The sequence below is a fragment of the Spermophilus citellus genome (genome assembly GCF_964194105.1).
Source record: "Spermophilus citellus genome assembly, chromosome: 10".
Taxonomy (NCBI): Eukaryota; Metazoa; Chordata; class Mammalia; order Rodentia; family Sciuridae; genus Spermophilus; species Spermophilus citellus.
The window spans coordinates 39089258-39150205 of record NC_138197.1 but is presented as its reverse complement, the minus strand read 5'-3'; the positions used below and the strand labels follow the sequence as shown (position 1 = coordinate 39150205).

Here is a 60948-nt window from a genome sequence, read left to right as displayed (position 1 = left end):
AAAAAAAAAAAAAAAGTTCAAGACCAGATTGGGTAGTATAGGAAGAGTCTATCTCAAGAAGAAAAACAAAAAAGAAATACAGATAGAAATTGATAGCATTCAATTAATTTGACCTAATAGTCACTTATAGACTATCACACTCAACAGTTGAAGAGTACAGATTCTTTTTAATTGCTTATAGAATACTCATTGAGATGGACCATAATCTAGACAAATTTCAAAGAATGACAAAGAATCAAATTTATATAAGTTATGTTCTTTGACCATAATGGCATTAAGATAGAAATAATGCCTGTAATCCCAGAGGCACAGGAGGATCACAAGTTCAAAGCCATCCTCAGTAATTTAGCAAGGCCTTAGGCAACTTAGCAAGACCCTGTCTCAAAATGAAAAAAAAAAGTACTAAAATGCAGAGGGAGGCCGGGATGTGGCTCAGTGGCTAAGCACCCCTGCATTCAATCTCTGATACAAAAAAAAGACAAATAAGATGTTTAGAAAACCCACAAATATTTTAAAATTAAGCAACACTCTTCAAGATAACTCTTAAGTCAAAACAGAAATCACAGGAAGCATTATAAAGTTTTTAATTAAAATGATAATGAAAATACAATGTTCAGAGAAAATGTATAGTTTAAATACCTGTTAGAGAAAAATAAACAGTGTAAAATCATTGATTTACACTTCCATCTTAAAAACTAGGGGAAAAAAAACAAGTATAGTAAAAGATAAGAATAGAAATTATAGCCAAAAATCATTGAAACAGAAAAAAGACAACAAAAGGAGACCCCAAATAAGTTAAAATTTGGTTCTTGATTAAAAAAAAATCATAAATGCCTAGAAAACTCAACAAGAAAGATTGGAAGATGGAGAGGGAAATGGGGAGAAGAAAGAGTTCCTCCTGCAGAACTGTATCAAAATAGGAGGAGGTTGGAATGCTGGGCAGCCAACAAAGAACAAATATCAACTCCAGACTCTCAACTACTAATTGCATCTATAATTGGCATGAAAAGCCCACTCCAGGTTTTCCATATTTCTAACCAATACAAAGCACTTGACCTTCAGGTTAATTTTGAGTAAATACAAGATTTCTATTAGGCCCTATCAATAGAGTAAATTGCTCACACACCTTCTATGAACTCATAAGGAATTAAAGTATAATCCCTAGCTTGAAACTTAGAATTTGGAGGCCAGACTCAGCTATAACAACCTGTAAATTTAAAAACATAAGGCTACATTAGAATTTTATTTGAAAATTAATTTCAAAATAAAACATAATAAAGGACTTTTGTCAGAAGAATTCCTTAGGGCTATAGTCACAAACTTTCTTGATACTGCACCCCTATGCAACATAACATTTTAACATACTCCCACGTTTATACATATTTATTAAAAATTGTTATTATAGGGCTGGGGATGTGGCTCAACCAGTAGCGCGCTCGCCTGTTATGTATGCGGCCCGGGTTCGAGCCTCAGCACCACATACAAACAAAGATGTTGTGTCTGCTGAAAACTAAAAAAAAATAAATATTAAAAAAATTAAAAAAATTGTTATTATAGTAATACTTTATGAACATAACACATACTAGAAATTAGAAATAGGTAAGTTTAAAAAAAAAGTTCTAGAACTTTCCTTTTATACCCCAACAGATTATCGTGCAATCTGTTGCCTCCTAGATGCCTGTAGAAAAACTTATGTAGGTAATAGGGAAAAGAAATAAGCCCTGGCCACAGGCCACTGCCCAGCAAGTGACTCAGGGAGTCTAGAGAGAGAGCAGGAGAGGGGGCAGGAAATGACTACACTGTTGTTGGTTACCATAAACCCTGAGGTTTATATGCAAGCTATAAATCTCAGCATTGACACTCTTCTCCCTTTCCTCTCTCCCTGCACCCCACCCAGGTGCCCTGAGCTGCTTTCATTCCTATGTAAACCTGTCAGCCAGAACCTTGTCTTTTGAGTGGTCTTCTATCCCCTCCAAGGCTGCCCTTGATGATCACACAATAATCTGAGTTTTCCCAGCATGAGGATGCTTCTGCAGAGAAGTGTGACTTACCCACAGTCTTCCTGAGACCAGCACAGAACCTGATGAGGGAAAACATGGGCATTTATCAAGAAAATTAAAGCACATCCCCTGAATCAACATCTTCTACCACTCCTCTCCAAAAGAGACTTCAGTCTTCAAGATTCTTCCCCCTCTTATGCAGGAATTCTGAACAAAATACATTAAAACTTTTTAAATATGAGGAACCAGGTATAATGGTGCACGCCTGTAATCCCAGTGGTTTGGGAGGTGAGGTAGGATTGCAAGTTTAAGGTCAGCCTAAGCAAGTCAGTGAGAGAGACCCTGTCACAAAACAAAATAAAAAAAGGGCTGGGGATAGAGCTTAGTAGTAAAATGCCACTGGGTCCAATCCCTATTACCACAATAATGATGATGATGATAATAATAATAATAGAAATCTGTTTTAGTCTCTCTCTATAAAGTCACAATCTTGTGGGCACATTATAAGCATATACAAACTTTAAAATTTAAACTATCGTCTAAGGGATAATGAACAGATTCTGGCCAATCACCAAGATCCTCTCAATCCTAAAATTCTGATTTTTGTGAGGTTTTTCATGAATATTATGGCAGAATCTAAGTGTCAAGTCTATTTATTTTCTATAGCCTTATAAAACTTCCCACTTTCTCCTCAACCCAGTCTTCAGCAGTCTACCAAAACCAATAAAATGGAAACAAAAGCTAGAGACTCACTATAGTGTGACCAAATTTCAACTTCATTTTGTCAGCATAAGCTACTCTGCAAAATTCCTGAACACCCTCAGGCAAATTTAGGAAATAATGGAAGATACCCTGTAAGAAATTACCAGATTGCAGTTTTTAAATATCACAAAAACAAGCTTTTCTGTTCCACGATTTCCTCAAGAAATGAATCATTACCTCCAGTAAATTAAATAATACACGCCAGGCACTCTGGGAATTCCTAGCATACAGCCGCTCTCCACAGCCTAGTGTTTCAGTATTACTTATTTAAAAACAATCATTACAATTGTGGGAAGAGAAACTTGGCAAATAAGAAACCTCATGAGAGTCCCCCACTCTCTTGACTTGTCCAGAAAACACAGCTGGGCTGTTGGTTTAAAGTTGGTGCTGGATTTAATAGCTTAGTTTAGAGAGATTCTACGACACAAGGTATTGAGCTGAAGTTACCAGGGGACTTCTTACCCAAAGGAGAATGTTTGGCCAGGGCCTCCTGTATCTAAGCACAAGCTCTGAGTTACACCCAGAGCCTGTAGCCCACTATTTCTGACTACCACACCTGACTGCTGGTACTCTTTTGAACCCACAGGACAATTCTCTATCACTCTGAGCCAAAGACAAAATGAATAACTACTCAGCACCAAGCTTATTTGATAGAGGAGTGAGGACTATGGACCAAGCCTCCCAAATGGACACATAGCAAGAGGGGGATACAGTGGAAGGGAATTCATGGCACATAGCAATTTACAGTCATAAACACAAACAAGTATCAGCATATGGAGTGGGTAAACCAGTATTCCTCAGCTATAGCCTGGGACTTAACATCCCAGAAGGGAAGGGCAACCTTTAAAGAATAAAGCTATTTGTAAATTAAAGGGAATGTAGACTGGGACTGGGAAGTAAAGATAATAGTGAAATCTAACTTTTTCTGCTTATTACATCTGAATTTTAGTTTATTCCAGCTTTCCCAGACCCTCTCTTCTAGGTCAACCTAGAAGAACTTCTTGAAGGTTGACACCCTTCAAATGCCTCCAGGAAGTTCTCATACCAACCCTGACCATCACCTGTTAGTCACTGTGGACCACACACTCCACTAAGAGCCCTTCTAATCTGCCACTGTACCTCAGTCACTGCTTACTATTCATCATTCTGCTGGGAACTACCATTTTCCCATGGCACAGTGGGATGGTCATCTTTTCTTCCTTCTGCCATCTACTGGTGAAAATGAAAATGTCATATGCTCTTACTTGGTTGTTGCTAATTTGAAAATAGGTTGGAGTCTGCATAATATTTGTATAATACTTATTATGTGGAAAGCATTTTTTTTCAAAAGGAAGAACAATACTATAATGATGGTTTCATCATTTATTCCATTAGCACTCATAGAGTGAATACAATGGATCGATCTATCTCTCTCTCTCTCTCTCTCTCTCTCTCTTTCTCGTCTGTTTAATGTGAAGAACTGAGAACTGGAATCAAATTTGGCTGCAAACTGTTACTTAGCTCATTACCAGCCACATGACTTGGCCAAGCCACTTATTCCTCTTCACCTGTAATAATAGTAGTAATTATAATACATAACACTTATTAGTCATTATGATGAGCCAGAGTAGAGTTCATTTATATTTTACAACCCTGTAACGTATACTATTACAGGGTTTCTTTAGATAAGGAGACTGAAATTCAAAAAGGCTGAATAATTTGCCCAGGGTCTCACAGCTAGCAAGGGGCAATGTGGCTGTTTGGCTCCACAATGCATAACAAGAGCAATATCCCTCTTTCAGATTTGTTCAAAGACCTAGAGTCAGTACATATAAAGCTCCTGACATGAAGAGGGTTTCAGAAAATGACAGATTCTGAACATCCATGAACCCTATAAAATGTTGAAGTTACATCCATTATTAAGCCATATCCCTAGCTGTAAGCAAGCATAATCACAATACAATGCTTAAGACTAAGTTCAGCAAAGACACCTGATCTTTTCTTCAGTACTGTCTTCATTGTACATGGCTTGGAAGCAAGGATACAGCACTGGAAGGGAAAGAGGGAGAAAAAAGAATTTTTAAAACTATCTTCAAGGCTCTGCAAGGTAAATAGGTTAGATGGTCTGATTTCCTGAATAACAAGCGAGAGAAGTCAAGGTTAGGATAAGTTTAGTAACTTGAAAAAGTTAGCACAGCAAGAGAGAACCATGACTAACACTTTTCCCAAACTGTTGCATTCCTTCACCCTTCCTAATCCTTCCAGCCCACTAATGGCAGTGGCAGGTTACTGGAGGGCCATGGTGACAAGATATCCTTTCATTTTTGGAAGGCATCAGGTGAAGAGATAGCCATTAACAGACAAAAGCTCCAAGAATATAGGACCTCAGGACCCATGGCCTAGAGATGGTAGCCTCCAACTGAGCCCATTCTCTTCCTGTCCCCTTCCCACTTGACATAAATTAGCTCTGTATTCAAGGTGTAACTCTTTGCTGCTATTTCCCAGACCTCAAGTTTCTGCAGTTATTTTTAGCTGTAGTTTTAGTGCATTCCTGAGACAGGCGAGGCATAAAAAGGAATGTAGGTGTGGGTAACCCTTGAATCTCTAGTGCCACGCTCTAGGTCTCTTGTCATTCCAGCTACAGAGTGGTGACTCACACCCTGACTTATTATCTGCCTGAGGCTAGATTTCACCTTAAGTACTATGTGGATTAGAACTCCTTATACATTCTCATTGAGTTTTAGGGTCATACTTTCTTGATGTTTTGTACTGCTTTTGATAACTTGGATTCCTTCATCTTCTGTAACCAATACCATAGATTATGACCCTTTCTTCCCACTTCCCAGGGTTCTGAGGAACCTGGGATAAAAGGACTCTGTGATTTGGGTTGGTAAAGACCTCTGCAGACAAGGAGTTACCTGGAAAGCACTCAGGTTGCAATCCAGATGTACAGCGTGAAGAGCCAGCCAAGTTCTGGGTTATTCGCTGCATTTTTGAGAGACTAAGGAAAAAATATGATCCGGGTGAATACAGATCCTTCTTAACAACTAGAATTCCCTCAGAGCACCCTGGAATTCTGGGCCTGCACTAAGCCTACCTGACAGAACCTGTCACTGGGATCCTGCGACCTTTTCTAAGACAGAGATGCTTTCCTCATTCTTTCAGCTCTGCATAGCGGAGGTAAGAGCTAGTGTCCTGAAACTATTTTTATGTCAACTGGATGCCATAAATACAATAAAACTGGCTTTAAAATTTAGATGAAAAATAAAAGGAAAATTTTCTCTAGGCTGGCATTAGACCATTGTTGTTAGTCCTTCATTGAGTCACAGAAGTTAGGTATGTTTGTCTACAAAGGGGAGGGGCGGAGTGGTGGTTTGGAAGCTGTTTCTTAAATCAGGAATGCAAAACTAAGAAATTATTAGATCCATTGCTATTTTGCTACAAAGGCAATTTGCATTTCATTGAAGAGAATGTCCCTGTACATGTCTTGTTTCTACCTATCCTATCATTTCTGAAGACCTCCACTAGTTTTATTTTTTGTTGTTGTTTGTTTAAGGTACTAAGGCACTTTACCACTGAGCTACATCCCCATCTTCCCCCTATCCCTCCACAGCTTTTTTTTTTTTTTTTTTGAGACAGGGTCTTGCTGAATTGCCCAGGCTGGCCTAAAACTTGTGATTCTCCTGCCTTAGCCTTTTAAGTAGCTGAGATTACAGGAGTGTGACATTGCACCCAGTGGCCTCCACTTTCTTTGTAACTAATTCTTTCACCATTTCTATTCCAGGATACAGTCTCAGACAACAAAGAATGTACAGGTCCATAAAAACAACCTGTAGGGCTGGGGATGTGGCTCAAGCAGTAGCATGCTCCCCGGGCATGCACGGGGCGCTGGGTTCGATCCTCAACACCACATAAAAATAAAAATATTTGTGTCAAAGAAAATGGAACCCCCCCCCAAAAAAAACCTGTAAAGGGTTTAGTGTTCCCCACAAAATTCATGTTTACCCAGAACCTCTTGAGCTTATTTGGAAATAGGATATTTGTAGCCATGATTAAAAATGATATCATACTGGATTAAGTTAACCCTAAATCTAATAACAAGTATTGGCATTAGAAGTCCATGTGAAAATACACAGAAAGGGCAGATAGCCACATGAAGACAGAGGCAGAAATTGGAATCATGTTGCCTCAAGCAAAGGAACACCAAAGATTTCTGGCAACCACCAGAAGGCTGGAAGCATTCTTCCCTAGAGATTTCAGATGGAGCATGACCAACACCTTGACTTTGGATTTTTAGAATCCAGAACTGTTCATTCCTGCTGTTTAAAGTTACTCAATTGGTAGTTCTTTGTTTTAGCAGCCCTAGGTAAAACTTTAGTAAGGGTTTCAAGTGGTAAGACCTCACAACTTTGCCTTGAAGACAAGAGAGTCCAAAACATATCTGATGAATGGTATAAATCCATGAATTCTCACTTACTAATGGGTTTCATTTATTTCTGTGGCTCTTGCCCTTCACAATGGCATCTCTGTTTCTTCTGTTTGGGACTCTAGTTTTTGTTTTGGATCTGTTAATAAGCCTGAAGACACATGCTCCACACTTCTACTAAGCAAGCCTACCACTGAGCTAAATTCCCAGTCCTAGAGCTAAGGTTTTTATCCTTTTTAGCTTCCCCCAAAATATGTATATATCTTCTTCGGATTCCACAGACCCAGGTTAGAGTCCACTCCCTGTTAAGTTCAGACATCCTCCAGGATAATTCCAATCTCTCCTTACCCTCTAGTGCTATCTCAACTCAATTTCAACATGCATCTAAAATCTTCCACTAAGTTGAAACAGCAACCATCAATCATCAACAGGCTCAGAGACAAAGTTGTTATACAAAGCAACAAAAGAATCCCAGCAGGAAAATTCAATATTAATGCAGAATTAGCATAAAGAGGTAGTACAACTCATAAGAGTCACATGGATGGCACCTTTCAACTATTTGCCCCTCCTTTTCTTCTCTTTTTTTCCCCTTTTTCTTTTTCTTATCATGTCTTGACTCTTATACTTCATTCAAATGCACCATAATGAGCAGCAATGAAATTTAAAGCAAACTAAACAACAAAATAAGGCATACGCTATTTACAAATGCCTTATCCATAGGCTCCCCTTCTTAGGATACATTTGTGGTAAAAAGCATCCTCTCTAAAAATCTTCCTGCAGTGAACAACATACAACACACTTATGGTCAACCATGACCTTCTACTTTTCTCACCAGATACTTCAAGAAATATAACATTTGGGGTACACCCTTTCCTTCAAACGCACCTGGAAAGTTTCTCAAATTCCATTTTCAAAAATTCAATTCCAAATCTCATTTTCAATCTTAATCTATCACAGCGATTTTCTGGAATCTCTTACTTAGCTCTGGCTCTGCCACTCAACATACAAATCCTCTAATAAAACTGATAGTCAACAAAACTTATTAGGCATCATGGTCATGTAAAAGGCCTCAGAACACAAAACTCTTCATGACTGGGAAGTTCAAAGTTGTTCCTGATTTCTGAGAGCCCTCCTCTTTCCAACCAGCCCCTCCAGTCCCAATGTCTATTTCCTCGCAAGGACAAAGAACCCAGCTCTACATCTGAATCCAATCACCCAGCAGATAGGGACAAAAGAATAGGCACCAATTACAAGTTAATGAAATCACTTAGAATTACCCAACTTTTTTCTTTTGTAATATGGGGATTGAACCACTGAGCTATATTCCCAGCCCTTTTGAGACAGTCTCTCTAAGTTGCCCAGGCTAGTCTCAAACTTGAGATCCTTCTGCTTCAGCCTCCTGAGCTGCTGAGATTACAGGTGTGTACCACCATGCCTGGCCTATCCTACATTTCTGATGCATCCTGATTTTACTCTCAGCATCGAGGGTAAGTCTAAATAAGAAACCAATCTTTCTAATTAATTGTTTAATTCAGGGAGCCAGGGAAGTGAATTTATTTAGGGATCTAAAGATTTTTGCAGTCTGATGGACTTTGTTCCATTCTCCCCCAACACCTCCCCAAAAAACCAAAACTCCTTTCAAGTAGGACCTCCTTTCCTTTCAAAACCATCCATCACCTTTTTTCTTTGTTGATTTTTTTTAAACTTATAATGTTTACCTTATTAAGGACAACCAATGAATTTGCTACATAACCACCACTGTCAGATTCTTATCTATTAGCAAGATCTTATTTAAGTCTATAAAGCCCTTTAATACCAAGGTCTTAAGGATTTTGAAACTTTTAAAAATAATACGTAGCTGGGTGTGGTGCTGCATGCCTGTAAACCCAGTGGAGGCTGAGGAGGCTGAAGCAAGAGGATTACAAGTTCAAAGCCAACCTTAGCCACTTAGCAAAGCCTTAAACAACTTAGTAAGACCATCTCAAAATTTTAAAAAGAATGAATAAATAAATAAAGAGGACTAAGGATGTAGCTAAAGGATAAAGTGCCCTGGGTTCAATCCCCAGAACCAAAAAATAAAATTAAAAAATATCTAAATTTATTGCTTCACATTGGGTGTAATGAAGTATAAGCTCCAATGTCTTAATCTCACTTATGGATGTCCCAGCCTCCTCCCTTGACAGTTACAGATTGTGTACTTCATAACCCAGTCCTTGACTTGCAGCCGAAAAAGCAAAAGGTCTTCGTGAAGTGACAGAAGAGCACACCATATTGTGAGCAGGGAATCAAAGCTGAAAAGCAGAAAGTCTTGCCAACAATCTTGTCATCAGCACTGTAAAATTATCCTGCAGCAATGACACCCCAATACTCAGAGGGGAATGAGCACTCCATTTGCTGAGCAGCTTCTGGACATAATTGGAACCGATCTCAGTCTGAGGAACTCTAAGGAGGGATTTCATTCTTTTCTGTGATCTCATTTTACAGAGCAGAACTCAAGTCTTTATAAAAAAGTGATTAACGGCCTTTCCGTTTCTTCATTTTCCCTCCAGCCACTTTGTTCCTGACACCAATAGCACCCTCTGTATCATCATTATCTCCAGCATCTTCTCGCTTGCGTTTCTTCTTTTCTCCATGTTCCCTTAACTCCTACAGGAAAACAGAAAGGATGCAACCAAAAATGAGTAACTGTCACTAGTCCCATCCTTCAAATATTGAGTAACTCCCCAAACCAGATACTAGCAAAGAATAATATCCAACTACAAAGATGCTAAAATGTTAATTTTATCAGTAATCAAACCAAAAAAAATAAAATAATAAGCTACTATTTCATACAACAGATTGACAAAAGTTTTGAAAAGGGTAATAACTAGTATTGAAAATACCATCACTGATCATAAGACCTAATGAAGCTTTTCTTGGGGGCAATCTGGCATCCCATATGAACTCAAATTTTAGCAGCATGTACTCCTGGGCCCAAGAATTCCACTTCTAGGAATTTACTTTTAGCAAACAGGACAAGTATTCAATGCTATACATACTAGACCGTGCAATATAGTACTAGTTAAAATAGAAAAAACTAGATGAAATAGAAATGGAAAAAGTTACATCCATCAATGTAAATCATGTTACATAATGTGTGATGGAATTCTTTGCAGCCATTAAGAAATGATCACATGGGGGGCAAGAAGGTGGAAGTGGAGACAAAAAGACGATCACATGGATCTATACTTGTTGAAATAGAAAAATGCTAATCATATATAAATAGATAAATTCTAAACATAGGTGAAAACAGAAAAAAGAGCTGGGTGCTATCAATGATTCTTAATGGAGGATGGTTTACCATTTTATACGACTTTAATCCTTTCTGTATTTTCTGAATTTTTTTTTCCCAGTGCACAGATAGCACTTCTGTAGTGAGCAGTGGGTGCAGAGATGGGTAACTAGGTTGAACCCAGGAGCACTCTACCACTGAGCTACATCCCCAGCCCCTTTTATTTTTTAAACAGGGTCTTACTAAATTGTCCAGGCTGACCTCAAACTTGTGATCCTTATACCTCAGTCTCCTAGTGCTGGGATTACAGGAGTGTGCCACCACATTTGGCTCAAACAGCACTTTCATAAACAAAATACCAAATAAAAATTTTCACGTGGGCAGAAAAACAAATCTGTACACGAGCTACTCAGAAAGCAATCAGTGGAGAAAGTTTCTCCATATCTCATACTAGAACTCCAATAAAGAGCATTAGAATCTGCTATAACCTTCTAATTACCACTACTACTGCTACTATAACTACTAGTATTTATTTAGTTTATAGTAGCTTATCTGGTGCTCATAAAACACCATAGATATTGAAGGCAAGTATTACTTTCAAATTTATAGGTAAGGAACTGATTCTGAGAGGCTAAGCAAAATGTCTAAGCTCACAGTCAAAAGCTAGGCCTTCTGACCCCCATGTCTGATGGTTTTTTTGCCATATGTGAAACATGAACAGTGGCTGGGAATGTGTCACCCTGGTCAGATTAAGTTCACACAAAACCTGATTCAATGATGTGGTCTAAAGTCAACTTTCTCTCATCTCTGTCCTTGCTCATCTAAAATTTGGAATAAAAATAGTGTCCAACTCCTGCAGATTATTATTAGGATTAATATAATAAAACATCTGACAAGTCACTATCATTTACAGAGAGGGTAGTGAAAAAAGAGAATAAGATGCACACCATTCGGGCAAATCTTTGGGCTTCAGTCACTCGTTCTGTCAGCATCATAACCTCATCATCCTGTGTTGGAAAGACAGGCAGTTTCTTCCCAATTAAGTGTTCTATGCGCTGAAAGAGTTCCACATCATACCTAAGGAAGGAAGATCGACATGGCTTTTGTTGGCTGATAATGCAAATGCCTATTCCCAAAAAATATGATATTATGAGAGGATGCAATATGAGTTACAGTTTTAACACTAATGAATATGTTTTTTCTTTCTATGTACTGGTTAAGTGTAATCTTTGTGCCTGATTCTATGAGAAAAATCATCCAAGGTATTCTTTACTCACTGAATAGACTTGAATAGATAAAAACTTGTTCCTTTAAAGACAAGACGTAGTTATATTTCAATATTTCTGAATACAGGGAAAAGTCATTACTCCCCAGTTCTAGCTGTTGAAATGTGCTGCTTATTGTATGTACTTCTATAAACCAAATACTATACTAGATCTTTTACATATATCATAGCCACTTTTCACCAAAACCATGCTAGATTGGTACTATTATTTCCATATTTAGAAATATGAAAACCTCAAGAAGGAAGTTTAAGTGATTAGTACCATAAATGATAGAGCAAGGTTCCAAGTCAGTCTGGCTCTTTGAAACTCTTTTGGCATTCTGCTCTTGTCTCTACACTTTTCCTTTTGCTCTACTCCAAAGGTGATTTACTTACTGTGTGACAAAAGTAATTGCCTTTCCAGAGCGCCCAGCTCTAGCAGTTCGACCTACACGGTGGATATAATCCTGGAACAAAAAGGGTAAATTCAAATTATATAGATTATGAGTAATAAGATGCATACATACAATCTGGTTGCAAACCTTTGAAAAAAACAGATTCATATTAGAACATGAAGAAAATGGCTTGGGCAATTAGTTGAAACAAATATATTTTATCTTTTTCATTCTTCTTGTAAGGCAAAATTGATCCAATGCTTCTTTTTTTTAATAGAAAGATAAGTCTACAAAGAATATCTGCATGGTTATAGCAATGTGGTATAAAGAAAAGCAACACTGGATCTAGTGATTTTGCCATCCTCCAGCTACTCTGCAAATCACCTACTTGTCTGAAGCTTGGTTTCTATCTATAAAACAGAAATAGAAATGCATGTCCAAATTTGTACCATGAAAATCAAATGAAACAGCATCTTATCTACATCACTTAAATACAAGGCCAAGAGATAAAAAGAAAAACAAAAAGAAAAAAGAAAAGTAAAGTTCAACCTGGAGTGATTCTAACATCCCCAAGGAACATTTGGTAATGTCTGGAAACATTTCTGATTGTCATAACTAAGACTGCGTGATACTGCTGTCCAGCAAATAGAGACCAGGAATGTTAGGCATACTATATGCAAAGAACAAGCCCCACAACAAAGAATTCACTGCCCCAAAATATTAGTTAAGAAATATTAACTAATATTTATTAATTAATATTAATATTTATTAACTAATTAATATTAATTAGTTAAGAAACTAAAACACTAAGAATGAAAAGCTGCCATTTCTAAAGAAATGAGATTGAGAGCTGGGGTGCAACTCAGTGGTAGAACAAGTTTGATCCTCAGTAACACACACACACACAAGAAATGAAATTGACATAGATTAGCATATGCAGCATCTACCCCCCCATGAGCATCTAATAACTCTCCTTGGCCATCTTCATTCATATTTATTAATATTACATTCATAGGCATGTTCAAGATGATGAGAATTAATATATCAAGAGCTTTTGGCTAGGTGCAGTGGTACTCCACTGTAATCCTAGCAACTTGGGAGGCTGACACAGGAGATTCATAGGTTCAAGGTTAGCCTCAGTAACTCAGCAAGGCCCTAAGCAACTGAGCAAGACTCTGCCATAAAATTAAAATTAAAAAGGGTTGGGGATACAGCTCAGTGACAAAATGCTCTTGGATTCAAGACCCAATACCCACCCCCCAAAAAAAACTAGCACTTTCTCATAGTGTGTGTGTGTGTGTGTGTGTGTGTGTGTGTGTGTGTATGTGTGCGTTGCTGGGGACTAAACCCAGGGCCTTGTGCATGTGAGGCAAGCACTCTACCAACTGAGCTATATCCCCAGCCCACTTTCTCAATTTTTGAAACTTAACTATTCCAGGACAAAAAAAAAAAAGCACCCTACATTATAACTAAGGGAAAACAGAAATTATTATTTAAGAAATAAACTTTGGGGGGTGGGTTGTAGCTCAGTGGCAGAATGCTTGCCTCCCATATGTGAGGCACTGGGTTTGATTTTCAGCACCGCATATAAAGAAACGAATAAAATAAAGGTCCATCAGCAACTAAAAACATATTAAAAAAAAAAAAAACTTTGGATCTCATGAAAATCAAAGGAAGATCAGTAGAGGAAAAGGATCAGCGGGTAGGTAAAGGGAAGGGAGGGAGAAGTGCTGAGGAGTGATACTGGCCAAATAATATTGTTATATTGCATTATACAGCTATAATGCACCAATGAAAAAAATGTAGAAAGGGGTGGGGGTTGTACCTCAGTGGTAGAGAACTTGCCTCTCACATGTGAGGCACTGGGTTCGATACTTAGCACTACATAAAAATAAACAAAATAAAGATATTGTGTCCATCTATAACTATTTTTTTTAAAAAATGGAAAGGTGGGCTGGGGTTGTGGCTCAGTGGTAGAGCACTCACCTAGCATGTGCGAGACCCTGGGTTCGATCCTCAGCACCACATAAAAATAAATAAATAAAAATAAAGGTATTGTGTCCAACTACAACTAAATAATAAATATTAAAAATATGGAAAGGATGGGCTGGGTATGTGGCTCAAGCCGTAATGCACTCGCCTGACATGCGCAGGGGTGCTGGGTTCGAGCCTCAGCACCACATAAAAATGAAATAAAGATGTGTGTCCACCGAAAACTAAAAAATAAATATTAAAAAATTCTCTCTCTTAAAAAAAATATTTAAAAAATATTGAAAGGAAAAAACAAGAACAGAAATAAATTTTGAGAATAGAAAGTCACATCAGCAATAGGACTCACCTTGGAATGAGTTGGAATGTCAAAGTTGACCACTACATCCACATGAGGTATGTCCAAACCTCTGCTTGCAACATCAGTTGCCAGAAGAATGGAACGAGCCTTAGCCTTAAACTTATTAAGGGATCCTAGGCGCTTGCTCTGAGATGATGAAAAGAAAATGAGCAGAATTTTACTCTGAGAAAACAAAGGAATCTTGGAATATAAGACATATAAAATATACCAAATAGACACACTAAATACAAGAACTAAGCAATAAAATTTTTTAAAAGTATTTTCCCTGTTAAGTCCAGAACGAGGCTTTGCAGATTAAAACAGAAATACGGAAGCAACAAAAAATATGTAAGATGTAGGCTAAAAACAGCAATACAAAATAGGGATTGTTTAAAGTGACAGAAAGATAATTGGAAAATAATTTATTAAATGTCTTTAGAGACCAGAGAATCATTATTACCACTAGGCAGAATAAATCAACTCAAATAGCTTGCAAACTACCTATAAAATATTATAATTTGAGCCTTCTGTTATCCTGAGAGGGGAAAGTAAGCATCCAGAGCAACACTTCAAAGCCCAAAAAATTACAATAATTACAGGCATTAATGCTATATGTCCCTATCATATAAATCTATTATTATAAAGTTTATTCTTCTCATGCCACCAGTGATGCCAAAGAATCCTTACCTGACTCATCTGTCCATGGAGGGGGATAGCAGTAAATCCAAGATTCCGGAGTAGCAAAGCTGTTCTCTGAGTGTTATTACACGTGCTGCAGAATATCATAAAGGAGTTTCCAGCCAATTCATTTAGAATATAAACCAGGTAGGTATCCTAAGTTACAAAACAATATATGTAATTGAATCTGGAAGAAAGATTGGACACCTGGCATATTCATTAAGGAAAGACTAAGCCTATAAGTGTTTCTCAATTATCCAGACCACCAGTTGCCAGCTTTGCATTTTTTAATCAGGACTATGACCTTTGTCAACCATGCATCCCCAACACAGCCTGAGGTTAAGCACAAGGAGAGCTATACTCAGCAACCAGGAAAAGTTCTTATATTAAAGCACATAATCTGGGATAGCTTTTACAAAAAAGGCACACAATAAAGTAAAAATTACCTAAAGTATGGAGCTGGGAAGGAATTATCTCATTATACCAGGAATTCATTGTTGTGATTTAGTACATTGTGAATTCCTGAAATGTTTGACTTATCTGTGGTAAATATAATTACAACATGCACTCTAAGACAAACAGAGAGGACTCCAACCTGTACCACAGCTCTCAACTTAAAAGTTGGCATATTTTCAGATGCCTTTGTGAGGAGAGGGCAAGGCAGGAATGATCAAAGTAAATACTTTACCTTGAATTTAGAGGGAATAAAAAGGTAATATTGCTGTAACTTTTCAACTGTCTGGTATTTAGAGGAAACAGCGCATTTTACAGGATTCTTCAGAGCTGCTCGCTGAAGTTTCTGCACCTAGAGAAAGGAAATCTAGAATGGTATGCTATTGGAAGTCATCTGTGAACTGTGCATGAACTAAATCAGCATGGAAGCCAGTGATTAGGAAAATCTGGTATCCAGGAACTCCCAGCAGCAAACCTGCTGGTGAGACTACCCAAATACATGTGAATCCCTATACAGCTCTGCCACAGGTTCAACACTGCACTGGAGTTGGGATGACCCACTGGAGCCACACAGACTCTCTGATGGCTATAGCCTGCCAAGATACCAATCAATCTGCTGGCTGCAAGCCCCCTGTCATACTGAGAAGCAAGACTCCTCCTGCTGAAATCTTATCCCTGTACTCCCTTAAATAAAGAACAGGAGCCATTTTCTAACTGCTGGCATTTTCCAGCTCCTATGTGGACTAGAGGAAACTATCATGAGCTCTGCTTTTTAAAACTATTTTCTGGCTCTGACTCTGACTCTTAATTCTTCACTATTTCAGACTTTCATTTTCTCAGGTGGCTCATCCCGTCCTGAGCAGAAAACTGCCCAGGTGAGGAGCTGGCCACCCTGCAATAGTATGCTAATTCCTAAATACTCTATTTTTACTTTTATGTATTTTTACTATTGTTGTGATTATTGTTTTTACGTGTCAATTCTTATAAAAAAGAAAACATATGTCCAAGCAAATTTTACCTTTTTGGTCATGGTAGCAGAGAAAAGAAATGTTTTCCGATCTCGGGGGATCACTTTGAGGATCTTGTCAACCTGAAGCACAAAGAGGTATGGTTGCCAAACTGACATTTAGACTGGACAACGGCAAACCCTCCAGATAGTGAAGAAGGTGGAGACTAAGAAACTAAATACATCACTGTGGGGATCTGGGACTCAACATTCAATTCAGCTAGAATTTACTGAATATTTGCTATTTTCATGTCATACCAGATGTTATAAAAAAAAAATAACGTTATTCAGAGAAAAGAGTTTAAGTTGGTAGATTAGAAACTCTCTTATTAGAGTTTAAATTGGTAGATTTGATAACTCACTATGTTGAACGGGTTATTAAAGAAAATGAAGACATTTCAAGTTTTATAGTGTGGGAGGCCATCCTCGAACTTGATTTGAGTTACCTCCCTGGCGGGTGAGAGGCACTTAGACACAGCTGTGTTAGAGCTTTCCCCACCCTTTTCCAGGTCCGAAGGCTTGTCCATGCAGAGGCATGCCTGGCCACTGCCCTGAAGACCCAATCATTGCCCTTGACCTTGGGATGCTGCCCCACTTAACCTTCAATGGATGGGATTTTCCCCGGAAGTTTTTAGCCCACTCCCTGGCGTGTTTTCTTTCTCTCTCTCTCTAGTCTCTTCTGTAAACCTCGCCACCGCATTAGGTGGCTGGAGGTGGGAGCTAGAAGCCGTCCTGGAGCTGGTATTAAAGGTAATAAGAGTCTTGTCTCTTTAATTTAAAACTTCCTAGCAATTACTCATGAATCGAACCTTCTTTCATGAAGCCAGCGCTAGTCGCGTCTAAATCAAATAAAATGGGGAAAAGAAACACTTCTCATCTCTGAAGAAAGAAATGAACCATGTTCTAAAATTAAGCAGGTACTAAGGCAGTAAGAACATGAAAAACACTAAAAATGGAAAAAGGGTAGAGGAATGCTGAAGTTAACTGAGGCTGCCATGGTGCACTACACAAGCCACTGGGCAAGGAACCAAATTTTGAAACAGAGACCTTGAGATGCTCTAAGAAGAGGAAAACAACTGAAAATTCACCTCTGTCTCAAAATCCATATTCAATATTCGGTCTGCTTCATCCATGACCAGGTATTTGAGAGCTCTTAAATTGAAACCTTTTGTATTTTCCAAGTGGTCAATCAGTCGGCCAGGAGTTGCTACCAAGAAAGGTTGAGGAAAAGGGCAATGTTTTCAAACAAGGACAAAAAGAAAGTGATCTCCCCCTATCACAAACACCAAAAAAATTAAGAAATTAAAAAACTAAACACAATTACCAAAATCTGTTCCTCAAAGTCTTTCCATCCAACATTGGTAGATTTTTTTTCCAATTTATCACTGCCAGTGTCTTTTGACTTTGCCAATTACTCACCTATTACTATATGTGGTTTCTTTGCCAGGGCCAAAGACTGGGACATTGAATCAATTCCACCTACAATCACAGCTACAGAAATAAAAAGAACTTATAAAAGAGATTCTTAGTTTCTTCCATAATCTACTAAACATCTTTTAAAGCCAATGTTAGATTTCTACTTATATTTGTTCTCCCCTCAATATTAATTCTTTTCCCAAAGCTAAAATACATCAGTTACTTAGATCAATAACTCAAGAAAACAATGCTTTCTTCTACTCTCTTTTCACACTCATTCTCCACTTGTGAAGACACTGCAGTACTACTTTCCTCATAGATACTTACCACTCTGCACTCCAATAGAGGACCCCAGAGCTTCAAACTGCTCTGAGATCTGAAAGGCCAACTCCCGAGTGGGGGTGAGCACGAGGGCAAACAAACGCTGGGGCGTCTCTAGCAGAGCATTCAGGATGGGCAAAGCAAAGGCCCCTGTTTTTCCAGAGCCGGTTTCTGCCAGCCCAATGATATCACGACCTAGAGGAAAAAACAAAAATACCTAATACAAGGACATTCCCTCAGTGCTCTTTCCATGTTTTCTACAATGACATAATGCTGGACACAAAGTAGTCACTCAATTTATAATTATATGATTAATTATAGACCAAAGGAGAGTGACTAAATAGAAAAGACATAGTCCCTGTCCTAGACAAGCTCAAAAATCCAAAAGTGAGATAGACAAATAAACAAATACATCATAATGTTGATAAGAGTTTTAATATAAGCCCCTACAAAATACAGTGAGAATGCAAAGGAAGAAGAAATTCAATGCCTGGGAGAGCCAAGCTAATAGGGGTAAGGAATGAGTTAAATCTGGAAGTGAGCAATAAAAGGAAAGAAAAATAATCCTGCATGAGGAAAGATGGAGTTTCAAAGAACACAGCAAAGAAAGAGTGAGAAGTACACTGTGGCTGAGCACAAAGCATTATGGGGAAAGGAAGAATGAGGCTAAAAAGGAAATTCATAAGCCATCTACAAGTTTTGACAATGTTATTCTACAGGAAGAAAAACTCTAGGCCTGATGGCATAGGGATAAACCCAGGAGCTTAACAATATAAGCCATATACTGCGCATTCTGAGAATGTCACAAATAATTCCTTAAGAATAGACCACCATGGTTTGTTATTACCATTTAAGCCACAACTTCAGAAATTAACTCAAGACCACTCTCTCTAGGCTGGCTGCAGCCCACAGAGGTAGCTCTGCACAAAAACAATTCCTATTGAGTAATGGCCCCTACCAAGTTGTTCATGTTATTTTGTGATTCTATAACTATTAAGAAAGCAGTTATCTGGAAAGCATCATGTTGTGTGTAAACCCCTTTTCTCTCAGGCAACCTGAATTTGACCTAAACTTACAATTGTGTATCACTCTATTTCACTGATATCTGAGATCAATTATTTCCAACTGAACTCATCTTTGCTGAAATTATTTTTCCTCTTATGTTCCTTTCTACATCAATGATACACATATGTCCTAAACCCACTGCCTAGACACTTTGCTATAATCTTCGATTTCCTCACCCTTTCCTTCCATTTGCCTAAACTGGCTATAAAATCATGCAAGATTCTTTTTCTATCATTTTCTCTTTTTCATTCTCACTACCACAAACCCACCCATTATTTATTGTCAAAATTATTGCAATGACCTCTTTATTAGTCTCTCAATCTCTAGGTTCTTGTTTCTAAATTATTTTACACAGCTATAAGACCGATTTTCTAAGAGTACAACTCTAAGAATTTCATTCTGCTAAAAACAACCTCCAAGAAACTCTACTGCCTATGAAGCATAGATCAAATTCTTTACCCAGCATTCAAGTCTTTTATAATCTGGCCCCAGATTATGAATTACTAAACTTTTTCACTACTCTATGGTGAAAGTGCTTACAAACCTCCATACATTGCCCATGTTTCCAGCCTCCTTAGCTTTTTTATAGCTATTCCCTATAACTAGAAAGTCCATTCCCATCAGATCTAATTCAGTCTTCAAGGTTCAACTTCAAGATTCAGTCTTCCCAATCTCCCCAGACAAAAATGAAATAAATTTTCTTTAATCCATTCCAGTTAAATTGAATTACTCTCCCCCAGGGCTTTTTTCCCCCCAGTACTGAAACTGAATCCAGGGCAGGGCCTTATTCATGATGGCAAGCATAAATGATGTACCACTGAGCTACATCCCCCAGTCAGTTACTGTCTGTCGGTCTCCCCACCATCTCACTAAGTTGTGCAGGCTGGTCTCAAAGTTGTGATCTTCCCACCTCAGCCTCCTGAGTAGCAGGAATTACAGGCATGCACAACTGCATCCAGCACCCCAGTGTATTTTTTGTTCACCTTTGTTTTATTTACTTATTTTTATGTGGCGCTGAGAATCGAACCCAGGGCTTTGCACACGCTAGGCAAGCACTCTATCACTGAGCCACAACTCCAGCCCACACCAGTGTATTTTGAATGTACCTTTTTTATGTCCCTGTTCACCCTGTAACAAAGCTATCATTATCTCCTTATTAGACTCCTGGAAAACGCAAAATTCTCAACTTCCAGTGCTTTATATTTACATTAAATACCCCATAGTGACTATTTATGAAAGAAACAAATGTATGCAGTATAAGTCTAACCACTTTTCTACATGACAGCTCTTCAAAACATTAAAGCCAAAACTTCTCTACTTCATATCAAATGCACTCAGTCCTTTAACTATTTGTGACTATTCTTGATACTTTACCACACTCATTGCCCCTCAGCTGATTCCTGAAAACTGTGGTCTTCAGACCTAAGAAAAACAGTATCTTATGTATATTCTCACTAGCACAAAGCACTATTCTCTCTCTAGAGCTAACCAGGAGTTCTTAATCTAGAACTTGTAAAAGAGAAATTCAGGGATGAGGGAGGAAAAGCCTTGAACTTGCTGAAATTATATGCAAAAAAAAAAATTGTTTTTCAATACTGGGGATTACCACTGAGCTACACCCTCAGCCTGTATGTGGGGGGCAGAAGGGGTCTCACTAAATTACCAAGGCTGGTCTCAAACCACTGAAGCTACCCTCCTACCTGAGTCTTCCAAATCCCTGGCATTACCAGCATGCCCTATCATGTCCAGCAATTATTTACAAAATTTTATATTTGATATTTTTTGAGGACACATTTGATCTTTTTTTTTTAATGGGGATGAAATTTTCCTTTTTATTTGATTCTCAAAGGAATAAAGGGATCCCTAAAACCCCTCTCCTTAAGGTAATATTGTTCAAATTACTCACTTTCTGTGAGGATCATAATGAATTTCAGTTAGCCAATATTTCAGATTACTTTTACCACCCTCTCTAACCCTGTAAAGAAGGCACTTCAGGAATCTAGGACTTTACTTCTGTTCCTATTAAAGTTTACCCTGTTTGTTTCAGTTCCACTAGTCATCAACAAGCACTTTACCCATTCTTCTGCAAATATAATAAGCACCTTTCACAACAAAAGCTGTGAACTCCTCCAGACATAGATATAGTCATGTGACATTAAAAAACAATGGACCTCTCATAAGACACATATACTATATTGCCTAGGTGTGTAATAGGCTATACCACCTTGGTTTATGTAAGTGCACTATATGATGTTCACACAAGAACAAAAACATTTAACAACACATTTTCCAGAAAATATGCCCTTCATTAAGCAACACATGACGGTATGTTTCAGGTGTTCTTATACATAAATATGCATGATTTCTAATTCATGATTTCTAATAAATTTCTCATTAGTACAATTTAATCCAGTTCTTTCTTAAAGTCAACATCTGTAGCAGAACAAATCCCTCTAACTATTAAATGACAAAAAAAAACCCTGCAAAACTGAGAAATGACTGACTTTTTCAAAAGCCCAAACTTTGCTTCTTTAGAGACCATACCTTTACTTTATTTGAAATGTACACGCAATCATTCTCAACAGTGTTATTTAACTGAATATAACTTCACTGAATCATACCAGGACACATTTAACTTCTACCTACCTTGTAAGGCCAAAGGAATAGCTTCAATCTGGATCTTAGTGGGCTTTGCCCATCCCAACTGGTCACAAGCTTCACACAATACATCTGTTACACCCTTAGAATTCAGAAAAACATACCTTAGCAAAAAGCAGTACATCTTCACCTCCCTTTTATTTAAACGACTTTATCGATTCCATTCTCTGGTGACATGTAGAGCCTCTTATGTTTGAGTTAACAAGAATCTATATATCACACCTCTGAGCTCGACTTAATGAATGCTTTCTACTTAACGAGGATAAAGCCAAGTGTTTTACGTGAATTTCCTTATTTAATTATCACAATTCTGCAAGGTTAAGTACTTATATTTTCCCCAATTTACACGTGAAATGTGTGGCACAATACGTGACTGGGCCAACATTCAAACCTGGTTGATACACCTAACTCCAGAGTCCACCTATAAAAAGACCCGATTCAGATACAATCTCCTGGGCAAACAACAAACGTCGCCCGGCAAAAGTGGAGAAGGTAAACTCCCACCACCCAAACTCGAGAGCCAAGGGAGCGCAGTCCGAAGCCGAGCTTATGAAATTCTAGGGGGAAATCTAATCTAGGCCCCGAATGCTTGTTCACGCTACTGGCTGGGATGTAAAGTAACCTTTCCCTGCGTGAACCTAGCGCCAACAGTACAAAAGAGATGCCAGCATCTGTCATTCTCACCAGGTCTTTAAATGTCTTAGTTTCCTCCTCCTCCACCGCAGGCTGGGGAGCTTCACTGGAAGAATCGTGGTCTTCGGACGCCGCCATGTTGCCCGCGGATTCCGGAAGTGGGCTGGGGCACGCGGAATGCTGGGAAATGTAGTTTTAGTGTTCCCCGGGCCGCGTGTTGCGGCGCCCCCTACGGGCTGACTGCAGCAGGCTCCGGGCCGGTAGAGAATTGCAGAAATATAGAGGGTGTGAACGTGTGGGCTTGAGGAACTAAGCTGAGGGCAGACCATGCTGCCCTTTAAGTGCCTTCTAAAGAGCCTTCCCTACCTGTCTTCCTGGTATGTCCCCGATTTTCTAACTGTAGGGAGATGAACAGTCGGGTAACACAGTATTATTTATTCATTTCATTCATTTATTCAGTATTTTTTAAGAGCCTACCATATTCCAGGGCTATGCTAGATGCCTAGTGGTGTCTTGTGGAGGGAAGACATAATAAATAAGTGATCACAGATCACTTCAAATTTGTGAAAAGTGCTATGATTCAACAAATGTTAGAAAAATAAGGAAGTGTGACCTTGGGAGGGAAAGTTGTGGGGATGACAGGAAGATTGGAAAGGCCTCTCTGAGGCAGTGGTATTTGAAGTGAGACCTTGCTGATGAGCAGGAGAAAGCCCTTTAAAGGCCTGGGGGACAATTATTCCATATTGAGGAACTTCAAGTACAAAGGCCGGAAAGCCAGTGAGGCTCTTCTGGAAAGCCATCAGCCACTACTGGGGCAAATTAAGTACTCTATGTTGCATGTCCAATGTTTAGCAAGTGCACTCCTATGGTAGGTGTTCATTATTTCCAGAGGTGGAGAGTTGGAGGCAATCTGATGCACCTCCCTGGGAGGACAGTGGGTAGTTGAAATGTGTACGTGATGTGCACAAGCATGCCCTTAACAATATAGTTAGATCTCAAAAACCCAGTGCTGCGTGAGGAAAGCATAAAATAGATCGTGTATATTTAAAATATGTGCCTACCTTACATCACACATATATATGGTAGATACACTTGAAATATTTTAGAATGGCTACCTATGGAGGGAAAGGAATTAGGACAAAATTGGAAATTGGGGAATAAGAAATAAAATAATTGGAGACAAAAGAGAATAAATATACAAAGCAAGATGTATATTTATTTTCATGATGGTAATGTGATTTTTGACCTAAGAATAGTGATAACCTCAACTGAATTGCCTGAGGTCCTTCACAGCCCTGTTCCTAAAAAGGACCTGATTTAGAAATCACCTTGGGGGGCTGGAGATGTGGCTCAAGCGGTAGCACGCTCGCCTGGCATGCGTGCGGCCCGGGTTCGATTCTCAGCACCACATACAATCAAAGATGTTGTGTCAGCCAAAAGCTAAAAAATAAAATATTAAAAAATATTCTATCTCTCTCTCTTTCCCTCTCTCTCTCTCACACTCTCTCTTTAAAAAAAAAAAAATCCTCAGCACCACATACAAATAAAACATAAAGATGGTTGTGTCCACCAAAAACTAAAAATGAATATTTAAAAAAAAAAAAAAAGAAATCACCTTGGTGTCTGCAACAATGAAAAAGGTAGGGTGATGTCAGAGAAGAGGGCTTAGGTCAGATCCTGTAGGGTTCTGTAATAAAAGGTATGGGATTGGCACTCCACTTCTGTTTTGCTCTCCCTTTGGTTACCCTCTCCACTCTCCTAGGACTGGGAATTAGGCCACTTAAGATGATCTCCAAAGTGGATAACACTCTTTAGGATAAGCGGAAGTCAACTCATCCTAAAGAAAGTCAGCTAGTTCTTCCTCTTCCTATACTTCCTATACACTACACAGAATGTATAGTGGGGAATTTGTGCTACTTGTTTGGCAAGTGAGGTACTTAAGTCCAACTGGTAAAAAAAACATGTGCCCAAGGTCACAGGAGTCAAGACTAGAAATCTAAATATATATTTAGATTTTATATATATATATTATATATATATTTAAATATATATAATTATATAATATATATATATATTTAAATATATATAATTATATAATATATATATATTTAAATATATACATATATATTTTTTTAACAGGTTCTCCCTTAAGTTTCTTTGAGGCTGGCCTCAAATTTGCAATTCTCCTGCACCAACCTTCCAAATATTTGGGATTGCAGCTCTGCACCACCACATCAGCTAGAAGCCAAGCTTCTAGAGGCCCACACTAATTGTTACCAAACACTGGGCTCACCCCTTGGTGAGTGCAGAGTCAATAAGTACAATCAGGAAATAAGAGAGTGACCAGAGGAGCCAGGCTGGCGTGGTGGTGCATCCTAGCAACTCAGAAGACTGAGGCAAGAGGATCTTGGCAATTTAGAGAGACCCTGTCTCAAAATGTAAAAATATAATTAAAAAAAGGACTTGGCATGTAGCTTAATGATAAAACACCTGGGCTTCAATCCCCAATACCAAAAGAGAGAGACACACAGAGAGAAAGAGAGAGAAAGGAAGTCTATTGCTTTCAGTAAGGAAAGCATGAGAGATAATTCTCAAAGCAATTTCTCCTGAACAAAAAAAGCAAGGGATCTAGCTGGGCATGGTGGTACATGCCTGTAATTCATCAACACAGGAGGCATTGCTTTGAGTACCATATGACAATAACAACAACAAGCAAGCAAGAGAAGCTAGAGGGGGGCACATTCCTGAGTTCAAGGTCATATATTACCTGTTCATAAAAATGCCAGCCGTGAATGCCTCTAGGTGGAGAATTCAATGTTATGGTGAGCAAAGTTTACTCTAGATCACCCAAAAAAGAATGAATCAGAATGACTGGGCCATTTGAATTGGTCTCTTGTAAGTTTCTCTGGAGTGTTTTATGTCAGACAAATAAAAACAACTTTGAAGGAACTTTAACAGAGATATGAACAGTCAGATAACACAGTATTATTTATTCATTTCACTCATTTATTCAGTATTTCATTCATTTATTCATTTATTCATTTGAAGGGGCAGCAGCTCTTCTCCCACAAACATAGGTGATTGCTCCTGAAAGTACCTGCCCAGCAGCTAAGACAGTGACTTTACTGAAGATTATCTCACATGATCAAAAACAGCTTTCATAGCAAAAGTGAGGTGCTGAGCAACTCAGTGAGACCCTGTCTCTAAATAAAATACAAAATAGAGCTGGGTATGGGGCTTAGTAATCGAGTACCACTGAGTTTAATCCCCAGTACCAAAAAGAAAAAAGAAAAGAATAGCTTTCATCTGCACGATCACACTCAGAATTCCTCTGCTGCACAAATTTTTCACAAAAAAAAAAAAAAAACAAAGAGGGGAGTAGCTGAAATATTTATTTTGCTCGTCTTAGACTCATTCTCTGACTTCATTCAGGAGAATAAAATGGGAATTTAAGAGCTGAAGAAAGAAAGGAGAGGCAGGACTGGGGAATGAGGGAAGCTTGAAAATGCCCAATGGAAGCAAAGGAAAAAACAACCATGCAGTAAGATTTCTGAGGATTAACTGTTGCTTCTAAGGGAACTGATTTAGCCATTCAATGCTGTTTTAATACACAACCCTCCCAGTTTTAGCCCAGCAGGGCTCTTTGTCTGTTGTTGGACAATTCGACATGGACTATTTTTAAGACTTCCTTTGGTGCCAGTGTCCCCAAGGCTTTGAGAGCCATGCAGAGGATGTGCATGCACTGAGGGCAGCGTCAGCATTGCGCCATTCCTTAGACCAGCGCCCGACCGGAAACAAATCCATGTCAGAGCAGCAGGTTTTACAATAATAACAGAGTCTTAGGTGAGTCCGCCACAGAACTCTTGTCCCTCAGCTGGGAGCTCGTTTTACTTTTGATCCAGAAGCCACCGGGTGGGTTCCAAAGATTAAATCCGCATCAGCTGAGAGCATTGTCGGCTTTTGACTATCTCTATCAGGTTTGGAGCAGCCTGGATAATTCTATTTTGTTCACGGAAATAATAGAGATCCATTCTAGTAACTGAGCCATGTCATATCCTGTACTTTCAGAACAATGAGGAAGGTTAAAAAGGAAATCTAAATAAACACTAAAAATGATAAGTGAGAAAAGCAAGCCTGAAACAATTTACTGGCTCCAGAAGAAATCTAAGCATTGATCCCATCTCACTCTGAAAAGGTTTCACGGGTCCTTTGTCTTTGTGTGCCTCTTCCTGCGTGTGCGCACATGCACACACAGATACACACACACACACACAGAGTATATAAATATACACATATAAATGTGTGTGTGTGTATATATATACACACACACAGTACACATATATTAAAACTGTATTACTATAAAGACAAATATTATATTAAAATATTTTCTTTGACTTAAAAGTTCATTTTTTTTCTTTAACCTCTAAAAATAAATTAAATCTTTTATTTTTTCTTTCTTCTTTTAGTTCTCCAAAGTACAGCAGTTCCCCCTTATTCATGGAGGATATGTTCCAAGATCCACCCCCAGTGGATTCCTGAAACAGTGAATAGTACTCAACTCTTTATATGCTTTCTCCTATACATACATCCCTGTGTGTGCATACAGGTACATACCTATGATGACATTTAGTTTTTTTAATTAGGCACAGTAAGAAAAAAAACTCATCTAATGATAAAAGATGACAATTATAACAATATACTGTAATAACAGTTATGTGAATATGGTGTCCCCTCCCAAATATCTTTTTGCATCTCATGATAATGCAAGATGAAAATCAAAGAAAGGATTTTATGGCTCCTCTTTCACATATTCAACTTGCTAGCATCACTACTGTTGCATTTTGGAGTCATTTTTGCATCAAATAAGGGTTTACTTGAACACAAGCACTGCAATACTGTGACAGTATTGATAACCAAGAGAGCTGCCGAGTGACAAATGTGCAGGCACAATGTATAGTGTGGATATACCAGAAAAGGGGATAATTCACATCCCAGGTAGGACAGAGTAGGACAGCATGAGAGTTTATCATGCTAATCGAAATGGCACACAATTTAAAACTTGTAAATTGCTTATTTCTGGAATGTTTCATTTAATATATGGGGGACGCAGTTGACCACTGGTAACTGAAACCTAGAAAGCAAAACCACAGATAAGGAGGGACTACTGTATCATGGACTCAAGCCATTGGGTTTACCATGCTTGATGAAGAAAGGGAGGGTGTGAGAAATGTAGGTGAAACCTGGGACAGACCAGTAACACTCAGCTGCTGTCAGGTAAGAGCCTGTGAGTCCCCTGGTGACTTCTGGGTCAAAAGAAAAAATGAGCTCCCAACTTATAGACAAAAGTTCTGTGGTGGACTCAAACAAGAATTCATTATTATTGTAAACCCTGAAGCAAGATTCTGCCTACATGAATCTGCTGCTGTGCAGAGACTCCCAGTTGAAGCCACTGTCACCATGTCTGACCAGGGGACAAAACCTTCAACTGAGGATTTGAGGGATAAGAAAGAATATATTTAGACTCAAAGTCAATATACATGATTGCAGTGAGATCACTTCAAAGTGAAATGACAACACATCTCAAGAAACTCAAAGAACCATACTATCAAAGACAGGAGGTTGCAATGAATTCACTCAGGTTTCTCTTTGAAGATCAGAGAATTGCTGATAATCATACTAAAAAAAAAAAAAAACTGGAAGTGGAGGAAAATGTGATTGAAGTTTATCAGGAACAAATAAGAGAAAGTTCTCAGTTTAGATACTCTTTATTTTTTTTCTTTTCCTTCAATTCGTTTTTATTTTTTAAAATAGTTCTTTTGTAACGAGGTATTCAAAATGGAATTGAAAACTAACACCCATCTCTTTCCAACATCTGGTCATTTGAATTCTAGTGCTCTGTTATTCATTATCATTTGTTTTCAGAGCTAAGTTTTGATTACCAAAACTCATGTTGCCCTTTCCTTCCTAAGTTACAGGTGTGCACAGAGAGACCATCTTTTTCAGGACTGTGCATTTTCAGGCTCATAGTGGTAAATCAGATCTACCAAGGTGAGTCTCTACACTGACTTTCCACTAGGCCTTAAAGTTCCAGCATGCATTCGAATTTCTCCTGGACTGTGACTTTCCAGTGGGAGATGGGAGCTTTTCAGAGAACTGAACTGTGGGAAATTGACCTTTTCTTAATTTGATGGTACTTTTAAAATCTGAGTATCTGGACCAAAGGAGGAGCAATATCAGCTTTGGAGCCAAAATGACAGAGAAGGTGAGAATTAACAACTAACTCCAAAGATGGCTTCGTTGCAGAGAAAGCATTTTAAGACTTAACAACAACAAAAAATCTTGAAAAATCCCAGAAAAGTTCTAATTTTCATTAGCAGTTAATAAAATTATTCATGCAGAATTTATTATTAATAATAAAATTATTCATGAATACAACAGAACATTGCTTCTTTGATTTCATTTGTACTTTTGGTCTGGGATATGGATTTTAAATGGACATTGTTTGTACCATCTTCATTAAAATAAAAAATATTTGTATAAAAAAAACTGTTATTAGTTTCTGCACAAAATCCTCCCAGAAATTTCATACCTAGTTTATTTTAGAGAAAGCTCACTTATAACAAAGTGTTCACTATTCAATAAGAAATCTATGCAAGGAGTTGGGGCTGTGGCTCAGTGTAAAGCGCTTACCTAGCATGTATGAGACACTGGATTTGATCCTCAGCACCCAATAATTAATTAAATTATTAACTAATTAATTAAAATAAAGTTGTTATGTCCATCTACAACTAAAAAGTATTTTTAAAAGAGAAATCTATGCAAATATAGTCAGGAAATTCTTTTTGATCTTATGAGTTATAATCTGTTATGAACAGATGTTCAAATGAAGAAAGGACATAGTTGAATCATGGGGGTAGAGAGGATAGGAATCTAGAAAAAAAGGTTGAAGTACAAATTGGGGTTTTGGGGGGGGGCGGAGATAAGGGGGGAGGCCTAGGGATTGAATCCAGAGATACTTTACCACTGAGCCACACCCCAACCCTTTTTATTTTTTATTTTGAGACAGCGTCTCATCGATTAAGCCTTCACTAAGTTGCTGAGGCTGGCTTTGAATTTTTGATCCTCCTGCCTCAGCCTTCCAAACTGCTGGGATTACAGGCATACACCACCACAGCTGGCTACAAATTGTTTAGTTACAGAACTAATTAATCTTTGGGGGAAAAGACAAGCCCCTGTTATTTGTTGATTTATTTTTAATTTGAAAAGGTTGTTTGTTTGTTTGTTTTTAAAGTAAACCTTTATTTATTTATTCAACAAACATTCTTAAACACTATGTCAGGTCCTGGGCCAGACATTAGGGATACAGCAGTAAACATGGAACCTATGCTTCCATGGGGGAGGCAGCCTATTTAAAAATAAATAAATATAAGTAATGAGGAAATAAATAAATATGTATAAATAAATCCTCACAATCAACCGGGGCAGGCAGATGTGAAAAAGCAACCACAAGTGAAATGACAGGAACCTAAGAGAAAGCAGGGTACTAAAGCAATGCATGATGGGATGACCTAACCTTTTCTTGTGAGTCACAATCATGTTCCAGTGATTCTAAAGGGAGACCTGAATGTTGGGCAGCTCTTGATAGCTGTGTGGGGTGTGGGGGGAGTCTCTACAGGCAGAGAGAACCTTCCGGGTTAGATCCTGCACTGGAAAAAATCAAGTGAAGAGTATAGAAATTATATAATGGTTGCCAGCCTGGGCAATTTAGTGAGACCCTGTCATAAAATTAAAAAAAGTAAAAGGATTGGAGATATGACTCAGTGGTAGAGCACTCCTGGATTCAATTCCCAGTATCAAATGAATAAATAAAATGGTGATTTAAGATAAAGTTGGTAGTTGTATAGTTAAGGACCTGGATATCCAGGACCTTATAGGTCAGGTTAAGGATCTGGAAATTTAGGACTTTATTCTAAGGACAATGAGAAGCCATTGAAGAGATATCAACAGAGATGCATTTTGGAAAGAGCACTCAATTGTAGTGAAGAATGGACTGGGTACAGGAGCAGGATGCAGGGATATCAGCAGCTATTCATGCAAAGGATGATGGCATTTGGTGCCAGACTGGGGACAGGGGGATTGGAGAAAAATGGACAGTTAAAGGGTATGCAGATGTTAGATAAATCCTCATGATTGATTTAACATGGAAGATGAAGGCCAAAAATGGGTCAGTGATTCGGAGATTTCTGGGTTGAGCAAGTAGAGAAGTGATAGAATGATTAACATAGCTAGAAAACAATAGAGGAGGGGCAAATAGTCAGAGAGTGGAAAAGAAAGGTCAAGGTCAGAGGATAATGTTTATCGTGGGAACCACAACTTGAAACAGGCAATCTGGCTCCAGAGCCCACTATCCTACCGCTGTCCTATGCTAGATTGGTGGCACTGCATCGTCATCATGCTGTTCCTAGTATGGAAAAAGGAAATAGAAATACTAGTAATAGTCCCTTAAATATTTTAATTGACTTCAACCAGTTCATCTCTTACCTAGTGTGCATACTCTGAAGGGTGTCTCCTCTGTGGATAAATTCCTTTTGAGTGTCCATGTGGCCTTATCTTTCACTGAACACTATAACTTTAGCACTTGTATTTCTTCCCAACGTTTGCTCCTCACTCTTCTTCTCACCACTTCCTTTTCTCCAAACTCCACATCAGTGAGTCTTACAGACTTTTCAGGCAAAATTGAGTCCCTCTATTTCTCCTTCATCACTACCACCACAGTCTATAGTGAACTTTATTATTGTGTGACTTCCCACCAGACAGTGAGCACTATGAGAGCAATCCCCAGTGCCTAGCACAGAGTAGGCATTTAGTAAATACTTGTCCAATGGGTATTTGGGACCAGTTTGTAAATGAGTCTACTGTGAGTGCACTTACCATGAATAAATCCCCATAGCCTATTTACTTATTGTAATATGGATTACAGAGAGGTTCTGAAATTGGGGAGGGGGGTGGAAAAACAAGTTAGGAGTGTGGTTATTGAATAAGGCTTCAGCTATTCAGGTAGGGAACGTCATCCAATAGTGGGGCTCAGGGCAGTTCAGCATGGCTGCAGTGGCAATGTGGCAATAAGTCAATTTCTCTAAAGCCTGCCATTTGTCCTCCAGAACTTCTCAGTCCACTCCATCTTTGGATCTTTTTTTTTTTTTTTTTGGTTGGGGGAGGGTAACCAGGAGTGCTTAACCACTGAGCCATATCTCCAGCTCCCCCGTCCCCCCCTCTTTTTTTTTTTTTTTTGAGAAAGGGTCTTGCTAAGTTGCTTAGGGCCTCACTAAGTTGCTAAGGCTGGCCTCAAACTTGCAATCCTTCTGCCTCAGCCTCCTGAGTCTCTAGGATCACAGGCATGTGCCATCGTGCCCAGCTCCATCCTTGAGTCTTTAGAAGGAAATATTTTTATACTTAGTACCCCATAAATCTGGTGTTTCAGAATGAAAATTACAGTGAAAAAGATAAATGATATACTAAGATACACATAAAATATATAAGGAATGGGTTTAACCTAAAGTCAAAAGACAAGCAGGAAACTCAAATTTATGGTATAATCCTTAAGTAGAAAGCCACAAAGGGCAGTCAGTGTTTCAAGATCAGTGGGGTGAGTAATAAAGGAAAAGCCAGCTTTGACTCATTTCCTGGTTGTTTCAGATTCCTCGCATACAAGTGGGATTTTTTTACTTTAAGGCATGCACAATCTTTTAAAAAACAAATTACTAGAAATGGAGGTGTTTATGAAATTCCTTGGCAACCCACATACTGCTGCCACCATGAAATACTAAGTGTGAGACACAGCAGCTTTAAAATAGAAGCATGCGAATTTCAGCATAATAAGATTGATGTCAAATGTTTGAAACAAATAAGCAAATACAACATCAACTGCTTTCCCTGCTATTGCCCGCATTCCTCATGCTTGGTGAGAGCTCAGTTTCTCTTGAAGAGTTTTCCAGTTATTGCCAAACTTCTCCCATGATGAGTCCAAGCCCTTGAAGTAGAAACCAGGAACTCACCCTCCCTTCCTCCCTAGCACTCTTCACTGACACTAGACTTGATCTCTCCCAAGCAGACACACCCACCCTTGTCCCAGTTGAGCTCAGAAAAGAACAATGCAGGGAGTGGGCGCTGGCACTGGCCATTTGAAAGGGCAGCATGGCAAAGGTCCTGAGTCCAGAGCCTGTGCCGGATGTGCTGTAGGAGGTGTCTGACCACAGCAGCCATGGGGGGTTCTGGTGGATCTCAGACACTGTTTGGGTTATTCCTGGCTACATTGCCCCCCAACCTGATTTTCATCTTCTTAAAGATTCTGTAAGCTTCCTTGTCTGCTTAACTAGCTGGAAGAGCTTCTGTTGTTTGCATCTAAGAACTCCAACAGAGCTCCTAAGGTGGGGGGACCCTATGGTTCCCCCCTTACATGTTATTAAAACCCCCTCACCACTGCTGCTCTGTACGTGACCCTTCCTGCTCCCTGGTGAACCCACGCATTTCCTTAATTGGTCCTCTCCCCAACTCTTACACAACCCCCATCCAACGCCCCCCCCCCTCCCGTGTTACTCTCAGCTAATGAACTTGATTTCCCTTTTAGTGAAAAATTAAAAGAACTTCCACAGGTTCCCACCATCAATCTTACCACCTACCTGTTCCAGAAGATGTGCTGACCCCTGCCCATAGGGGCCTGGGCTAAATCCCCCCTCCCCCCCCTTCCTTCTCCAGGACATTCTAAAGCCTCTGTTTTCTTTCCTGCATCCTCAGTTTTTCCCTGTCTCCATAATCAATTCCTATAGCGCGCGCGCGCGCGCACACACACACACACACACACACACTATTATTTCTTCCCATCTTATAAAACATTACTAGTGTCTCCACATCCCTCTGTAACTACTGCTCACTTTGCTGCTCACCTTGACAGCAAAACTCTTCAAAAGAGTTGTCTACATGAGCCCTGCCAATTCCCCCCTCATTTTTTTTCTTTGTACCAGGAATAGAACCCAGAGGTGTTTAACCACTGAGCCACATCCTCAGCCCTTTTTATTTTTTTATTTTGAGAAAAGGTCTCATTAAATTCCTGAGGGTGGCTTTGAACTCCAAATCTTGCTGCCTAAGCTGCCCAAGCCGCTGGGATTACAGGTGTACCCCACCGTGTCTAGCAATTCCTGTCTCTTGGAAGTACTTCCAGGGATTGGGGTAGTAGCTCAGCAGTAGAGTGTTCACCTAGCACTTGTGAGGCCCTGGGTTTGATCCTCAGCACCACATAATAAAATAAAATAAAATAAAGGTATTGTGTCCAACTACAACTAAAAAGTAAATATTAAAAAAGAAAAAAGAAAGAAAGTACTCTGCCCCCACTATTTCCTCTGAAGTTTTTCTTAAGGACCTCCACGCTATGAAAACAGTGCCTAATTTCCGCCTTCTCTTTGAAAGATCCATTTCCCTTGTTTTCCAACACACCACACACTCCTGGGTTTTCTCCTGCCTTTCTGGCTACTCCCTCTCGGTATTCCTGTCTAGTTCTTCCTCATTTCCACCCTCTCCACTCTATTCCCATGGCCGAGTCCTGAACCTATTTCTACTCCATTAGTGATCATAACAAGTGTTGTGATTTTCCAATACCGCCCATTCCTCAGGACCTCATGTATCATTCCCTTCTAACTCTTTCCTTGAGCTCCAGCTGTATATATTCATCTGTTTGCTGGAACTTTCTTCTTGGATGTATCAGGTGTCTCAAACTTAATGTCTGTAAAAGTGAACTCCTATTTCCATCCCTCCTCCAACTCATTCCTCCCCCAGTTCTCCCTGTGTCAGCAAATAGCAGCAGCAGCCTTCCAAATGATCCAAGCCAAACTCCCCTCTTTGTCTTGCCTCCTGTATCCAATCTATACCCTTATCATATCTCTGGAATATGATTACTTTTCTCCACTTTGGCTACTAAAAACTTTTTACCTGGATTATTACAATAATCTCCTAACTAGTTCCCAGGCCTCCATTCTTCTCCACACTGGTAAATTCTTAACATAGGAGCAAAAGAAAACTTTGAAAGCAGAAGTTTGATCATATTATTCTCTGCTAAATCTTCCATTGACTTCCCTTCTCATTCAGAGTACAAGCCAAGGTCCTTACAACAGTCTGTAAAGCCCTACAGAGTCTGGCTCCAGCACCTCTGACCCCATCTTCCACCTCGCTGCCTCTCACCCACTTGATTTTAGCCATGCTGAGCTTCTGTTCCTTAAATACATAGGGCATTTTCTGTCTCAGAAAACCACTGGGATCATAGGCGTGTACCACCTTGCCCAGCTACTTTTGTGTTTTTGTTTTTGTTTTTGTTTTATACCTTTGGTTATTTATTTATTTTTATGTGGTACTAAGGATCAAACCCAGGATCTCACACGCACTAGGGGAGTGCTCTACTGCTGAGCCACAATCCCAGCCCACTTTTGTGTTGTTTTAAGTCACTAATTTCATGGTGGCTTTTTATAGCAACAATAGGAGACAAATACACACCATCTCCCAAGCTAAATATTTACTTCTTTATTTATGTTTGCATTCCTTGCCATCACTGGAATGCAAACTCCATGATAATAGGGATATTTGACTCATTTGTTCACTATGCTCAGTACCTAGAAAAGTGCCTAGGATACAATAGGCATTCAATAAGTATTTTGTGGAATGAATGAATAATCTGTATATACACGGGTGTGTTATGTGTATCGGGAAGGGATGAAGAAGAGGAGAAGATAAAGCAGCAGTTGTGATGTGGGAAGATCATGTGCTTGTGTGTAAAAGAAGTACACTAGGTTGGGGATGAGCACAGAGGTAGAGTAGCTTAGTAGGTGCAAGACCCTGGACCCAATCCCCAACACCAACAAGAAGACTAAATCGAGCTTCTAGAGATAGTTCATTACCCTGGGCCATGATTACTCATTCCTGAGGAAGAGAGAAATCCAATAGTTTGCCATAAAATAAGGCAGTAGTGAGGACAAGGTCCAACTTGACTGTGGACCACCAAAGGAAAAGTCTCTCTCTTAATATCTCTTGCACACCAAGGGAAATGGTGTCCTCTTATGCTCACAAGTAAAAATGGATTACCAGCTTGATAAGAAAGCTTAGAGAGCAGGCCAGACTGGAGAGGTGGGAAATGGTACCCCAGATAATTCCAAAGTCTTCCCCCTCTTTATAAAGAAGGTACTCTGGGGAGGGAAACTTTCAGAGATCGGGAAGTTCATTGCCAACACCATAAATTTGTGATTTGACTACAAAACACAATAGCTACAGCAAAGGAGTTATTATTGGTCTAGGGTTCTGCTTGGGTTTTTATGCCAGCTCCACATATTCCAGAGCCTGTAGAGGCAAGATATCAGGTTCCACGTACAATTGCCCTTCCTCTGCTCTTGTTTCCCATCAGTCTGCTTTGATGGTGTGTGATGGTCTGATTTCTTCTCTTTAGGAGACATTCACCTGGTGAAGACCTAACCCTGCTTATTTCCACTTTTCTCTTTTTGCTTTCTACCCTCTTCCCTCTCCCAGAGTTTCCCTCACCACCTCCCTTGCTCCTTTCCTTTCTGACTCAGCCCTTTAAAAACTCCTAGACTACATCATTTTTTCTCATTAAACCACAGAATGAGGGGGCTGGGGTTGGGGCTCAGCGGTAGAGTGCTCACCTAGCACATGCGAGGCGCTGGGTTTAATCCTCAGCACCACATAAAAAATAAATGAATAAATAAAATAGAGGTATCATGTCCAACTACAACTAAAATTTTTTTTTAAATAAAGATTAGCTATTGGGCTTGGGTTGTAGCTCAGTGGAGGAGCGCTTGCCTAGCATGTGTGAGGCACTAGGTTCAGTTCTTAGCACCACATATAAATAAATAAATTAAAGGTCCAACGACAACTAAAAAATATTTTTTAAAAAATTAGCTATTATTATTATCATCATCATTAAACATCCCACATTTATTTTCTATATAATCTAAATATAATTTTATTTAAGCACTTAAAAAATTAATTGTTCTTAAATGATATTGTTGAGTGTGCAGTTTCAGTAATAAGGTGAGGGCAGAAGCAAAAGCCTGCATGTCAACCAGGGAGCCTAGAAAAAGAAGTTTTCACTGAAAGAAAGATTTGAGATATCACTTTTCTCCCTACTCCATCTACGTAAAAAACTTCTCTCAATTACAGCTATTCCGTTAAATATGGCAACTGTACCCAACCAGGATTTGACTACTCCTGTGTGTAAGGAAGGCAGAAACCATGACCATGACCCTTGGCTAAAGCTTGTTTGCATTCCCACTGGGGGGTTACATTGGAAATACAAAATGGGATTAAACATCATATTCTGCAGATGTAGCTTCATATAGACAATCTTCTTCCACATAGGCAAGACCATACTCAAGGCCATTCTCTCCACACCCCAGTGTTAATGCCAGTCAGCTGTGGTTGTGCTGAGGACCCCTAATATGCATGCCTGGCCCCCAGATGGGTCTCGCTTTATCAGCACCATTTCCCTTCTCCTGAAATGCCCTGGTTGCTGAGAGATTGTTTCCAGATCTCAGGGCTCACTCTGTCCTGTTCCAGATCACAGCAGGGTTTACTTTCCTTCTTATGAGTTTGCTACGAACAAAAAGTAACATCTCAACCTCCTGCCAACTCAACAGGAGATTTACTTCAATTAAAGGAAAGGACATTTGTTACTACAGGAATCCCATGTTTCAGCAAAGATAGGATTCCAGCTTGCCAACACCTTAGCAAACAGACAGTGACCTGCTCTTTCTGGTTGTACAGTCAAGAAAAAGCACAACGTCCAGACCCAGGATTGTTTCCAAGGTACAGATGCAGAGGCTGGCAGTCAGAGTGAGGTCACTGCCAGAGTAGTCCCCAACTGCTTGCCAGCAACCATGACGGGCTCTTTGACTGGAATGCTGCACCGCTTCCCCAATAACTACCCTCCTTTCCTTCCTTACCAACAGAATCCTACACATATTGGAGACAGCACTATTCTCTCCTAAAAATACTACATTTCCCAGCCAGCCTTGCACCATTAAGAACAGTGACTTGGGCTGGGGATGTGGCTCAAGCAGTACGCGCTCGCCTGGCATGCGTGCGACCCGGGTTCGATCCTCAGCACCACATACAAACAAAGATGTTGTGTCCGCCGAGAACTAAAAAATAAATATTAAAAATTCTCTCTCTCTCTCTCTCTCTCTCTCTCTCTCTCCTCTCTCACTCTCTCTTAAAAAAAAATTAAAAAAAAAAGAACAGTGACTTGCAAGATTTCAGGCAAAGTTTTGCCTCTCTAATGATACTTTTGCCTTTTGACTTTGACATATACCATATTGAAAATGATAGTGGTCTTAGGGGAAGTGCCTCGAAGCAGTTAGGATTAGAATGTTTCCTAAGGATTTTTTTCTTTTTCTGGTGCTTGGAATTGAATCCAGGGCCTCATTTATGCTAAGCAAGAGCTCTACTACTGAGATATACTGCCAGATTTGCTAAGGATTATTTGTTTTTAATAGAGAAGAATGTAGTTTTATTGAATCTTTGAAATGCCCCCCTTCCCCTTCCTATCTACCTCTCTCTAGGGTTTGGGGTTTGTGAAGCTAATTTGGTTAACTAGTTTTCTTTTCATTTAATTCCCAGTTTGTAATTATGCTCAAAGGCTTCAAAAGTGCTTGAAGTCTGCTTTCTAGATAACCATGGAATTTCTGTATATGAATTGATTACTTTTTAAAAAATGATTCATAGAGTTTCATACTGAATATTTGATATTCTAAGTGAAAATGATTGAATATCTTCCCTTTTTTCAAAGTTACTAATCCGTACTCAAGAAAACATAGAACTATAAGTTATTATAGAAAGATCAAAAAGTGTAGGGCATGAGCAATTTATTTCAATAAAGAAAAAGGTCTAAAAAAAAGAAAGAAAGAAAATTCTAGTTGTGCTTATGTGCTTAGCTATAGATTACCACTAAATCCTATCATCACCTAAAAAAAAAAAAAAAAGAAAAGAAAAGGATTGATTTTGCTACAGTGGGAAAAAAATAAATTCCAAAGTCCCTACATTTACTGAATCCTCATTTATCTCTGGACAATGTCTTTATCTCAATGTCTCAATTCCCTCTATTTTCTTTTCACACCAAGCTATTGAATGAGAAATATATCAAGCTGACTGATTTTATTCCAGTAAATAATTTTGACTTCAACATTTACCATATTGGAAATGACAAGTGTCTTCAGGTAAGTGCATCAAAGCAATTAGAATCAAAATATTTGCTAAGGATTGTTTTTTTAATGGAACAGAATATGGCATGGAATATATGAATCTTTGAAACGCAGAACCACATGAATATCTTTTATTGTGAAATAAAATAATCCAAATGATTGTAAACCCAAGAAACAAAAAAGAGAAGCACTTAAACATTTAGTACAAACACATGCATTTTCAAACCCTGACATTTTTGTGTAGTACTTATAATCTAAATACACCTTTCCCTTCCCTTTACAACATACCATTGCAACCTGTTTGTTTATAGAATGAAGACCTTAAGGAAAAGCCTTATTCACATTCCCATGAAAGAAAGAAATATTTTTTCCTAGGATCAATTTAGCTGAAATTGATTAAACACTGGTAGAGGTTCCAATCTTTATATCAGACAAATAAGATGACAGATGATATTTCATTATCAACAAATTCCTATTAATACAGCCAGTTAATTAAATTATTCAGATGCATTTATTGAATTTCTACTATGTGTAACTATTGTTCAAAAGCAGACACATTTCCAAAGATGTAAAGTGGGCCACTAAAATAAAGTAATAACTCCAGAAGTTTATAACTTTGGTATACTAAAATACCCAAATAATAAGAAAAAGTTTGTCGCTACTATTGCTGCTGCTTTCAAAATTGCCCATTTATTTCTAGGGAACAGTTCAGACACTGGAAGAATATAATTCAAGTTTAAGCATCAATAAATGATGGCTATACCTTTATGATTTAACACGACAGCAATGTGAAGTACATTCTGGTGATCTACAGTGCTAGCATCTATGCAAGGCAGTCTGGGAAATTACACTATTTTTTTTAAAAGACAATATTAATTTCATAATAAACCAGGACATAGACCAACTGCAACTTAGAAGGAAAGCAAAACCTTCCCCCTACTGCTAAAATTATAATTCCTCAGACACACTGTCATCATTGGGAAGCATGGGTGTAGGCTAGATAAATTTATAGCATATTGAATAATACAGCCAAGTTTTTTGTATGTAACCCAGAGACTTTCCAACTTATTTTTCAACATCACAATTTAGGAATGGAAATTGAAGAAATGAAAAGTATTTTCTTAGACATAACTAACAGGTTTCTTACAGTCCCCAAAGTCAAAATGTGACACATCACCGTAACAACCTAACACAAACTATTTTGTCTATCACCCATAATACATAACTTCATAGGACATCACATTTCCAAGGACTAAGTACTTCTTTCAATTTCCTTGAATTTTTAAAAAAATTTCCTAAACTATATAAGTTCTTTTTCCAGGTCAAGTGTTATCTTCTGGCAAAGTACCTTCAGGATAAATATGCTTCATCATTTATATATCCCACAATTCAAGCCTCCATCATATACAAGCTTAAAATCAGCTCCTGGTCCCTCTGTTCAGAACTCCCCACACTTATTTTTAAAAATTACTTAAAACACTAGAGGAAAAAAAATCCCTCTGAATAAGAAAGACCCCTTAGAAAATCAAACTCAATTTCATTTCTTTAAAAAAAAAAAGCCTCAGTTAAAAAATAAAAAAAGCCTCAGTAGTCTTCCATTCAGAAACATACTATTCGGTGAGTAAATAAAATTAAATGAAAATAATAAACATTTATTAAATAGCAAACTTAAAATAAATAAATACTTGTAGTCTGGAGTTCTCAGATAAAATAATAGGGAAATATCTGTTTCTGGTAAATTCACATTCCTTTCTGTACCAGTTTCTATAATGAGTGGGCGACACTGCCCTCTTATGGACTTATTGAGCTACATCCCTTAGTTCTTGTGGAAAATTTCCCCAGGATGGGTTGACCAGCGGGCTTGCTCGCACATACATTCTTTCTTTTGCTTCTAGGACAGTCTTTGCCTTTCTGTGAATGACTCTGAAGACCAAGGAGCCCCTAGAGAGGCCGTGAGACTTTGAGAAGTCTCATTGAAGGGACCATAAATTGACATTTGTTGCAGTGGTTTTTCAAGGCTTAGTGTACATCAGAATCATCTGCGGACTTGTTAAACACACGTTGCTGGGCCCCACATTCAGACTTTATGCTTCCTTAAATCTGGGATCGAGTACAAGAACTTACTAGGTGATCCCAGCAAGTTCCTGGATGGTACTAATGAGCCAGTCCTGGGTCCACACTTTGTGGGCGGGGCAGGAAGAAGAGGGCATGTCAGCTCCTGGCCCTTTCTGGGTCCCAAACAGGATTCTGGAGTTCTTTTTATCAGAAACTCCTGAAGAGAGATTTTAAAGCAAGTGTCTCCTCTCACAGGCATTTTGAGGACCTCAAAGCCTAGTGAGATTTGGAGAGAAACCAGAGGGTGGCACCCTCTCCAGCCCCAGCTCAAATCATCAGGGTGGGGTCAGGGACCCGCCCCTACCACTAGAAATAACTCTAAAACAGGTGTATCTGCACAGCTATGTGAGGTCTAAAAGGTTCTTGATAAAGGGAAAAGAGTTTTCAGGTCACAAACTCCATTAGAATCACACGAGTGAGAAGTTCCTAATATGCAAGCCCAGGCTGCATGTCAGTGATGGGAAAAGGGCTGTGAGCACCCACCCACTTTCACATTATTTGCACTCAGTTCTTAGCCCAAAGTGGTGTTTTTCTGGAGCATCCCATGGGAGTAGTTTCAGGCCGAGGTCATTAGGGGGAAAGGATGTTCTCAGAAAAACAACCCTGCGGGCTGGTCAGCAGAGATCCTGAGGTCGTGGCCACGGCTGGATTTGGTGCAGAGTTGGACCCGGGACTCCAGCTGCTCACTAAGTTCGTCCAGAGCCCCGGTGCAGGACTCCAGGCTCTCCGCCAGTTTCTGAATCTTGGCCTTCAGAACCGCCTGGCTAACCTTGGTGGCCCCCTCCGCGCGCCTGGGGATGAGGAAGCCACGTGAGCCAAAGAAGACGATGAAGTAGACAGAGTTGTACAGGGCCATGGAGGCGTTCCTCCCGCTCTGCAGCAGCTGGCGGTCCCCGCGGCCCTGCCAGCGGCAGAAGAACTCCAGGCAACTCAGGATCTCACGCATCTGGTCCTGGCAGGTGGCCGCGATCTCCTGCACCCTCCGCACCTCCCGGGAATTACAGAAGATCAGGGAGAGGTCGGACGTGATGGTGACCGCCCCTCCGGCGGTGGCCACCCCTAGTCCCACAGCCGACGCAAGAAGCGAGGCACCCAGGGTGACAGGACTGAGCGAAAGCCCCACGATGGCAGCGACTGCGCCCGCGGCGCTCAGTGAGCTGCCCGCCACATTGGCCGCCAGGGATCGCCGGCGGAGGCGCTCTAGGCGCCGGGCCACCTCGCGCAGGCGCAGCACCTGGCCGTGGAGCTGGCCGCGGCGATCCAGCAACAGCCCTTGGAAGCGACGCAGCGAATCCGCACCTTGCGGCTCCCAGGCCGCAGGCCGCTCCATGCCCTAAGGGGACACAGAAAAGCAATTACCTGGAGCCTTGGTGCCTGCCGCTACGCCTGTGCTTCCCTCACCTAAGTGAGAGTCGTCAAAAATTAAATACACCCTCTATTGTCACGCTAGGTGAAACCGGTCCATTTCCAATGGGTCATGTGTCAAGTTCTCAAAGTTCAGGGATCTGGAACAAGTCACACTAGTTCTCAGACACTATATCCGCATACGCAAATAGGAATAATGCCATCTTCTGCTTCTCTCCCAGGGAACGCTAAAGATGGACTGCATCAACTGTTAAATATTTAAATGGGGGTGGGTGGGGGTAGAAGGCTACTCCAAAACGGAGGCCTTTGCTGTTTGAAAGATAACATTTTAGCCTTTCATCAAATGAAGACTTGGATCCTAGGAATTTTCCAATACCATTTTTCCCATCTCTTTCTCTGATAAGTAAAAAAAGATGTCACCCAAAATCTCAAAAGAATATTGTCTTTCAAATTTAAGAAACTGATTTTTCTAAGTTAGATTCTTGCCTGAAGCAACTCTCTTTGGTTTGCTAATCTTCCAGGCTCTTATCTTTGAATCAAGCCTAAGATATCACATCCAATTAATGCCTCCATGTCTTGAGGTGTTTAAAGCTTCCTTTTAAAAATTAAGGGAACTTTAATATAATTAAGGAAAAATATCAAGAAAACTTTGAAAAAATAAAGTGGCCAAAAACATTGTTTGACAACTCAGTGAGGGTTACCTATCTAGTACCAAATTGAATTGAAGCCAGTGGAAGGTGACTAATAAAGAGAAAACTGAACATCCTGGGGTAAAAGTACATCCTTCCTAGTTACCAGAGATTCCCATCTTCATGTCAACTGTAGTCTTCTCCGTCAGGGATTTCTTTAAAGTGGCAAATAAGCCACAAAAAGAAAGCATTTCAAAACTGTGAGATATTAGGACAAAAATCACTACTCTCATCTAGAAGATGAGGAAATTGAACCAGAGACATGTTCTAGATGCAGCTGATTCTTCACAGAGCCTAGTTTAGCATCTTTATCTCCTGACTTCTGAATCTTAATTTTACTTTCAGGCTTCCATAAGTCAACCTACAAGTGATGTTTCCAGGTAAAAAGAAGAAATAAGAAAAAGACTTCCCTGATACATATTGGACAAGGCTACAACCCTTGTATTGCCATCCAAAGGCCATTTCTCAGACGATATCCTAGAATCCCCACTTACCATTCACTTCTGGCTGCCTCCAGGAAAGAAAATTCCGAGGCTGTTTCTGGATGAGTGTGCTTTATAGTTCCAGGGAACCAATAGCCGCCCTGGGAAAGCTTTGTCTCATTCTGAGAATTTGCCATTTCCTGCCCTGACCCCTGCTGCCTTCACCCAGAAGGATGTGACATGGTGGAAAATGACCTGCCAGCACAGCACATCCCGTATTTAGGAAATGAACATTGTGTGTTCGCTTTCCCCCAAACGCAGGAAGAGAACCACAGGCTCTTCCCCAACTTGAAACAAGTGTTGTCATCCTCCCAGGGGCGATACCCTGCCTTTCCTCTCCTGAGAATAGCCAATGACGCCATCGCGGAGGCTTTCAAACGCACCCCAGGCTGACCAATTATAGTATTTCTTGAGAGGTCAAAATCATTTTTAAAAAGAAAAGAGACGGGTGGATCTGATATAGCCACTCAGAGCCCACGCCTATATTTCAAATAGTATTGTGCATCTGTGAGTGGCTCAACACATGTGATCCTTGAGCTGTACAGCCAGCTCTACCCGGTCTTAAGAATGCAAGGCCACGCCCGCCAGAAGGGCTGCGTGTAGTTTTGGGCATCTCCAACCGTGGAGAACATAGGAGGTCTCAGAAAGGGCACACTGCAGGCCAAATGAGTCAGAAAAATCAGTAGGGTTAAGCTGTACACAGAGCTAATTATACCCTTTCCACCGCAGAGCAGATATGGCTTCCCTGGTTTTCATTTGTGGCTCTTGTGAAAGTTAAATGAGTGGATTCTATCTATAGGTTAGTGAAGCATGGGCTGAAAGACAATTATTTGGATGATACAGGAAGGAAAAATGAGCGCAGCATCTGGGAACTTGAGTAGACCTGTGAACTCAGTCATAACCACAGGGACCCAAACACATGGCCCTCCCTGTAACATTCTCACCTTTGGATTAGGAAGACCAAATTGATTTTTCAATTAAATGATTATTGCCTCCACTCTCTGATTCATTTGGAAAATCTTCACAACCATATCATTCTGGAATACGATTAAGTCACTAGCTTTTACAACTTATATTTATCAACAATTTATAATTTGTTTATCAACATAGTACCATCCTCTACTATGTACATCCACAGTCATTTTGAACTTGATTATTCTGAACTTGGTCAGTGTTCAGATATTCTGGCTGCAGCTCCTCAGCTCCTTAACCTTGGTCAAGATGCCTTCAGTATCCACCTGTACTTTTGAAGTAAGAAGTAGGCAAATATATCTTCTGTCCCCATACACATAAGCCCTCCAAATGGGATGTAAGCCAGGGTAAACTGAGAAGGTGGACTAGGAGAGGCTGTACTCTGAAACTTCGGTTACCATATGCTCCAACTTCTCCGCACATTGTCCTTCGTGTTTGGGGCTTAGATGAACACAATTAAATATTTATTTCATAAACGAGGAATGCAGGGTCTTTCTGGGATGCAGGCTCTTCTTCAAAGTATCAGTAATCATAGTACAAAAATAGAATGAAAGAGTGGAAAATCTATGAGAATGGACAACATGTGAACTGAACTCAGCCAATGTCCTGGAATTTGCTATTCTCTGTATTGAAAACCCATTTTTCTACATCTGCCTCTTTATGAAGGGGGGGTGATCCAATCATTTGATTATTAGGGCTACTTGTAATTTTACTGCCTGAAATAACCTATTTACATTGCAAATTATTTACAAGAATTGACATGTAACACTTTCAATCCAGCATTCGTCCTTTTTTTTTTTTTTTTGGTGAGGTGCAGGGTGGTCTCACTATGTTGTCCAGGCTGGCCTTGAATTCCTAGGCTCAAGTGATCCTCCTGCTTTAATTCTCCAGAGTAGCTAGCATGTACCACTATGCCTGGTAAATTGAAGATATTTTGATCAAAAGTTCTATGGTCAGTTTCTCCAAAAAAATCTGTGGACTGTGTCTTCAAACTCTAAACAAAACTATTTGTTGGGCATTAGTAGCATTAGTAGCATAACACCCTAGAGAGAAAAGGTTGCAAATGGTGATGGAATAAAAGACAAAGAGACAAACCCTCATAAATACAATTATCTCGTACTAGATAAAGGTGCCAAAAACATATATTGGAGAAAGGAGAGCCTCTTTAACAAATGGTGCTAGGAAACTGGAAATCCACATACAGCAATATGAAACTAAATCCCTATCTCTCACCATGCAAAAACTCAACTCAAAAGTGGATCAAGGACCTAGGAATCAGACCAGAGACCTTACACCTAATAGAAGAAAAAGTAGGCCCAAATCTTCATCATGTTGGATTAGGCCCCAACTTCCTTACAAGACTCCTAGAGCACAAGAAATAAAATAAAAAATCAATAAATTGTATGGAGTTCAACTAAAAAGCTTCTTCTCAACAAAAGAAATGAGGTGAACAGAGAGCCTACATTTGGGGAGCAAATTTTTGCCACATGCACTTTAGAAAGAGCACAAATCTCTAGGAAATATTAAGAACTCAAAACACTTAACACCAAAAAAGAAAAAAAAAAACCCAAACAACCCAATCAATAAATGGGCTAAGTGTCTTCTGACACTTCTCACCCTAGGTACACATATGATTGCACGAATGGTATGACCTTATTTTGGGTACAAATGCTCCATTTGTGTACAATAAATCAAAGATCATTCTGCTGTCGTGTCCTGCCAGCTGGCCGGGCCAACGAAATGAGCTGGTTTTAAAGGAGCTGGCTGCAGCAATAAACTAAGAAAACGGTGAAGAAACCATGCAACACACAAATATGAGTTTCTCATGTCGAGGGTGGGACTGCTCTGCGACCTTAAGGGTCAGCTCCATACTGGACAGCTCTGGAAAGAGAGCACCCACCTGGAATCTCTTACTTTATAGGGTGGGGGGCACACAACAGGAGCTTCGATGGAATGTTCTTCACCAAATAAGGCAGGGGATAGGGTTTCAAAAGGTGGAGTCTTGCTTTGTGATGTCTTGTGGTCAGCAGATTGATTGACATCTTGGCAAGTCACACCCATCTCAGGTGCTGTGTGAGATCACAGGCAGAATGAGAGGAAAGGTACGCTTGGGTAGCACAGCCCAATCAGCATGCAATGCTAGACTACTCCCCTCATATAGTTCAAATGCACATAGCTCACACACACACACACACACACACACACACACACACAGCCCATGGATGGCTCAGAAACAGTCATGTATAACTGATGGAAGGAAGGAAAGAAGGAAGGGAAAAAAAGAAATCGGTGGCAGGCCCTCTGACTAGCCTTCAGATCTGTTAAATTCATGATGTGTAGCACTAACAGGACAGACTTGGATTCTAAGTCTAGAACCATAAGGGAATACAGCCCAGGAAGGAAGAGAGGCCAAGAGTTTGTTTGTTTGTTTGTTTGTTTTAGTTTTAGGTGGACACAATGTCTTTATTTTATTTTTATGTGGTTCAGAGGCTCAAACCCAGTACCTCACACACTAGGCAAACACTCTACTTCTGAGCCACACCCTCAGCTTATGGCCAAGAGCTTTTTAAGGAGAGAAGTCTTCCTAACCCTGGAGAGTGTAGTAGTTCAGGAGGGCTGGAGTGTGTCTGGGAAAACGCAGGTGTTCTGACTACAGCTGAGGCTGTGATCCACTCTCCTAGAGGCTGCTAATTTTCTGGTGATGGTCACGTGACAAACTAGTAAGAGTAGAGTGTTAGGTGGTTATACTGTTGGTTATGGACAAATCATGAGTTTTAGGTCCTGCTTAAGGATGTAAAACTATCTTTTTTTTTTTAAAGTGCTGGAAATCAAATCCAGGGCCTCATGCATCCCAAACAGTTACTCTACCACTGAGCCACATTCCCAGCCCCAAACTATCCAGCTTTAAAGATAAAGTGATAATTCTACTCAGGGCTTCCCAAATAAAATTTTAAAACAAGATATAAAACTCATGGCTTATTTTTTTAAATTATAATGTAGTATGTCTTATAATGTTGATATTTTGGCAGGGGTGGGTACTGGAGATTGAGCCCAGGGTGCTTTATCACAAAGCCACATCCCCATCCCTTTTTTATTTTTTTATTTTGAGACAGGTTCTCACTAAGTTGCTTAGGGCCTTGCTAAATTGCTGAGGCTGGCTTTGAGCCTCCTGCCTCAGCCTCCCAAGCCACTGGGATTATAGGCACGAACCATGCCTGGCCAATGTCAGTAGTTTTCTGTTCACAATGCAATTACTGAATTTATGGAAATATTAATTCATAGTTCACTACATAATAAATTGTCACAAATTTAGTATATGATGGTTTTTTCCCTGTAAATTTTTGTCAGTATATCTCAGTGACTAGATATAGAACATCATTTGGAAACAATCTCAAAAGTTTAAATTTGAACCTGATGTAGGATACCACACCTGTAATTCCAGTGACTTGGGAAGCTGAGGCAGGAGGGTTTAAACCAGAGGCCAGCCTCAGCAACTTAGTGAGGCCCTGTTTCAAAACAAAAAGTTTAAAAGGACTCGGGATGGATCTGGATGGGTTCAATTCACAGTACCATAAAAAAAAAAAAATTAAGCTGGGCACAGTGGTACGTGCCTGTATCCCAGCAGTTTAGGAGGCTGAGGCAGGAGGATCACAAGTTCAAAGCCAGCTTCAGCAAAAGCAAGACACTAAGCCACTCAGTGAGACCCTGTGTCTAACTAAAATACAAACTAGGGCTCCCCAGTTTGAGTGACCCTGAGTTCAATCCCCTCAAAAAAAGTTTAAAATGGAGATAATTTGTGAATATGAGGTTTAGGCCAAATGTCTTTGAGACCTTTGTAAAACATTCTAATAAGTACATTCATTCAAATAAAGAAATATAAATTATCCAGGTATGGTGGTAAATGTCTGTAATCCCAGAGAATAGGGAGGCTGAAGCAGGAGGATCACAGGTTCAGGACCAGCATGGGCAATTTAGTGAGGCCCTGTCTCAACATTAAAATGGGAGTGCATCTTGGCAGGTCACAAGCTGAATATAGGCACATTGGGAGGAACAAACTAGGAGGGCAGGAGGAGTCAGTGGCTTCCTCTTAACCATGAGACCCAGTGTAATTTCTTATTCAAGGGCAACTTTCCATTTCTCTCCATTCCAAAGTAGGAAATGGAAGAATTTGAAGTTTTTTGCTTTTTGTTTATTGTGCCAGGGATTAAACTCAGTGAACCAGTGATCCTCCTGCCTCAGCCTTCCTATCCGCTGGAATTACAGATGTGTGCCACTGTGCCCCGTGAATTTGAATTTTTATGTTAAACCTTCTAGGCCCTGTTCCAACAAGCAACCTGATCTATGATAGAAGCATTAAGAAATAAAAACAAACAAACAAAAAACCCACAAGATTTAGGCAGCTCAGTGGTAGCGCTTGCCTAACAGGTACAAGACTCTTGAATTCCATCCCCAGCACAGCGCTTGCACGCGCGCACACACACACACACACACACACACACACAAAGTTTAGTTAGCAGTACTGGTTCAAAAAGCTGCCCCAGAGCCAGGTGCTATGGCGCATGCCTCTAATCCTGGAAGCTAGGGAGGCTGAGGCAGCAGGATTGTAAATTCAAATCCAACCTCAGCAAAAGGAGGCTCTAAGGAACTCAGCAAGACCCTGTCTCTAAATAAAATATAAAACGGCTGGAGATGTGGCTCAGTGGTTAGGCACCCCTGGGTTCAATACCTGAACCAAAAAAAAAAAAAAAAAAGGGGGCTGGGGATGTAGCTCAAGGTAAAGCAGTCCTAGGTTCAATCCTCAGTACCAAATAAAGAAGAAGAAAAAGAGAGAGATATAAAATAATAACACAGATACACCTGAGGATGTTAGCCCATATTTTGTGAATTTCACGAGACTATAAGAACTCTAGTATATAGTGACACTCTTATGGTGGCTTTATGAGTTTAACTAAATAAATTTAGTTATTTTGGTTTGAGGTGATGGATGTGTTAATTATTCTGTTCTGATCATTACACATACAATGTCAATTAAAACTTTTTAAATATATTAAGCCAGGCACTATGGTGCAGACTCTGGAAACTGAGGCAGGTAGGTAGCAAGTTTGAAGCCAGCCTCAACAACTTTATGAGGCCTTAAGCAACTTAGCAAGAACCTGTCTCAAAATAAAAAATAAAAAGGGCTAGGGATGTAGCTCAGTGGTAAAGAGCCCCTAGGATCAATCCCTAGTACCAAAATTAAACAAATAAATAAATAATATGTATTAAAATGAAAAAAAGAGTATTATTCACTGAAGAAATGTCATTTTCATAAGAAGCTTATTAGAACTCAATGTTAAATTATCTCTTGGAATATTAAACCTGAAGGATTTTAAGATATCCATATTGTACAGAATTTCAACTATTGTCATAAATTCATGGAATTGCACAGGGGGATAAAGACATAGTGAACACTGAACTCTAGTCATTTTCATTTTTGCGGATTGGTCTCTGATCTGTTAATGTATACACATTTTTAAACACTGGTGTTCAAACACTGTTCTGTGTTCTTTCATCCACTTACACACTTCTCTATGTTGACACAGTCCTCACCTCTGTCATTTTTAATAGCTATGTAATAATCCCATTGTTTTCTTAGTCATTTCCCTGTTAGACACTTGGATTGCTTCCAGTTTTTTTCACTACTGTAACTAGAGTTGCCAAGACATCTGTGTATGTTTTCCCCTTAGGTTATTTCTTTGGGGGAGTCAGAAAAATGCCAAGTGAAGGAGAATGAACAGCTTCATAGTTTCTGTTGCATGTTGCTATGTTGCTCTCCAAAGACCCAATCTATGGTGCTATCAGCTTTGTAAGAATAGCCGCAGAAGGCTTTGAGACAACTGTTTTCTTACATTAATGTTTAGCCAGACAGGATGGTGCACACCTGTAATCCAAGAGACTGAGGCAGGAGAATTATAAATTCAAGGCCAGCCAGGGCAACTTAATAAGACCCTGTCTCAAAATAAGTAAAAAGGGTTAGGGATGTAGCTCAGGAGCAAAACACCACTGAGTTCAATTCCCAGTATTGCAAAAAAAGAAAAATAAAGTTAATGTTTAATTTGGTTTATTCCAGCTCCATGACTGTGTATTAAACACCTACCCTGTACCAGGCGCCATCCTAGTTTCTGAGGATAAAATCCAAATAAGATACAGTCCCAATTAGAGGAGGTAGAGAGGGAAGATGGGAGGGGAGGGGAGGGGAGGGGGGATAGTAGGGGATAGGAAAGGTAGCAGAATACAACAGTCACTAATATGCCATTATGTAATAATGTGAGTATGTAACAGATGTGATTCTGCAATCTGTATTTGGGGTAAAAATGGGAGTTCAAAACCCAATTGAGTCTAATGTATGAAAGACGATATATCATGAGCTCTGTAATGTTTTGAACAATCAATAAAAAAAAAGATACAGTCCCTGCACTTGGGGGGATGGCAATCGATTGGAATAGAAGGATACAGAATGAATCATCTTAATTTAATGTGGGAAGTGCCAGAAATGTGTGCAGGGACCAAGAAAGCTCAAAGAAAGTGCATGCCTACAAAACTAGGGAAGATTTGTGGAAGCACTGGTATTGAGCTGAACCGGGAGAGCTGACCAGAGTTATTTGGACAGACATTAGGAGGGAGGGGGTGATGGGCTGAGGGAAAAGAATGGACAGAGGCAAGGAAGAGTATGAGGACACTGCAGGTGGTTGAGTACTGCTGAGCATTAAGTAGGAAGCTGGGAATGTCTAGGGATGCAACTGAAGGGAGGCGGGGAACCAAGTCATGATGGCTCTCAAGTACTGTAAAGAAAGAGAAGCCATCAAAGGCATTTCATCTATGATCTCATGGGGTTGGGTTTGACTTTGCCAGCAGTTGTGTGAAGAATGGTTTTCGTAGGTACACAACTGAAAGCCAGGAGATGTATTGGAAGGCTACTGAAGTAAATGGGAGAGATGATCATGGATTTGGATAATGCTGGTAGATTAGATAACGTACAGAATATATTTTGGAAGCAAAATTGGCCAGTCATACCTACAGTTTCTGCTCAGACATGATACCTATTAAATCCACTTACATTCTATTGGTCACTCAGGTCACTTGGCCAGCTCAACATCAAAGGAGCAGAGAGGTATCCTCCTCCTGTAGGGAAAGGCAAGAGACAGAGAGACAGAGAGAAATGTATACCACTGGACTATTTCCAGAGTGCTTGCCTTGTGGAGAAGTTCATGTCCAACATGAACTGTGTCACCACCAACCATCTCGTGTGCCCTCTTCCTCTTCAGTTATTTCTTTGGAGGCTTGGGGGTGTGACTCAGTGGTAGAGTGCCAGTCTAGCATGCACAAGGTCCCAGTTTAATCCCCAGAATTTTTTTAATACCCAGAATTTAAGGGAAAAAAAGACTCAGTTATTTCTTTATAATTGCAGTCTTCATCTGGATGTAGTAAGGATCTCACTCTGGCTAATAATAAGCAAACTATTGCTAGGAGTCTGAGAAAACATTCCTAAGAGTCGGGGAAAGCCAAGGAGCTCTAGAGAATGCAGAACAGTATCTGCTTCGTGGTTTGGATAGCCTGTTTGGGTGCCACTGACCAATCACCGTTCCCTCTTGTCCATGTATCATCTTAAGAATCAAAGTTCTAGGAATGAGCACCAGGTTGATGAAGTTCAGGTCAAGTCCACATTCTCTGGATGTTCTAGGTAGGGAGAGGAAACGTGGAGTCACCATCAGTTTCCATGTGGAAGATGGTAACAGAACTCTCCCTTCCACCAATACTACAAATAGCCAAGGAAAAGGAAGTTCAAACTAGGAAATTATGGTGGAATGGTATATATTAGTGGTATATTTTCTCTGAACTGATGCTTAGAGAAAATATCCAGGACAAATAGTTTAACTTACTTTTACCCATGTGGGGTTTATTATAGTGCATGGCAGAAATTCTCCAGACTGATCATTTGATCGCTTTTTATTTTTAAAAAAAATGCTCTTTTATGACCATATTACTTATTGCTGGTGTGGCATATTGATTTGTTACATATTGATTGTTACTAATCTATTCTAGTTTACTGATCAGTTTAACTATTTTAAATTCAGTATAAGATGGTTGTGAAAATCACTGCTTTGCAAATTGACTTATTTATTTATTTATTTTAGTACTGAGGATTCAACCTAGGGGCACTTTACTACCAAGCTGCATCCCCATCACTTTTTCTTTTTTCCAAGACCAGGTCTTGGGCTGGGGATGTGGCTCAAGCAGTAGCGCGCTCGCCTGGCATGCGTGTGGCCCAGGTTCGATCCTCAGCACCACATACAAACAAAGATGTTGTGTCCGCCGAAAAACTAAAATAAATAAATAAATAAATATTAAAAAAAAAAAAAAAAACAAGACCAGGTCTTCTCAGTTCTTGATGAGTTACTGAGGCTGGCTTAGAACTTGTGATCCTTTTGCCTCAACTTGGGAGGCTGAATTGATGGGATTACAGGCATGCACCCCCATACTCAGCAGAATTATTTTTAAAGGAAAAATCTATCATCATTGCCTTTTGCTGGGGGGGGGGGTGTGGAATGAATATATATATATATATATATATATATATATATATATATATATATATATATATGTGTCTTTGATGATTTTACTTGCTCATTCTCTTGGGCAAATTTGATGCGGGGAAGCCTTCAATTGTTCCAGGCTTCCTAATGCAATCAAGGGAAAGCAGTTTATGTTTGTTCCACTTCCTCCTCCCCAGGTGTGCACACCTGCACAGAACACCTGGGATCCTGTGGGTGAAACATACATTATATCTTTAATAAATAATTGTTTGCCCCAAGGGTCCTATTGCAGCATATCTACTTTACCACAGGCCTTTTCCTTTGGTGCCAGGAAGACTGCAGCTGAGTCTACACCCCTCCAGTGGCCATAAAGATCCCCTTATCTCTTGGAACACTGGGAAACAATTACCTTTGTCTTTCCCTTTCCCAAGCTTAGTCATTATCTTGGAAGTTCTCAGACAACCTGTATTCTAACACCTGCTTGTTTTGTATCTACAGAGGCATAAGAAACCTTAAGCTCTCCCTCAACTTTAAGACTATATAAATAGTTTGACTTTTAGCTTGTCTCTTCTAGGCAAAAGAATGTTAGATGTTCGTTTTCTTTCTTAACTTTACTAAAAGCCTATGTTTGGGAAAAGAATTCAGTCAATTCACAATAGTGAAGTGAGGGGTATATCTTCTAAGGCTCTGAAAATTGGTCATGATTGTTCTAGTTACTTGATTTGTTTTATTTATTCATTTATTGATTGATTGATTTTTTTTTAAACAGTGTTGGAGCTCAAACCCAGGGCCTGATATTGGATTTTGTTAAGTGCTTTTTCTACATCTGGTCATATCTGGATAAGATTTTTCTTCTTTATCCTGTTGACGTGATAAGTTATAGTAAGTAATTTTTGCATGTTGAATAAACTCTGCCTATCTTGAAGAAATCACTTGGTGATGGTGTGTAATTCTTTCAATATATTTTGGATACAATTTATATATATATAAATTGTTGTTCTTAAAACCTTCCTTGCAATGACCTTCTTGTCCCAGCCCGGGGAGAGAGAGAGAGAGAGACATACACACAAAGTGTGTGTGTGAATGCCCCAGTTCTTCAGTTCACTAATATATTGTTGAGGATTTTTGCATCTATGTTGCTGAGAGATATTGGTTCATAGTTCTTTTTCTGTACATCTTTGACTTGTTTTGGTATTAGGGTAAGGATGGCTTCATAGAATGAGTTTATTCTGAAAAAAGATTGTAGGAAATTGGTATAATTTCTTCCTTAAATGGCTGGGTATGTAGCTCAGTGGCAGAGTGCACACTTAGCATGCATGAGGCCCTTGGTTTAGTTCCCAGCACCAAGAAAAATAATTTTTTGAAGTTTGATAAGTGCACTAATGAATCCATCTGGACTGGGTACTTTCTATTTTGGAAGATTATTAATTACTGATTCTATTTATTTAATAGATATAGCCCTAATCAGACAATCTATTGCTTCCTGTTTGAATTTTGATAAATTATATCTTTCAGGAAATTGGAATAGACATTTTCATAGTATGCTTTTCTTTAACTGTTCAGGATATCTATGGCTAGGCATGGTAGTGCACACCTATAAATACCAGCAACCCAAGAGACTGAAGCATTAGAATGCACAGTGGTTTGCATGTCTGTAATCCCAGCAACTCAGGTAGCAGGATTGTGAGTTCAAAGTTAGCCTCAGCAAAAAGCAAGGTGCTGGGGCTGGGGATGTGGCTCAAGCGGTAGCGCGCTCGCCTGGCATACGTGCGGCCCAGGTTCGATCCTCAGCACCACATACCAACAAAGATGTTGTGTCCGCTGAAAACTAAAAAATAAATATTAAAAAAAAATTCTCTGTCTCTCTCTTCTTAAAAAAAAAAAAAAAAGCAAGGTGCTTAGCAACTCAGTGAGACCCTGTCTCTAAATAAAATGCAAAATAGGGCTGGGGATGTGGCTCAGTGGTTGAGTGACCCTGAGTTCAATATCCAGTACCAAATAAATAAATAAGGCTGAGGATGTATCTCAGTGGTAAATCACCCCTGGGTTCAAACCCCAGTACAACAAAAAAGAAAATAAAAATGTCTAGGAAACCTATAATGGTGTGCTCTCTTTTGTATCTGATGTGTCCTATCTTTTCTTTTTTTTTCCTCAGTCTGGTACGGACTCATTGATTTTATTGATGTCTTTAAAGAACCACCTTTTAGTGTCATTGATTTTTCTCTATTGATTTCCTAATTTCAGTTTTGTTGATTTCTGCTCTAATTTTGGATTTAATTTACTCTTCTTTCTCTAGTTCTCTTAAGTTGAAAATTTAGATGTTGTTATTTTGTTTTGTTTTGCTTTGTTTTGTTTTGTACTAGGGATTGAACTCAGGGGCACTCGACCCCTGAGCCCTATCTCCAGCTCTCTTTTTTTTTTTTTTTTTTTTTTTTTTTTGAAACAGAGTCTCCCTAAATTGCCCAAGCTGGCTTCAAAGTTGCAATCCTCCTACCTCTGCCTCCAGAGTCACTGGAATTCAAGGATGCACTATTGCACTCAGCCCTTCTTTTCTATAATACCCATTTGATTCTATAAATTCCCTTTAAGCACTTTCTCTGAGATTTTGAAATTTGATTTGGGCTTAAAGAGAGTTGGATCACTCATTATTTTTCTCAGTTGCTGGAACTGAAATATGGAATGTGAGACCTGTGGGCAGCCATATTTGCTCATTGTGTGCCCCAAAGAGCAGAAAACATTTCTTTCTTTCTTTTTTATTTGATCTACTTAATTGTACATGACAGCAAAATGCATTTCAATTCATTGTACACAAATAGAGCATAACATTTCAATTTTCTGTTTGTACATGATGTGAAGTTGCACCATTCATGTAATCATATGCGTGCGTAGGGTGATGATGTCCATCTTCTTCCAACATCTTTCCTGCCCCATGCCCCCTCCCCTTCCCACCCTCCACTTTGCCCAATCCAAAGTCCTCCATTCCTCCCATGCCCACTCCCCCGCATTATGGATCAGCATCCACTAATCTGCCTTTAGTTTTTGGAATTGGCTTACTTTGCTTATCATGATATTCTCCAACTCCAATGCTGAGTAATATTCCATTATGTATATATACTACACTGTCTCTTTATTCATTCATCAATTGATGATCATCTAAGTTTCAGAAAACATTTCTGAATAGCTAGGTTCAAAAAAAAATGGCAAGGATCCAAGAGACAGTCTTAATTTTTATTTCTTTCCATTGTTCATCCATGAACTACATGAATGTTCTTATTTTTTAACTCCACTTTTATTCCTTAAATGATCTTGATTTGATTTCTGATCTTTGCAGCAGAGAATCCTATCCAACACTATAACATATAAGATCTGCTCTTTAACATTAAAATAATTAACATAGATTTTAGAGCTGTTTCTCTAAGTATGCTCTTAAGTGAAGTAACTTTTTTATCAGAATTTAGGGGTTCCTCTGACTTCTGTTTTCACTGTAAGTTTAACAGTGCTTTCTTTTCATGGAAAATATTGTTTACCTTTAATTTTCTAATAGCAAACGAAATACATACATTTTGCAACAAATTTCTATAATATAAAATGTAGAAATAAAGATTTTCCCTTTCCTTCTCTTTTCAGCCTCTACTGAGGTTTACAGTTCAGTTAGTTGTTGTTTTGTTTTGTTGTTTTGGCACTGGAGATTGAACCCAGGGGCACTCTAACATTAAGCCACATCCCTAGTGCTTTTATTCTTTATTTGGAGATAATGTCTGAGTTGCTTAGGGCCTTGCTAAATTGCCGAGGCTGGCCTTGAACTTGCAATCCTCCTGCCTCAGCCTCTAGAGTCACTGGGATTACAGGTGTGCTCCACCACACCCAGCTACCTATGTTCTTATATAAGGTCTATGATTATACAAATATATGTATTTCTTTTTTTTAGATGGGATCTTTTTACATTGCTCAGGCTTCCCTCAAACTCCTGGGCTCAAGCAATCTTCCTGTCAGTCACTTAAGTAGCTGACATTACAAGTGTGCATCACCACGCCCAACATAAATATGTTTATGTGTATGTCAAATATATGGCTGTGATTTTCTTTTATAAAATTAACATATTGTGGGCTGAGTGCTTGCCTAGCACGTGTGAGACAATGGATTCGAGCCTCGGTACCACATAAAAATAAAAATTAAAAATAAAGGTATTGTGTCCATCTACCACTTTAAAAATATAGTGTGTGTGTGTGTGTGTGTGTGTGTGTGTGTAACATAAACATTGTGGGTGAAGTGGGAGATGTTGCTCAAAACATACAGAATTTCAGTTAGATAGGGGTTGAGAGTGTAGCTCAATGGTACAGCACTTGCCTAGCACATATGAGGCCCTGAGTTTCATCCTCAGCAAAAAGAAAAATTTCTTTTTATTCAGAAGGAACAAGTTCAGAGCTACTGTATAACATGGTGACTATAGTTAACAATCAAGAATTATATACTTGAAAATTTCCAGGAGAACAATGTTCTCAACATGAAAATAATATATAAGCCTATGAAGAAATAGACATGTTAACTATCTTGGTTTGTATCTATACATTCTGCAATGTATAGCTACATTAAAACACCATGTTGTGTATTTCAAGTATATACCATTGATACTGTCAAAGAAAAAATCATTAATTTAATACACACATCCCCAAATCCTCAAACATTGTGTTAGTCTACTTTTGCCCTTTCTCTCTGCCCACTCTGGGCCTCTGGCAGCCTGACTCTTGAGGACTACCTCCCTCAGACTCCCAAGTCAAAAGCTCCTGACTTGGGTTCAACCTCTTAAAACACCAAAAAAGCTATCAGAGCACAATCAGGAGGAAGTCATAAACTCTTCCTCCGGTTCCTCCCTGCCTCAGCTCTGTCTTTTGCAATAGTTGTGTTCCTATCTGACTGTAAGTTCCCCTGGGTGGCTCTGCCTCCATGATTGCAGACTTCTCTGGGCTCCTGGTACCAAGTCCTCTCACTTGCACCTTTCGCCCTAAGAATGGTATAGTTTTTCATATTTTCTAGCCCCTAGGCACTTCACCATCTCTTGTTAGTTTGCTTAGAATTGTCCAACTTCTATAAGTAAATAAAAATCTGGTCATTTGAACCATCTAGGGTGAATTCTGTTTCCTACCAGAACTCTATATTATTAGGATATTTCTCCAGAGTAATACATGTAACTGTCACTCACTGCAGGGACAGGTCTTGATTCATTTATCTATTCCTTTATTGTTACACATTTGCCATATTTTAAATTGTTTTTTAATAGTACAATGAGCATTCTTGAGGGCAGATATATGTATGTGCATATATATACTCTTACAAGGATTTCCATAAGAGTGATTCCCAAAATTGAAATTACATGAACAAAAGGCATACCCATTTTTATCTTGATATTTATTTTCTTTCCCTACTGAATAGACATTCAACAATTTCCTCTCTCTGGGACACACAACAATAATGAACAATAAACAAACTATGGTTATAGCCAAATATGCATGTTTAGACCATTAATCCAAAAGAAATCATGGATATTTTAAAACCTAAAAATGAAGTAAGTCTTTATAAAGGAGTTTCAGAATTCTACAGCTATTCAGACAAGGTAATCCTTCAATCAGCTTTATTTCAAGGAAAGAGAACAATTGCTAAGTGTTTGAACTAATCTGACCAGAAAAGTTTCAGTAGTCTCTAAGTGTATTAGATCAAGCACATGATTAAGCATAAAATTCAAAGAACATTCTGAAGATAAGTTTCAGAGTATGTTCATATAATACACAGCTTCTATTTGGGACCCAGATATCAAGACATTTGCCATCATTTTTTTTCTTTTCCCCTCTCTCCCATCATATTCTCCATTTAGTTTACAAGTTTAATATCTCAAAAGCAGAAATAGGTTCCAAAGAAAAAGACAGACATGTTCACTGGGTATTTTATGTAGGAAGTCTCCCTCTGTAGGGAAATGGTTAAACTTCCGTACATTCATTCTATTGAATTATCTCATGCTGTTCTAAAATGTATTTCTCTGATTATTATTGAAGGTGATCACCTCTCATGTGTTTGATATTTTTGTCCTTCTATCTCCTCACATGTGAATTATCTGTTTATATCATTTTCCCATATTTCTGTTTGTTTATTTACTTACCACATGTAGAAGCTTTATCTTGATAAGTGTACTGATTCTTTATTATGTACATATCAAACGTTTAATTCTGTTCCCTTGCTTGTCCTTCAATTTTATCTATTATGTTGTATAGTCCTGACACCTTGTAATTAATTTATCAGCCTATATATGGCTTTTTGTTTTGTGTCTTTTAATAATAACAGACTCTTCTGTTTCTAATACTGCTATGAATATTTGTGAATGGTTAGTAGAGGTTTAACATCTCCTTCCAAATGGACAACCAATTGTCCTAATGTCTTCCCCAGAAACCCAGTGAATGTCTTCTGTCTTTCCTCAACTCTGGTCACGTCCTAACTCTATTCTTGGGATGGGGATTTCACCACTGAGCTACACCCCCAGCCATTTTTTAATTTTTATTTATTTATTTGCTTGTTTGTTTATTTATTTATTTATTTTGAGGCAGGATGTCACTAAATTGCCCAGGTTGGCCTCAGACTTATTATTGTCCTATCTCAGAATCCCAAGTGGTGGTTTATAGTCCTCCCGCCTGGCTGTACCCATCTCTCAAGCAGTCATAAGATAGGGTGACTAGATAGTGAATCAAGGCAGCAATTGGAGCTGAAGATGGGCTCTCTCCTCTTAACACAGTTGAATAAGGCTCAATGGATGAAGGGAAATATCCAAAATAAATTTGGGTAAATGTTCTTTATAGAAAACACAATAAATCAAAACCATGATAATCATTGTACAACTCTCTAAGTTATTCTTTCATTCTTTCTATTAACTTATTTGTCTATTCCTACATCACTCTTCCACAGTTTGAATTACCAGAGCCAGTAATATGCTTTATAACATCCTGTCATATCAGATAGCAAGGAAACTAACAGCAACAACTGGAGTTGTGCCAGAGAACTCAGGAGGCAGTTCTGGCCATGATGGAACAATCTGAGTTTGAGTAGGGCTAACAATCACAGTAGATTAAAACCCATCAAATATATTAGAATCTATGTATTCACAATGGTCTAAAAACAAATATACAACTAATTGGTTACCTTTGAAGGATGGAAGGAAACTAATTAATATCCTGAAAAGTAAGCCAGGCATGGTGGCACAGGCCGGTAATCCCAGCAGCTCAGGAGGCTAAGACAGGAGAATTACAAGTTCAAAGCCAGTATCAGCAATTTAGTGATGCCCTAAGCAACTTTGTGACATCCTATCTCTAAATAAAATTTTTTTAAAATCCTGAAAAGTAGCAAATAATGGAATATAATGAGCATTCATTCTGACTCTTCTATATGAACTCTACTACTGAGTACAAGGAAGCACCATATATGTCATGATATGGTTGACAACTCTGTGAATGTCCCCAAAACCACTGAATTGTACCCTTTAAGTAGATTAAATACATGATAGGTGAATTATATCTCAGTTCAATGTTGTTTTTTTTTTAAGTCAAGTGAGCCAGGTACAATGGCACACACCTGTAATCCCAGCTACTTTGAAGACTGAGGCTGGAGGATTGCAAATTGGAGGTCAACCTGAGCGATTTAGTAAGATCTTGTCTCAAAAAAAAAAAAAGGCTGGGATGTAGTTCAGTGGTAGAATGCACTTGATTTAGTACCCAGTACTACTACTATTATTAATAATAATAATAATAAAGCAAGAAAGTGGTTACTCTTTGGAGGTGGAAGAGGGTTGAGATCAGGTGAGACA

General features: G+C 39.2%; 2 protein-coding genes and 1 pseudogene across 3 annotated transcripts; 1 reads left to right on the top strand and 2 right to left on the bottom strand.

Moving 5' to 3' along the window:
- Window positions 1–204: 204 nt before the first annotated feature.
- DDX47 (DEAD-box helicase 47) lies at window positions 205–22819 on the bottom strand. Its single transcript, XM_081309598.1, has 12 exons — window positions 22708–22819; window positions 22012–22105; window positions 18307–18495; window positions 17983–18054; window positions 17652–17770; window positions 16576–16647; window positions 15793–15909; window positions 15114–15260; window positions 14436–14573; window positions 12099–12169; window positions 11386–11515; window positions 205–9813 (listed from the first exon to the last, which is right to left on the bottom strand). The coding sequence occupies exons 1-12, from the start codon at window positions 22792–22794 to the stop codon at window positions 9682–9684; spliced, it is 1368 nt and encodes a 455-aa protein (XP_081165724.1). The 5' UTR covers window positions 22795–22819; the 3' UTR covers window positions 205–9681.
- Window positions 22820–28113: 5294 nt separating this feature from the next.
- On the top strand, window positions 28114–37697 carry LOC308658193 (small ubiquitin-related modifier 1-like; annotated as a pseudogene). The gene is made up of 2 exons: window positions 28114–28401; window positions 37474–37697. The product of its transcript is annotated as a small ubiquitin-related modifier 1-like (transcript).
- Window positions 37698–39019: 1322 nt separating this feature from the next.
- On the bottom strand, window positions 39020–43722 carry APOLD1 (apolipoprotein L domain containing 1). The gene is given in 3 exon segments (XM_081310203.1): window positions 39020–42357; window positions 43573–43575; window positions 43578–43722. Coding segments are annotated over 3 exon segments (867 nt in total). The 5' UTR covers window positions 43698–43722; the 3' UTR covers window positions 39020–41613.
- Window positions 43723–60948: the final 17226 nt, after the last annotated feature.

Excerpts from the sequence above, each read along its gene's own strand:
- DDX47 (XM_081309598.1), bottom strand. The coding sequence starts at position 22,794 with ATGGCGGCGTCCGAAGACCACGATTCTTCCAGTGAAGCTCCCCAGCCT. Across the intron at positions 16,648-17,651 it reads ATATGGATTTTGAGACAGAG|GTTGACAAGATCCTCAAAGT; the intron begins GTGAATTTTCAG and ends TTTGTGCTTCAG. Across the intron at positions 9,814-11,385 it reads CCCAAAGATTTGCCCGAATG|GAGTTAAGGGAACATGGAGA; the intron begins GTGTGCATCTTA and ends GTTTTCCTGTAG.